General features: G+C 48.8%; 14 protein-coding genes across 14 annotated transcripts; 7 read left to right on the forward strand and 7 right to left on the reverse strand.

The window, feature by feature from the left end:
- Nucleotides 1-3,280: 3,280 nt before the first annotated feature.
- FIESC28_06166 (uncharacterized protein) lies at nt 3,281-5,145 on the forward strand (the record flags this gene model as incomplete). Its single annotated transcript, XM_031160310.1, has 4 exons — nt 3,281-3,326; nt 3,384-4,777; nt 4,831-4,984; nt 5,036-5,145. The coding sequence occupies 4 exons, from the start codon at nt 3,281-3,283 to the stop codon at nt 5,143-5,145; spliced, it is 1,704 nt and encodes a 567-aa protein (XP_031015618.1).
- A 6,102-nt stretch (nt 5,146-11,247) lies between these two features.
- Nucleotides 11,248-12,084, reverse strand: FIESC28_06167 (uncharacterized protein; the record flags this gene model as incomplete). The annotated part of the gene is made up of 1 exon (XM_031160311.1): nt 11,248-12,084. One exon carries the CDS (start codon nt 12,082-12,084, stop codon nt 11,248-11,250), a length of 837 nt encoding a protein of 278 aa, XP_031015619.1.
- A 295-nt stretch (nt 12,085-12,379) lies between these two features.
- Nucleotides 12,380-13,768, reverse strand: FIESC28_06168 (uncharacterized protein; the record flags this gene model as incomplete). Its single annotated transcript, XM_031160312.1, has 1 exon — nt 12,380-13,768. One exon carries the CDS (start codon nt 13,766-13,768, stop codon nt 12,380-12,382), a length of 1,389 nt encoding a protein of 462 aa, XP_031015620.1.
- Nucleotides 13,769-15,288: 1,520 nt separating this feature from the next.
- On the forward strand, nt 15,289-16,761 carry FIESC28_06169 (uncharacterized protein; the record flags this gene model as incomplete). Its single annotated transcript, XM_031160313.1, has 3 exons — nt 15,289-16,200; nt 16,257-16,404; nt 16,454-16,761. The coding sequence occupies 3 exons, from the start codon at nt 15,289-15,291 to the stop codon at nt 16,759-16,761; spliced, it is 1,368 nt and encodes a 455-aa protein (XP_031015621.1).
- Nucleotides 16,762-19,298: 2,537 nt separating this feature from the next.
- Nucleotides 19,299-20,790, forward strand: FIESC28_06170 (uncharacterized protein; the record flags this gene model as incomplete). The annotated part of the gene is made up of 4 exons (XM_031160314.1): nt 19,299-19,404; nt 19,467-20,056; nt 20,106-20,219; nt 20,272-20,790. 4 exons carry the CDS (start codon nt 19,299-19,301, stop codon nt 20,788-20,790), a joined length of 1,329 nt encoding a protein of 442 aa, XP_031015622.1.
- Nucleotides 20,791-21,812: 1,022 nt separating this feature from the next.
- On the reverse strand, nt 21,813-23,175 carry FIESC28_06171 (uncharacterized protein; the record flags this gene model as incomplete). Its single annotated transcript, XM_031160315.1, has 5 exons — nt 21,813-22,278; nt 22,326-22,366; nt 22,422-22,786; nt 22,834-22,856; nt 22,910-23,175. The coding sequence occupies 5 exons, from the start codon at nt 23,173-23,175 to the stop codon at nt 21,813-21,815; spliced, it is 1,161 nt and encodes a 386-aa protein (XP_031015623.1).
- A 1,596-nt stretch (nt 23,176-24,771) lies between these two features.
- FIESC28_06172 (uncharacterized protein) lies at nt 24,772-25,713 on the forward strand (the record flags this gene model as incomplete). Its single annotated transcript, XM_031160316.1, has 2 exons — nt 24,772-25,278; nt 25,351-25,713. The coding sequence occupies 2 exons, from the start codon at nt 24,772-24,774 to the stop codon at nt 25,711-25,713; spliced, it is 870 nt and encodes a 289-aa protein (XP_031015624.1).
- A 429-nt stretch (nt 25,714-26,142) lies between these two features.
- Nucleotides 26,143-26,757, forward strand: FIESC28_06173 (uncharacterized protein; the record flags this gene model as incomplete). The annotated part of the gene is made up of 1 exon (XM_031160317.1): nt 26,143-26,757. The coding sequence occupies one exon, from the start codon at nt 26,143-26,145 to the stop codon at nt 26,755-26,757; it is 615 nt and encodes a 204-aa protein (XP_031015625.1).
- A 1,152-nt stretch (nt 26,758-27,909) lies between these two features.
- Nucleotides 27,910-30,625, reverse strand: FIESC28_06174 (uncharacterized protein; the record flags this gene model as incomplete). Its single annotated transcript, XM_031160318.1, has 6 exons — nt 27,910-28,392; nt 28,448-28,762; nt 28,816-29,115; nt 29,167-30,000; nt 30,058-30,254; nt 30,328-30,625. The coding sequence occupies 6 exons, from the start codon at nt 30,623-30,625 to the stop codon at nt 27,910-27,912; spliced, it is 2,427 nt and encodes an 808-aa protein (XP_031015626.1).
- A 3,483-nt stretch (nt 30,626-34,108) lies between these two features.
- Nucleotides 34,109-36,655, reverse strand: FIESC28_06175 (uncharacterized protein; the record flags this gene model as incomplete). Its single annotated transcript, XM_031160319.1, has 1 exon — nt 34,109-36,655. The coding sequence occupies one exon, from the start codon at nt 36,653-36,655 to the stop codon at nt 34,109-34,111; it is 2,547 nt and encodes an 848-aa protein (XP_031015627.1).
- A 612-nt stretch (nt 36,656-37,267) lies between these two features.
- Nucleotides 37,268-37,537, forward strand: FIESC28_06176 (uncharacterized protein; the record flags this gene model as incomplete). Its single annotated transcript, XM_031160320.1, has 1 exon — nt 37,268-37,537. One exon carries the CDS (start codon nt 37,268-37,270, stop codon nt 37,535-37,537), a length of 270 nt encoding a protein of 89 aa, XP_031015628.1.
- A 150-nt stretch (nt 37,538-37,687) lies between these two features.
- Nucleotides 37,688-41,105, reverse strand: FIESC28_06177 (uncharacterized protein; the record flags this gene model as incomplete). The annotated part of the gene is made up of 4 exons (XM_031160321.1): nt 37,688-38,279; nt 38,327-38,435; nt 38,486-40,924; nt 41,024-41,105. 4 exons carry the CDS (start codon nt 41,103-41,105, stop codon nt 37,688-37,690), a joined length of 3,222 nt encoding a protein of 1,073 aa, XP_031015629.1.
- A 702-nt stretch (nt 41,106-41,807) lies between these two features.
- On the reverse strand, nt 41,808-50,322 carry FIESC28_06178 (uncharacterized protein; the record flags this gene model as incomplete). The annotated part of the gene is made up of 9 exons (XM_031160322.1): nt 41,808-41,953; nt 42,005-42,782; nt 42,837-43,187; nt 43,241-44,429; nt 44,487-44,889; nt 45,598-45,623; nt 46,017-49,017; nt 49,075-50,005; nt 50,080-50,322. The coding sequence occupies 9 exons, from the start codon at nt 50,320-50,322 to the stop codon at nt 41,808-41,810; spliced, it is 7,068 nt and encodes a 2,355-aa protein (XP_031015630.1).
- A 1,861-nt stretch (nt 50,323-52,183) lies between these two features.
- On the forward strand, nt 52,184-53,613 carry FIESC28_06179 (uncharacterized protein; the record flags this gene model as incomplete). Its single annotated transcript, XM_031160323.1, has 4 exons — nt 52,184-52,385; nt 52,447-53,146; nt 53,198-53,505; nt 53,558-53,613. 4 exons carry the CDS (start codon nt 52,184-52,186, stop codon nt 53,611-53,613), a joined length of 1,266 nt encoding a protein of 421 aa, XP_031015631.1.
- Nucleotides 53,614-54,922: the final 1,309 nt, after the last annotated feature.

Below are 54,922 nucleotides of genomic sequence, written 5' to 3' on the forward strand. Positions count from 1 at the left end.
AAAAAAAAAAAAAAAAAGGAAATACAAAGGAAGGGCTAGCAACAAGCTTGATTCTAATTTGAACTCAATGCACGCACATTGGAATGAGACGTGGCTCATCCGCAATAGAACATGATATGCAGCAAATATTTGTACGCAACTACACATCTTCACTTAAACAAGGCAATTGAAACGAAAAGGTCTGTCTATGATCCTGCCGTAGCTGGGTACCATCATTACATTTTGCAAAACCTAACGCCGTGCTTAAAGCCTCCCAGATACACCGACAGCCAATTTGACTGACCACCACATTTTTCCTTTCCCATTAGGTGCTCAGGCTTTACCTGGTGAAATTGCTACCATGACCTTGTCGTGGCTGGCTACCGTATGCCCTGCGACCCTGCTGCTTCTTGTCTCTGCTCATACTGGCGCCGAGAGTGATCTCAACACGAGGCGGCACCGAGAAACCGAAGCTCTTAGCAACCTTAGCAAGATCCAACTTGTTAATGTCAAAGACACTGCGCAGCGAGTGCGAAGCGTAGGCGTGCAGGTAGCTGCGGTAACCGTCCTTAGCGCTCTTGTTCAGGTAGTAGTTCTGGCTGATGAGCTTCTCGAGCTGAGACTGAACGTTGACGATCTTGTTGGCAGGGAAGTCGAACTCCACAACGGGGACTCGAGCGGCCTTGAGATGCGACAAGAAGCCAACCTCATTAGGCTGAAGGAACATGAGGGATCGACCCTTGGTGTTGTTGCCTCGGGCGGTTCGACCGACACGGTGAATGTAGTCGCGGGGGTCATCCGGGGGGTCAAACTGGACAATCCAGTCAACAGAAGGAATCTGTCACAGGTTAGTAGGAAGTTCGTGTGAGGAATGAAGTGGAGTACGTACATCAAGACCACGAGCGGCAACGTCAGTGCAGATCAAGGTACCCTGCTTGGCATTACAAAACTCGAAGAAGGTGTTGGTTCGCTTCTGCTGCTTCTGCTTGCCATGGAGATCAAGGACAGGAAGGTCGATATAGTTAAGGAGCTCGGCGTGGTACTTCACACAAGCACAGCTACTGAAGAAGACAATGACCTTCTTCTTGAGGTTGCGCTTGAGGAACGAGAAGAGGAGAAGGAACCGCTTGTCGGCCTCGCAGACAACATAACCTTGCTCGAGACCCTCCACGGTACTGTACTGCTTCTCCTCATCAACGTTGATGTACAAGGGACCGGGTCGCAGCGAGATACGAGCAAGATCCTCGACCTTGGTCGTTTGAGTGGCAGAGAAGAGCATGGTCTGTCGGTCCTCTTTGGGGAGGACCTTGATGATCTGTCGCATTTCATCCTCGAAACCAATCTCGAGAATTCGATCAGCCTCATCAATGACGAGAGACTTGAGATTCTTGAAGACGAAAGGTGTGTTTTGGAGGTGATCGAGGAGGCGACCAGGAGTAGCGATAAGCAAGTTAACACCCTTGGCAAGCTTGTCGGCCTCAGCGCGACGGTTTGCGCCTCCAATAACGATGCCGTAGGTTTGAGAGTGGTGGGCCATGAGCTCACGGGCAACACCAAAGATCTGAAGGGCCAGTTCGCGAGTGGGCGAGACGACAATGACGCCAGTACCGTTACGAGGCTTGAAGCGCAGAGCACTCAGCATCTCGATAACAGGAATTAAAAAGGCCAGAGTCTTTCCAGAACCTGTCTTTGCGGCACCAAGAACATCGCGACCAGCCAGAGAAGGAGGAATACCCCTTCTTTGGATCTCTGTCATCTTGGTGAACTTCATCTCCTTGATGGCCTTCATAGTCTTCTCGGAAAGGTTCAACTCTTCGAAAGATTGCGCCTCAGCGCCAGCAACCGGGGGTAATGTGAGCTTTCCGCCATCAGGCAGATCTGTGTTGTCCTCGGCATCGTCCTTGTCCTCCTCTTCCTCATCTCCCGACTTTGAGACTTCGGCATCCTCATCGGCTTCGTCGCTCTCGTCCTCGAGCTCCTTCAGAGCCTCCTCTTCCTCGCTGGAAGCATCGTCTTCGGGCTCGGGTTCGGCGCGCTTGACTTTCTTTGACTTCTTCTCAGGAATAGAAGAAGACTTCTTTTCTTTTGAAGACTTGACGCCATTGGCGTCCTTGAACTTGCGCTTCTTGTTGCCGGCGAAATCCATGTTTGGTTGCGCTTGAGGTAGGTATTCTGTATAACCGATCGTCTTAGCAGCGTCTCGAACCGAGAACTTTTTTTCAGCGATAAGAAAAAGTCTTGGACGATAACGGCCTCTCGTTCTTCCGAGATCCGACCCAGCTGTCGAATTTGCAGAAACTCCCCGCAGTGGAGCAGCGGCAAATGTTGTTATAACCTTGCTGTTAAAGGACTAGTCTCATGTACGTCTGTGTCGCTTTGTCTAGAGAACTTATGGATGGGTAGCAGTGTGAACTGAATTGATCGAGACAGATCAGAGGCACAGAGTAGGATTACTGTAGGATTCACAAACTGGGTTCAGTCATTGTCGCTCTGGTGACAGGCTGATGCTCCCAACGTAGAGCATGGCTTAACTTAATTGCTAGATATGAGTTAACCCTGAGTCGCCTTTAGGTTCACACAAGACTCGATTTCAGGCCGGGTACGGCAAATGAGAATGACAATATCGAAAAATACTGCGTGAAAACCAGGTGACACAGAGGACAATAATTCTACATAGCATAAAAAATTGCACTTGGTGTACGCATGCTCAATATCCGCTCAGGGTTTTCTTTAAAGTGGTGGAGAATTGTCACCCAAGTTCCAAATATGGTTTAGCTGCAAGTCACGCTGCACTGCAGGTACTGTAGGTACGTACTGCTGCACTTTCGCGCCTGGGTCGTCTTCCATTTCCATGAACCTCCACTGATTCTTCCAAATCAGAATCCTCCCTCTTCCATCTCATCTGCGCTTTCGAGACATCACCCCTTTTGTGGCCAGAGACGCTACATATTATCGTCGTCGCGATCGCATCAGCCTTCTTACGCGACCCGAGACATTTATTGGCGATCTGTCAATATCCTTTCCTTCGTTATCTCTACTATTGCTTCTCATCGCAAAAAGTCTTGGTTTCCATCTTGACCCCAAAACGTAACCGGCAAATTGGTACAGTCGTTGCGATACATACTTTGGAGACACATTTATCTCGTCGGCCGCCTTCATAATAATTTGAATCCGTTACTTGATTTGGATTTTGGATTTTTGCCAAATCGTCGAGTCCATCAATCACTTGCCGGCATAACCCTACGGCACAAATTAGCTTCTTCTTTCGTGCTGGTTCTTGTCTAGATCCACCAACAGCACAATGACTGATTCCCGACCTGATATCCAGAGCATTCTGGCTGCGCTCGGTAAGTTGGATCGACTAACTTGATCCAGGTCTTTTGCGCTTACTGACTGGTTCGTAGCATCTCAGAGGCCACCGACAGGAACACCTACCCAGACACCACCTGGCGCCCCCAACCAGGCATACCCTCCCCCGCCCGCGTCTACGCAGTCAGCGGCCGCATACCAGCCGCCGCCTCTGAACTCCGGCAGCTACGGTGCACCCGCCTACAATGGTCTTCCTGCACCTTCATCCAGTGGAAACCTCGACCTGAGCTCGATTAGGCCTATTAATTCAGGAACACTCAGTATTACCGATGCGATCGCTCAAGCCAAGGCTTACGCCGCTGAGAAGGGAGTCACATCCTACGACCGTCCCTTGGTTTATGCTTCCGAAAACCGAGGGCCCGATCGAGGATATAACCGCTCACGATCGCGATCGCCTGCTCGCGACGAGTTTCGTGATGGCGTGAACCCCTACAGAGATGAGCGACGTGGTGGCGACCGCGGCTCGCACGGTCGAAGCTATGATCGGGATCGTTCTTATTCGCCTGGCCCTCGTGGCCGCAATTTCTCTCCTCGAGGAGGAAATGGACGTGAGAGATCTCCGTTGAGAGGGGGAGATGACAACTCTGAAACTATTCAGATTGAGTCAAGCCTGGTAGGCCTTATTATTGGCAGACAAGGCGAGAACCTGCGACGCATAGAAGCAGACTCTAACTGTCGTGTCCAATTTTTGGCCCCAACTGATGGTGGTCCGGGTCCTTATAGACAGTGCAAAATCTCTGGGCCAAGACATCGCCGTGGTGAAGTAAAGGATGCGATCAATCGCATCATAGAGGACAGCGGCATGGGTGCCCTTAATCGCCCCGAGAAGCCCCGTGATCCAAACAAGGGTGGCGCGACCGCTCTACGTGAAGGAGAAGACCACATGCAGATCATGGTCCCCGATAGGACAGTTGGTTTGATCATTGGACGTGGTGGTGAAACTATTCGTGATCTCCAAGAACGCTCCGGTTGTCATATCAATATTGTTGGTGAATCCAAAAGCGTGAATGGATTACGACCCGTCAATCTTATTGGTACGCGCGAAGCTGCTGCTCGTGCCAAGGATTTCATTATGGAAATCGTTGACAGTGACAGTCGGGGCGATGCGCCTCCACCTGTCAAGAAACTTGGTGGTGGTGGTGGACCAGCTCCCGGTGGCCGCCATGAGGGCTCTCAGCAAAGGGACGTGGGTGGTTCCGGCGGCCCTGATAAGATCAATGATGCTGTTTATGTGCCTTCGGATGCAGTAGGTATGATCATTGGCAAAGGTGGTGAGACGATCCGTGAGATGCAGAACACCACTGGTTGTAAGATTAATGTCGCCCAATCTTCTGGGCCTGGTGAGACCCAGAGGGAAATTGCCTTAATCGGCTCTCGCGATAGCATCGCTCGCGCCAAGCAGGCCATCGACGAAAAGGTGGATGCAGTAGTAAGTTTCATCCGATCATGACCTCCAGTATGCAAAGTCTGACATGATTATAGCGACAGAAGGGAAGCGGCCCACGTGGCGGCGGTGGTGGTCGTGGACACCAAGATCTTGACAGACCCAGCTACTCTCAACAGCAAGCGCCCAGCACACCTACTAACCAGCCCCCTCAACCAGCTTCAGGTGACGGATCAGATCCATATGCCCAATGTAAGTTTTTATCAAAATGCCTGTAGCTTTGCACAATACTGACGGAGACAGATGGTGGCTACCAAAATTATCTTGCACTGTGGTATCAGTCTTTGATGTTCCAACAGCAGCAAGGTGGACAGGGTGCCCCTCCTGCCGGTGCTCCTGCACCTGGGGCATAGTGATGTCTTGTCTGCTCGCTCGTGCTTGGGTGATCTTGATCGAGTTCTCCTTCGCAAATGCCGCGAAGCGAGGGCACTATCTGTTGATTCGATTGACATCATGCCGATGCTTCTGACACTCTTGACGCTCCTGCTGCCCCTATGGCCCGTTGACACGACCCCCGATTGTACAACATACCTTTCCGTTTCTCGAGAACTACTTGGACTCAACTTCTTTGATGACATATCATTTGACTCGACTATTTTTGACGACCTTAATACTGGCATGCATAGCAAGTGTAACGTCCATGACCATACTGCTTTGCCGTCACCCAAACTCATCTAGCCGCTACCTCGACTCGATGCTGAATACTTCTACGAACACCGTTTGCAGATCGCGTACTTGTCGAATCTCTCGCAATCATGATGACTCTGGATTGACAGCTCACGACTAACGCAGTGATGACATGTGCGATCTTTGATGCCTATTCATCCATTGGTCTGACGCTCATCTCGAACTCTGCGACCTGCCAAGATACGGTTGAGCTGAGTTGTGAATTGGTCACCCAAGGTTTTGAATTGCATCCCAATCCGAGCCAAACAACAGTGTCTTGCAACCTGGTTTCGGTCGTACTTAAACTCATTTCCAGCCAGATCTGTGCGTTGTTGGATGAAATCGATCGTGTCGTGCAAGTGGTTCCGTCGTTTCTGCATGTGTGTTACGTGTTGTGCACATGGGGCCTATTGATCATCTGCAAGTTACGCCTTCGTTTACAAACTCTTTCAAGGTCTGATTTCAACCCCGGACCGTTTCTCATCATTGCATGCATGCCATGAGGAAAGGAATGTATTTTCGGAATAAGAGACTGGGGAAATGGCGTTGGGGATTTGGTTGCATTGTATTACCACCGTAACGTAATTAGTCTTATATCGCCATGAAATTCCACGGATTTCTCTTCGTTAATGTCCTCTTTGAACTGATGTGAAATATAAACAACATGCTTATAGAGAAGTAACGTATGTAGTCATTTTGTCGAGGACCACCATGAGACTCTTACTGGGCAGCGTAAAAGTTGTCCTCTCAGTTAGAGCGTCAATAGGCAGTCCAAGTGTTAGGACCGAATCATTGTATCTCTTAGGCTCTCGGCAGCCAACCTTTCTGATACCCTGGCAGGCTCATGGCCTGAACCTGTGCTCTCGGGTGCTTCAGGATACCCCTTTCCCACAACTGAAGTACTCCAGAATAAGACACCTCACTATCTCAGGCGGGATTGACTAGTCATTTACTACATACATCTCCAGTAAAGTAGGTCCTTTACTATTCGCGGAGCGCCAGGAGTCTGGTTGCTAAGAGTTCAACAGGTCACTTTCATCCTGCGCATACTATTCATTGAGATCACAATATGTATGTGCTCGGAATGTAAGGTGGATTGCAAGTCACGATGCTGCTGCTACCTTGATACCATGTTTCTATACCGGACCCTGGCATCATGGACTGCTGTATAGATATCCAAGTATAAAGCGAGGGAGACATTATTGAAGCACTATAGAAGAATGAATGACGTTTATCAATGATGAGATACTGTATAGAGCGCTAAAGTACTAAAGTATAACGGTTGGCGATGAGAGACAGCATAGTACTGGTTTGGAGTTTGTAGGCCACTGGAGTCAACGGAGAGACCTCCGTAATAAGGAAAGAACAATGGCCACGCATTGCCAGAATGAAGACCTGGACCTCTACTCTACTAAGGCAGGTAGGTTGTTGCTGAGTAAGTAGTACAGAGATGTTAATCTCAAGGCTAGCCTGGAATACCGTGAAGTAGCTAATATGATTCATTTCATAGATTCTTGACAGACAGGTTTGCTGACGCACTGTCGCCAGGGCATGAGAAATGATACAGTCCTCTTATGCTGCTCAAGGTAGTTCAGACCGACGCTTAGGCAGGTAAATGGTGCGGCAGGCAGATCTCCTTGACCTGCCTGCCTGCCTACCTGGGCAGTTACATCTACAGTTGGCTGATAAAGGAGCAAGCACATCTTTCACTTGCAGACGCTCCTCGACTTACCATCAACATCCATCCATCCAAGCTCATCTTATTACACACAATCATGGACGTAAATCAGATTTCAAATCTTATTGACGCTACGATCAATCGTTCGAACAGGGGAAGACTCCAAATTCTACACTATCCGAGCATCATTTCTTTGGAAAATCTCACTGGCAACACAACTGAACGCGCCATCCCCCCTCGCTCCGAACGCCGTTGCTGCCAACCCATTCGCTTCCAACGCCTCTACTGCTATGGCTGCTTCACCGTTTTGAAACTTGTCTCATACTGTCCCCATCGTTTGCGTCGCGGCGATTTCCTCTCGGAAACTATTTGTTACGACTGCAAATTCAACAGCTCCTGGGCGCTGGCAACAAACGATCCAAGCTACCTGAGAGAATAGGAATCTAAAGTAAAGGAGCGGTACAAAAGATACCGCTCTCGCCAAGTAAGGAAAGCGGCGGAAAAAACCAACAATGGCGGAGGTTCTGTTATCCGCATCAATTCTCGTCTTGAGATGCCACTAACGGAGGCTGCAACAAACCGGATGAACTCTGCACGAAGGGAGCACAACACCATGCCCATCGGCCTGTTTCTACGGTACTAACTCGAAGGCTCCCACCCTGACTTGTATGGGGGATTTGAATGGCAGATACCAGAGTACCATGACGCACATTGAAGGCGTCTGCATATGGCTCAAACGTTCGTTATAGCCATGATATCAGTCATGATACGGTGGTGATATTAGCGTCTAGAAAAGAACTACTATACTGAATAAAGCGTACTGGTATTGTTGTTTCGAGTATTGAACGATTGTAAAAAGAACCTTGCTGGTGTTGAGATAAGTAGTGTATGCTTTGACTTGCTTTCCTTCGTACAAGCGTCTTCTACACCTATACTGGATAGCAGAGGATTTGTCCTCCAAGGTTTGGGATACAGAAACAAAGTAGACCAACTGTTAGCCTATGCTCGTATTAGATGGTCAAGTTGTTTGGTCTCTTATGCTTTTGGCGGCCAATTCATCTGATACCTCAATGTCACTCAAAGAATGAGAGAAGCTGACCTATGTGGTTAAGATATGCAGGATAGTTACTATGGGAGTACAACCTGAACTTACTTAATTGATGAGTTCCGAAATTGTATTCGATGCTCTCAGAAGTCAGGGGTAGGCTTTCTTAAGCACTTGGCATAAGCTCCAAACACTCACTGCCTCGATGTCAATACCTCACCTTGATGCTACTGTGACCTCCCAGAAGGAGCATACTCACCGGGAAAGTCTGAAGGAGCCCATGAAGATCGACCGCTAGACCTTAGACGTCTGTTTTGTAAGTTACTTACTACGTAGGTCCTTGGTAGGGTGTACTGTGACTCTGCATTGCTTACATACATGAGAGTTCAAGGCGCGGCGTTACTAAATCTTGGATGAAACTGGCTGATACTCAGTTAAGAAGCCGAAAAGCAAATGAGAGGAGTATGACAGAAGCTTCGACTACGCCCGTAGAACATTCGTTTCGTGCCTGAGATGACGCCCTGAGACGGGTAGTGCGTAGTGGCACGGCTAACGAGCGGGCTTCATCAAGATCCCGGTGGTTGTCTCAAGAATTCCAGTGATGTCGGATTTAACGAGTTTCGGACTTTGAGCTACTGTAGTTCGTATCCTGGGCTGAGATGACTTGACCTGACTTGACTTGGCTGATGTTAGCTTGCAGGAGTAGTACAGTAGCTTATCATGCCAGGAACCGCTTGTTAGGCTGTGCTCTAGCTTATTGGACTAGAGGTGGATGGAGATGCCATAATAGGCAGTGCGGAATATTTATCACTTTGAAAGACTTGTCCTCCGCTTCCAATGCTTGGCTGTGTCATTAGAGCAGTGTATCAGGAATGCAATTGCGGAAGCACACCGTAAGAGCTGTGAAATTTGATAGGTATCGAGGATAAGCTTAGAAAGTTAGCCTTGATGCTAACTAGGCTAAGAGGCATCACAGGAATCCCATCTCTACGATGAAACTCCCTACCGAGTCTGGGGGGAAAGGGCGAGGCGCGAAAGGCTATTGCCATGAAACAAAACGTCTTCGCAACGAAGACCCGAGGAGATGGTAGAAACTCGACGCTTGGCAAGGGAGCCTGTCACGACTGAACAAGAAGGATCGCCAGTCGCGGATGATCGTTGTCTATGTTGGGCAATTCTCTTTGGTTCAGAGGCGTCAGTCTTCCGGGAACGCGGCGCTGGGATAGAGTAACTTGAACTAGACAGCCAAGCCAAGCCTCATGTTGCCCCTGGTTTAGATGGATCTCTCCGACGATGGATAATTATTTCTTTCTGCGAATTACAAATAAAGAATTTAATTATCTGCGTTTTCTTGCATGAAGTCGGTGGCAGAAGAAAAAGAAAGGAAGACGGAAGCTCCGTGGTCTTCTAGAACAAAGTCTAGAACATAGAGAGAAGAATTCCTCTTCCATGAAACTGAAGGTCTAGAACTCGAGGATCGTCTTGAGAGTGGCTGTGGCAGTGCAGCTGAACGGCTTCAAGATCTTCTAGCCTATTTAGTTGAGGATCAGTGGCGAAAGCTTGTTGCGTGTAAAGTTTAATGCCGCGAGCGAAAGCCAAGGGGTACGGTACTGTTACTGAATGTACTGCAGAAATGATGTGTATCGGCAGTCAAAGCACCAAGCTAGACTACCTTTACCTTACTGTAAAGATATGGATGGCTGTAGTCAAACTACAAGGCGCCAAGAAGAATGCACGTCCGTTTTAGGGATATGATATGGCATGTCCTTGTTGCTTTTTCTCATAATTCCTAATTCTTTACTGGACTGTAATTTATCGGTAGTTTATTTGTGACGTTTGAGAGGAGTGATTAAAGTTGGCCGTTGCTTTGCCTTACCTTGCCTTGGGTTGATTATGATCAATGCTCACTCACGGTGTATGCCGCATCACTCATCTTACCTTGTCTGCTCAACTTGTATAAACATCCCATCTCTTCTTCGACTTTTCGACTTTTTGTTTTATCATCATCTCTTTAATACTCTATCAGCGGCAATAGATCTTCTACTTCAGCACCTCATAAGCTGTGTCTCATTCTACTTGCATCTCACCAACCAATCCGATCCGATCCAACCAACGAGTCAATACAGAAACAAAAGGGCACTTGATTTTGCAAAAACCTCATCACAACTTGGTTCTTTCTTGCAAATTCCCCTCCTTTGATCGTCATCGTCATCTGCATTACGCTCGGACGTTGCATTGTGGCTTGCTTGGATTGTCTCGTTTCCGACGTTACAGAGTGTCGCTTGATGAAGACATTACATCGATTCGGCATTCGGCATTTTATCCAACTGAGACATCGGGAGGGTTTCTACTACAAGAATAGAGAATAATATTGTCAGTCCTGACTCACTCAGTCTCTTGCACTTTACTGACCATCAACCTCTAGTTCCAAAAGCTTCATTTCTGACGATCGTCTATATATCAGCCGCCTCAACAACATAATGTGTCGAATGATAATATTCCGAGGATACTGCATTTGCTGCGGCTCAGCCCAAACATGGGTTGACTTGACCCAAGAGTTGAACTGTCTCGACGCCAAAAACCTGGGTTGGTTTGGTGGATGTGAGGGGGGTATCCTCGTCGAAGAGCACAGTTTCAACCAAGAGTGTTCCATATGTCATGAGGAGGATGAGGGCGTTGGAATAAACGACAACTATACAATACTATTCCAGCAGACATCTCATACGCAGAGCAGTCTTGGTAAAAGAAGCTCGACAGAGGATCAACAAGGCGCAAGTTCAAGTTCGGGAAACGGTTATAAGAGACAGAGGACTTGAGTCTGCATTATCTACAACGGCGTTACTTTCCAATTTTGTACACTAATAACAACATCTGAAGAACTACAAGCGGATTGCGTTATATTATCATTGCGGTGGAAACGATCTAATGGATAAAGGCGATAATTCACGGACGAAGGAGACTTGTTACGATGAAGCGGTATAAACAAGTGTAACATATGTATCTACTTTATCCATCTGGAAATCTATCAGGAAACTTCTACTACACATAGAGCTAACGTTAGCTACTCTATATACATTTCTCCTCCCAAGTCTCTCGAACAGCCTTCCAGTATCTATCGGCATCAATTCTAACATGAGCAACGTGAGCGCCTCCCTTGAACATTTCCGTTCTCACAATGGCTCCATTCTTCTTTGCATCTAACGCATGAGACTCGATATCTTCAAATCCAACCGACTTATCCGCATCACCATACAAATACGCCCTCGCCGTTTCGCGACTCGTTCTCTTTGAGTGGTTGAGCGCCAAAGCATTAGTATTATGTGGCATAGAGCCCAGGTATAGAACGCAGTAGAGCCAGCCAAAGCCAAGCACCACCCAGACAAGAGGCGACATAAACCAGGGGAAGTCCATAGAAACCACATGGTGATCGCGTCTCCAGTGGAAATAACCAGGGCATGAGTCCATCACAACTGCGTGCCGAGGGACTAGCTCGTTTCCAAGTGCAGACTCCCACAGCTCGAACAATGTAACGGCAGAGCTGACACCGCCGTTGGAGAAGATATGGAGAAGAAATTGAGGATCGTTATCTTTCGGATTAGGGATCGATTGAAGAATAGGTAGAGCAGATTTGAAGAGATTGCGACGGAGTTTGGGTTGCATAAATAGCATGGGAGAAGATCGGAAGAGCAAGATAGCAGATGTTGGATACATGGAGCGGTACTGGGAAATGTACTTGGCAATATGAATATCACGAGCACCCGACCATGATAGAAAGATTATGAGAGGAGGATCGCGGGTGTCGGTGGTAGAGGTTGATGCTGTATTATCTGGACGATAGTATAAAACAGATGGGCTGTCGAGCTCGTCCATAAAGGCCAAGGGCGATTGCTTGACTGTCGCCATAACGGTTCGTGTGTATTATAAGAATAAAGGTCCAATTAATTCATAGAGAAAACAACTATTTATATAATAAACGCCGAGGGTTGGTATGGCTTGAATGTTGAGACATCGGGGCCGTCGGGATGAATTGACGGTCCGTAGCCCCGCTGGAACCGGAGCCGGACGGAGGAAACATTCGGAGATTTATTCTTACATCCAATAGAAAGATGGTTTATTTCTCAAAGAGACAACAGAAACATTAAAATATCTATCCAAGTTACGCTATAAGTGAAGTCCTCCATCTCATAAATACAAAACTCTATGCCTCCAAGTTTCTGATAGAAAGAATCTGCTCTTCTATAAAATCATGAATCTTCATCGCCTCATTCTCCGCCTTGATCTCTTCAACTCTCTTCTTGAAGCTATCTTCAGAAAGAACCCGTTCAACACCTTCTCTTACAAGGTCGGGAGTAGGCCTTCCTGTTCGTAGGTTGACCGCGACACCACTCCACTCTCCACGCGCGGCAATCTCGGGTTTATCTTCACTCTCTCCTGCAAGAACCATAGGAACTCCGTTTGATACGCCGTGAAGGAAACCGCCGTAACCGGCGTTCATGACAAATACGGAAGCGTGAGGTAGAAGAATGTCGTAGGGAAGATAGTCAATGACACGAGTGTTGGAAGGGATGGTCATGTCGTCAGGTAGAGCAGCGCCCTTTTTGCCGAGAATGACGACGATGAGGAGATCGTCTCGGTCGGAAAGAGCGTTGATGGTGGGAATAATGAGGTTGGAAGCTTCGCGAGCAATAGTTCCTTGGGTCACGGCGACGATGCGACGATCTCCCCGCTTCACATCATCCCACCAAGCAGGATAAGCAAAGTCGGCAGGAATAGGCTTGGGTGTCAAGCAACCAGCAAACTTGACGTTTGAAGGCATATCAGACCGATCATACTCGAGACTAGGAGGGCACAGCTGGAGATTCAAGTCGTGCATGAGCATCCAGTGATGGAAAGGGATTTGAGGTTCCAAGATCTCAGTAGCACCAAGCTCCTTGAGGACTTGATCCTGATGAGCGATGACCTCCGCAAAGGGACCACCAACCATCATCTGGTTCATGAACTGGTTTCTTGCCCGACCAGATTCTGTTGAATCAGGAGGGAGACCAGGACCGAAAGGGGCAGTGTCGATGCTTGTAGCCATGTAGGGGATAGGTTGCAAATTGATCACCTTGGGCCGGGTTGTATAACCCTTGGGGAGAGGTGCACCAAGAGAAATAGGATTTGCTCCCATGAAGCATGTCTCAGGCATGACAATAACCTCACGTTCTGCATCATCGGCTCTGATATCCTCGAGGACTCCCTTGAGAACTTCCCAGCGATGGGGAGTCTCGCCCGTAAAAACATGCTTGATATCCCACAGTAGCCGAGGAAGACCAGCAGGAATGGCCTCACGTTCTGCCACTATCTTGGGGTTGATCAAAGGTCTGATACTAACATGTCTAGCGCCCATCTTGGTAATGGCAGGCTCGAATTGGTCACCTCCTATGAAGGTGATCTCGAAACCTCGACGGGCGAGGTCTTCGGCGATTCGGATGAGAGGGTATGTGTGACCATCTACAGGAGTGGCACCAAAGACGAGATGAGGTTTCTTGGTGTCTATCACATGGCCAGCTGCGGGCTCGAGTGTATCGGTAGAAAGAATCGGCATGGTCGTAAATCAGAAGGAAGCAGTTGATATTCAAAGGTGAGAAAGAAAGATGATAGGAATCTGGTACGGGTCATCTCAGAGTTGCGTAAGGGACCTCTCCTTATATACAAGTTATCCGTGTTCCTGTCCCCATTCTGCCCTCTAGACGACCCAACTCCGCCAAGATCTCATCTTAACATGTGAGCTGGCTTACTGGATGGCGAACTCAAGCAGCAAGACCCAAGGCTGTGCCTTGCAAAAATTGCCTCTAAACCAATTAACTGATCGAAATGCTCCAGCTAAGAAGACCAAGCGTTGTGCTATCACATATTGATATTACATCCGCCGCTCATCAGCCCTACCAGGGCGCAGTAAGACGCTAACAACGTAAGCACCCCTGACCCATTTTATACTATTCGACCTATGGAAATGCGTCAAATGCGAGAAGATAGCGGGTAGATGGTCAGCATTTTCGTTCTTGATCCGGAAAATGGTGGATGTTATTGCATCGTGAGATGCGGAGTTGTCTGGAGTTGATGGTGTATATCCAGGTGATAAACCCAGGGACCAATCATGAAACTGTCTTGAGAGTTTTGTTAGGTGGAGATGGGACTTTGGATCGTGTAACTCTCTAGAATGAGTTAGCTGGTGTTCCATGAAGCGCCACTTTGTTTGTTTTTGAGAGTTAACGACAAATTTGGCAGCTGGCGCATATTGTGTCAGCCAAATAGTAACTTATTTGGCGAAAGGGCTTATGTTGCTCAGCCTCTTCCGGCTGGACCTAACGTTAGTTCAATGTATCTACCTAGGAATCAAAACACAATCAACAGCATCTAGTTCCATGTTATCTCGAATCCGGTTGTCAAGCGATTTGAACGCAGTGCAATGTCTTGTTTCTCGTTTACTCTGACCATAATACGAGATACTGGTTCGTTCTTTTAGGCTTAACACAGATGACCGTTGACGTTACACAGAATCCGTGAGTTCGAATTGTGTCTTTCCCGTCTCGGTAGCTTGCATGATAGTAGTGCATAAGTGAGTGTCAGCAATGGTTGGTTGTTCTTGGGTTTCAGGGTCAAGAGTTCAATCCTGCTTTCAGTGATGTTAAAGATGAAAAATAACCACCAACGGTAACAATATGGGCGGGTACATTGTATACTATCACGTAGTATCTTGGATACCTACCTAGGTACTGGTTGCTTAAATTCATGGAGGTTGAAAGTTGTGCTGTGCAACTGTTTGGACCACTTACCTAAACCTGAACTTCTTGGCGAGTTTGCCTGGAGTAGCACCTTCCTCGCGATATGCGATTCTTAGGCTCGGGCTTGGACACGAAGAGAAGTGAGGGAAGGTATGTCCAAGCCACTGTTAGACAATCGATGGCAGGCGTGCCTAAACGATATTTCATTCTCTCTTGCCTGAGTACCCATGTGCAGCACTTCTCGAGATAAAAGGCATCTATTATATCTCATCCTTTACCTAAACGTCCGATACTGCACCTCTCTCTAGTCACCTACTTCCGCCTCCTAAGCACTATCACCATGAGAGCACTCTGCTTTGTTCTCACTATCACGAACATCCTATGCCCTGTACTATCGGCATCTGTACGAAGTCAAGATGAATGGGACCTGTCGACTTCACTAAATGGATTCTCCTTTGAGCGAGCCAAAGCTTTGGCATTCAAGCCTATCAAGTCTGCTGAAAACCTTGGTGTTTACACATCACGACTGAAAAACCTCAAGTCCAAGTCTGATGTTTACCCAAGGTCCTCGCTCTCTCTTCTTACAAGGCCAGATCTGCAAGCATTCTCTGATGGAAACGGCACAGTTCATCATCAGAATATATCTGCTGTTGGCGCCTTCTCGACTGCCTATGCCATTCAATGCACATGGGACCAAACTCCTGTTTGGTTGATCTTCGACACTGGAAGTTCCGACACTTGGGCTGCCAAGACTGGCTTCAGGTGTGAGAACAGCGTAGGCAACAAACGTGACCAAGCTGCCTGCGAATTCGGCCAGCCTCATATCTCGGACTTTCTCCAGGATATCTCTGAAGTCTATTTCCATAGACGCTATGGATCTGGAGAGGATGTGTCAGGGCCAATGGGTACTTCTGACATCGCCTGTGGAGGCGTCTCGGTTTCTGGGCAGCAAGTCGGATTAGCCAACAGAGCATTCTGGCACGGTAACAACGTCACTGTCGGTATTCTTGGCCTTGCATACCCGTCACTCACAAGCGGATATATTGGTGATCCAAGCGATCCGGTCGATGAGTCGGAGTGGAACAACTACCCTTATACCCCTTGGTTAACCAATGCTATCTCCCAAGGATTGATTGACCCTGTTTTCAGTATCACTATCGACAGAAACACCAGCGATGGAGTACTGGCCTGGGGTGGGCTTCCTCCCATGCACTGGCATCCTAAGTCCGTCGCATCGACGGATCTTATCATTGTCAGTTGGCGTGACCTCAAACAGATTCTTCTCCGGAAGTGCTAAGTGGTCGACAGACAAAACTAATAGATCGAGATGTCACGGCCTGGAAACCATCATTCTACACCATCATTCCGGATGGCCTTCAATGGGGAAGTACTACGGATATGGGGAAATATCCTTACGTCGTCGATACCGGAACCACAATGATGTATATCCCTCCCTGTAAGTCATGCACTCCACCATATGTTGTAGTATTGCTAACCACACGAAGCACTGGCCGGGGCGATTGCAAAAGCTTTTGATCCTCCGGCTACGTATATGCCTCGATGGGGATCCTACTTTGTCAACTGTAAAGCCATCCCTCCTCATTTTGCGGTCATTATCTCAGGAGTTCACTTCTGGATCAATCCTGCTGATCTGATCTACCAAGAACTTGTCGACCAGTCCAACGGAAAGTGTGCTCTTGCCATTTCAACTGGTGGATCTGGGCCATATATCCTGGGAGATGTCTTCTTGCAGAATGTCGTGGCAGTCTTTGATGTCGGTGGTGCAGAAATGCGCTTCTATTCTAGAGAATAGCCAGATGCGATTACTAGTGGTCAAGGTTTAAAACAGCTAGATGACAGAAAAGTGAGAGATGACAATGGAATCCTTGTGAATTGTACAGAGCCCAACCAATGGATATCGCACCTCACCATACCAGTTCTTCGAGCTTACAGCTTTTCCCATTCACTTTGCTATTTGTGATTTTTACTTTCTCGGTGGGCTTCACTCATACGTCGATAACGCTTTCCTTCAAACCAACTGGGTGACTTGTGTAAGTAAAGGTTAAGTTCAGTGCCGTGAAACGCGGTCCGCCATACAGTGGTGGAACGGGTTCATATGGGAACAAACGCTTATCGTGATAACCAGCGGAGCGCGTGATTTGGGTTCCTGCAGGTCGTTATCTCTGTTGCTGTTTGTCTTATGCCCGACCAAGCTTCATACATCTCTCTTCAGTCACAAGACTTGACAAAAGCGCATTCACCGAAAGAATCTCGCCGTTTGTTTATTCCTGACTTTCGGTCGACGTCACGAGCGAGATCACAGACCCATCATGAAAGGCATCGCAGCTGGACCTCCGTCGTCGCCACAAACAAGGGGTCGTTCGTATACCTGGATCTTTAGCAAGGTACGAATTGGTTATCCGTTTCTTTGTCTCAGCTGCTCTTTGTCGCTCAAGCGAGCGAATCCGATCCACTCAAAGTTCTATTATCGTGAGGTCGAAGCGGTGTAAGAACAGGATAGTCAAACCTGGGGGGAAGAGGGGACCCCACGTCTTGAGGTTCGGGACCTGAAAGTGCATCCATCTATCATGCTATGGAGAGGGTCAGAAGATGGGCAACCCCAGATACAACACGCGTCACGATGCAAGAATCGGTCGAGAACAGTTACAGTTACCGGTCATGATATCGCAGCGAGACAAACAGATGCGAGTGGTGCCAATTCGGACAGACCCGGAGCATTAAAAGGGTCTCGTGGACGGGATTCTTGTGGCGGTTCCTGCAGCTCACCCCGGACATTGACAGCGATATGGATATGGATGGATGTCTGAGGCTCACGGCCCGGGGAGATCTCAGTTGCAGTGCTTCGGCCTCTTGTCGGCGTCTAGGGAGAAATGCCTAAATGCCCGGGGGGGGTCAATCATTGCCTGGAATTCAGATTTTTCATGGTCATGAAGTCTTGTCTTTTCAACAACGACTATGGATGGCTCTTGAATGCCTGATACTGGATTTTATCTGGTCGCCCTCTCCGGGACTAACTAAAATAGACCGGGAGGATCCGGAGGCATGTCACCGGGAAACAGGTGCAGCTTTGTGGCAGCTCCCCCCCACCATCCCATCGCTAAAAGCAGAGCCCTTACAGTGCTGTGCTTCCTAGGCTGTTAGCCGTCCCGGGCTATTCTACACGCACGCACGGCGTCTATCCCGAGCGGCCGGGGGTGTTTTTGGCCCGCGGTAGTGGATCACCAACGCGGGCTTTGGCGGGGCAGCGACGTAATCCCATTGGTCTGACTCCATTTCATCGTCATTCATGATGGATCCGCGACCTTGAGAAAGACGATGGAAGCCGCATGCTCAACATGATTTTTTTTTTCTTTGGTGTTTGTGATGGAGCAAACTTGGTTATCTTGACTAAACAATACTGAAATACTTGTGTCAGTATCTACCTACTATACTGTATAATCAGTTAGTCAGGTGTTGGTCTGGTTCTACCACATATACTCTACTCTACTCTACGCCATCAACCTTCATCCCGAGCTAGCTACCTGATCGGGATACCTTCCTTGCCTTTGCGCTACTGTACCTGCCTACCCTTACCTTTCTACCTTACCTCACCTTGAGTTTCCGTCACTTGACCTCGTTTTAATTCTTTTTAACCTCCTGGCTCGTCTCAACTCGACTAGTCTGTTCTCCTCTCAGACTATTCTACAGTACAGTAGCCAAAAGATCTACCTTGGTAGCTTCTGCTGTTGTTCCCTTCATCCATAAATTACAACCCCTCATTCTTTCCCCCACCTTCATCCCAAACAGCTTCTTCTCCCCGAACTTCTGGTTCCATTGCTCCGGGTGCTTTTTGCTGCAGATTCCATCGACCAAATCTACTCATCCTGGTCGCTTCAAGCACAACCCGAGCTAAATCGTTGCCAATTCTCCACTACAAGCGGAATCACGTTTATATTGGATTGATTCTTCTAGTGTCAACCCGCTGTGTCATCGACCTAAACTTGACAAGAAACATCCATTTGCATCTTTTGTACTTTCCCTGCTGTAGCTTCCTCGTTTGGTCTCAGCTGAACTGTCTTCGGATTCCATCCCGCGGAAGGAAGTCTTCGAGGCCGTTCTTTCCTCTTCGCACTCTACCTCGGTCTACACGATTATTACTATCTGATCTCCTATCAGTCATCATCGATTGGGCTGCTGTCGCTTTGCTTTGTTCCCTATTTCATGTGTCTGCAGTATTGGAGCTTCAACATATCCCGTCATTCCCAAGCTCTTACCATTCTCAAACCTTGATCGGCCTGCTCAGTAGCAGTCGTACTCAGCTTACACCGCCCAATCTACACCCCAGCTACAATGCCTTCTCGAACTAACGGCGTCGGCGTTCAGGCCGAAGATACCAGGATCTGTGTGGTCATGGTAGGTCTCCCGGCCAGAGGCAAGAGTTATATCGCCCAACGAGGTAAGTTTGGTTGCTGTCTGTCGTCCATCGCCGTTACAATGGCTAATCGATCAACCTTTTAGCCCAGCGATATCTTCAATGGCTCTCCATCCCAGCCCAAACTTTCAACGTCGGCAACTATCGTCGCAATGACGCTCCCCAGCCCAAGGCCGACTTTTTCGATATCAATAATCCTGAAGGAGAGCGCACCCGCCGCGCTGCCGCCGAAGCTGCCGTGGCCGACATGCTAGCCTGGTTCCGCTCCGGAGGTATTGTTGGTATACTTGATGCTACAAACTCAACTTTGGAGCGTCGCAAGTGGGTTCTGGAGGTTTGCAACGAAAATGGCATCGAGGTTCTTTTCGTTGAGAGCAAATGCGATGATGAGGAGCTCATCATGGCCAATATTCGCGATGTTAAGACCACTAGCCCAGATTACCGCGGCCAGGACCCTGAGACTGCCGCTCTTGATTTCCGCAACCGTATTCGCAACTACGAGAAAGTGTACTGCACGATTGACGCCGAGGGCAAGGAGTCGCATCTGACTTACCTTAAGATCATGGATGTTGGCAAGCAAGTCATCATCAGTCGAATTCGGGACTATCTTCAGAGTCGAATTGTTTACTACCTTATGAACCTCCACATCCGCCCTCGCTCTGTCTGGCTTTCAAGAGTGAGTCAATTGATCCTTTGGCTTGGAAATGTACTAATAACCCTCACAGCATGGAGAGTCATTGTACAACATCGATGGAAGAATTGGTGGTGACACTCTTCTTTCTCCTCGTGGCGAGCAATATGCTAGAAAGCTCCCCGAGCTTGTCCGGAAATCAGTTGGTGTAAGTGTTCCTCATATCGAAATACTACTTGACTTTTCCTAACATTACATAGGATGACCGTCCACTAACAGTCTGGACCTCTACTTTGAGACGAACCATTGCCACTGCTCGCTTCCTTCCTGACCACTACAACCAGCTTCAGTGGAAGGCTCTTGACGAGCTTGATTCTGGTGTATGTGACGGCTTGACCTACCAGGAGATCAAGGATCGATACCCTGAGGACTTTGCCGCACGTGACGAAGACAAGTACAACTACCGCTACCGTGGAGGAGAGTCATATCGCGACGTTGTCATCCGTCTCGAGCCCATTATCATGGAACTGGAACGCAGCGAGGACATTCTGATTGTCACTCACCAGGCCGTACTTCGATGCATCTATGCATACTTCATGAAAAAGGACCAGTCTAAGAGCCCCTGGATGAATGTCCCTCTCCACACACTGATCAAATTAACGCCCGGCGCCTATGGCACTGAGGAAGTCCGTTACGAAGCCAACATCCCTGCCGTCAGTACATGGAGAGGAAAAGGAAGTACCGCTAAGCATGAGAATCCGGCTCCTGGTGTCATGTAATCGACGTTGCAGCATCAGCGATGGAGCTAAGTGGAAAGTTTATGCTGCGGAGACATATGGCGTTTCGACGCCTAGGGGACGGCTGTTTTATGACTTGGAATGAGCACGCATCTGGAACAAAAGGAGCATGACGAAACGACAAAGCATTTTAGGAAACATTATACGACTATTCGCTACCAGGGGGCTTAAATGATATTGACAGGAACTAAGGGTTCGGAAACAAAAACATGGGCGGCATAGTGTCACTGACGACACGAAGAAAGGGCTTCGGTATGGCTCTGCACAGGATTAACGGCGTTCTTTTGCTATTTGTCTAATAGCGGATCAGGCTGGATAATAACTAGCGTCTCTACAAACATGATATCAAAAGATATGATAAGTGCAAGATAAAGCCGTCGTGACTTGATTCAAAGTCGGTTGATTAAATATATCTCTCGAGAAGTGAAACTTTCGTGCCATGGCTCGGCACAGCAGCCCGGGTGCTATTTTGCCCCGCTCTGAGCCTCTTGCTTCATTTCTCCACTGACTCTAACCTTCCTTGCGTCTCTGTATTTAACTTGGGGAGATGATTTGAGACTCAATCATGTCCTAACATTCGGTCCAAACTCCCAAGATGCCATAACTAGGCTGTGTGAGTGACATTCTCGTCAGTGGCCACCAGTCTCGAAGTGGCTTTTACAACTGCCTCGCGAATATATCCTCCAACGGATGCCTCTGAAAACCGGCAATACTTCACCGGTTTGTGCCAGTGGAGAGGGTGGGGATGCTGGGATGTGCCGGTAGTGTCCGGTGGGGCCGACATGTCTGCCGAAGCAGGATGTTTATGTTGATATGCTAAGAGCTGAATCGGATTCATCAGAAGCGAGCCAATACAGATGCTTCTTTTCGTTCCCGTTGATCATTTGCTCTAGGCTCCCCGATTCGACCTGAACCTCATGACAGTATAATATCGTCTGTTTAAAACGGTATGTCTTGGATAGCATGGTCAGAATCGGATATTAGATGCCAGCCATCGTCATTCTTCAGTCGCGATGTACACGGGAGCTTTCGTTCGATTGTCCTGTTGAACTGGGTATGTTTTGTGATCCACAGTCTGTCGTTACGTTGGTATCCGACTTCCAGGCTTCTTGTTGTGGCTTGTTGTCTTCGGTGCTTCGTCTTTTACGTGAAAGAGCTTTGCGAGCTGAGGTCATTGAAAGAGGTCGTCCTCCTCCACGGCGCTTCTCCCCGGTGCGTATGCTTTTTGTGAATGCCGGCCAAGAGCGACGGAATCTCCCAGTGGTCGGGGCCGTTACGCTAGGCGCTGGGGGAGCACTGTGTCGAGATTGGACTTGGCGGAGGAATATATGGTTTGGTTCATCATGGCAGACGCAACGACAAGGGGCTAGATTTGGTCCGGAGGCTCTGACGATTTTTGCGATAAGTTCGGCCATGGAGAGTTCGATGTGGAGCTTGACAAGATATGCAAGGGGATGAAATTCAACATATCTTTCAAACAGTTAGAGGAATTTTATGATCTGGGGATTTGGACATACAGAAAGGTGTTTCGTAAGGACATTGAACCAATGATTAAGATCTATATTCAAATCAGTCAGGCGTAACTTAAATTCCGTCTAACAAGTCGTACTTACATCCATAGAGATGGAGATGACCACCATTACTAAATTGAAGCGGTATAACACAACATATTTGGTAAGGCCATATGAGATGAGGGAAGACCGGACCAGATAGACAAAATAGAAGTTCAAAGCGAGATCAATGACTGCAAAAATGCCTTTCTCAATTCGGTCCCAAACATTATTGATTTGAATGTAGGTCTCGCTAATTTGTAACCGAGCAGGTATCCAGATACAAAAAACCGAGATGTTGATAACGGCGAGAATAGCAAAGATGCCCCATTTCAGCCGCCGTACGATGGTAGGTGAAACGTGAAGAAGGGCGATTCGATTGACGATAATTTGCATAATGCAATGGATTTGAAACACCCAGAGGAACACTATCGGGGTCAGTTGGTGTAGGTAAATTCGCTACCGAGAGCCATACGTATGAAGAAGTAGATGAGGAAACTATCCGGCAAATGTCAGTCAACGAACACCAGATTGTAGCCAAACACACATACCCAGGACGAATGGTTCCACGAACATAACCCCAGCCCAGTCCCCCAATGATCCCACTAGCAATCAGTTCAAGCCATATTAGAACCATATAAGTCGTGATCCTGTTGGCTCGTTTCCATTGGTGATATGTTTGGACAGACACGCGGATAAGACCAAAGATGGTCAAACAGAGGGTCATGCCAAACACAATGCTGACAATCGCCCAGTCTGAACAGCTTGGCTCATGGTATTCGAACCATGGTGGAATAAAGATCCCGCCTTCTTTCATTGTAGTACTCATTGTATCATGATTGCTGGCTGTGTCAAATTTGATGAAGTGGGAGTTTCGCAGGTCGTCAGCCAGCCTGTGTGCTGCGCGTAGAATGTCGAGTCTCGAAAATCAAGAGCAAGAGCATCAGCTCGCTCAATTCAAAGACCTGAGACGATATTAATATTGAATAGACAAGATGGTTGTAAGAAGCAAAACACAGCTCCCGCGCCACCGAGTATTCGACGTTCCAATCAGGGCATTTCGGCAAGCTGAAGTTTTGTCAAGCAGGCGAGTTAAGCGGAGTATTGCACCCGGGGTAATGCAGGCTGCAGTAGATCGCAGACTAACAACTGGACGTTGAGGACGTGGCGCTCTGATATGTCAGTCCGGCGGCCCGGCCGTGGAGGGCAGGTAACTTTTAAAGGTCAACTGGCTCTTTACGGTGAGGTCGAGGATGCCATTCGTTCGTCACCGCTTCATTTCATTCTGAGACAGAGTTCAGCTTGAGAGTCGCAGGGAGAAGAAGGCTTCAGTACCGGATTCGTACAGGGCAGTTTGTAAACGGCATCATGAGTGCCGAGACCTTTTCTTCCTTAGTTCATGTGACAAGCGACGCGGCAGTCTTCCCTGGTCCTGGTCGCTGGTGTCGTGTTATGTCATTATCCACAACAACAGGACAGGACAAGACAGGAAAATACTTGGGCCCCAGCCATAGCCGCCGATGATGGCTCGAACGGTTGACATCTCGCCAAAATAACGATCGATAGAGTTTGTAGGGGCCTGTAAGCCAGCTAGTGAGGAGCAAGGCAAGGCCGTCGATCTTAGTGGGATGTGATACGTCAGAGACAAGCTCCTTGCTTGACTGCTTTGAGCTACCAGGATCTTTTATCGTCGCTTATTTGCCGTATCTGTAGTTGTCATTCCATAGCCATTGAGGCTAGGCGCTATTGTTGTTGCATCGTATTGGGCAGCCTAAAGAGTGAAGATCTTGAGCAAAATGGTGTTTTTTGGTTGGATGCAGAAAACGACAATTGCTGCCCGTGTTTTGCTATTCGGCAGGAACTCATTTTAGCGTGGGTAGGTAGGTACCTAGGTGGTTACTGGGCAGGCTCAAACGACGGGCACTTTCCTCGGAGAAGGTGTGAATGAATTTGGAAGGAGTCAAGTTTGACTCAAATCATGGTATTTGATTTGGAAAGGATTGCTTTTGCTATAAGAGGCTCGTGCCCCTTGATCAGTTGTCTTACTATTGCTTGGGAATTTATGCCTACCAATGGATATCAATGATCAATCACTGGACGACTGAGACAAACCATGCAAGGGAACAGGTTATAAGCTGGAAAAGAAACCCCCCACAACAAGCCTCGGCAGTTGCTCACAATCCCAGTAGTAACTCAATCGTGAATGTCTGTAATAGAAATCAAGTCTTCTGCTGTTATCCCTTAGGGTAGGTAGGTAGAGATGACCAATATCAAACAACCCATCACCAACTGATGTCGACTGTGTTTGTGATTCAGTCATGCAGCATCATACCGAGAGGTATATAAATGAGAGAGAAGATCCTTTTTCTCCTAGTAAACTTCTCATTCTGGTTATCGTTCCCCTTTGCACAAAATGTCGTTCTATTTCCAACCTCCAATCTTTGGGAACTACCTCCTCCCAGCCGCTCCAGCAACTATTCCCTCTAGTTTAGTAGTCTTGTTGCCTCGTACTACTTACACGCCTTTATACTGGCAACCATCACCCGTGATTACCCCAGTACCTCAGTACATCTTGACTTCGAATATCAGAATCAAAATCATATTCCACCGCGCAGGAACTGTCCTCGCTTCCAATGATGCCTATTACAACTATACGCCAACTCGCGAAACGGTTCTGGCGAATCTGGCGTGGTGGTCCAAGCAGCATAACCTAGGAGACCGAGTTTACTCAGGACAGTGTACGCTGTATACTACGCGTAGTCAATATTCGAACCTTTCGATTCTTCCTAATGTTGGGCCTATAACACCAGCCGACAATGTACGAAAGGTTTCATTCGCGGACCAGCTAACTGCCAACGACTTCCAGTCGATCATGTACCAAATATCTGCGAACAGCTACGGGGCGTTTATTCTCGTCGACGTAAGTGTGAGAAGGAGGAAAATATCATGGTGGAAGAGGAAGAGATAAGTTAGCTAACATGTAGGCTGCCAGCATGCTTACGTCCCTCTTCAAGTCCTAGCTCGGGGCTCCTCTGACCAGTCTTCAAATGATGTTGCGAATAACGCCTCAAGTGACTTGACTAATGCAGCTCAGACTGCTCCTCATAGCACTCGTCAAGCTTCACCTGCACCACCAAGCTCCCCAAAAGAGCCAGTCAACACCAGCAATGATGAAACCTACAGCACAGGAAACGGCAACACTGGCACTCAAACGCCGCTTGGGCCTGTGGATACTGACGTAGGTTCACCGAAAGGAGACAATACTGATGGGAGCCCTAAGAATATTGGTGGTGAGGAATATAAGCAGCCGACTGTAGATGAGAGTGTAGATGAAGAGGACGTTGCAAACGTTTAAGAGGGAGTTGGGGTCGCTCGAACACGATGCGTCTGATAGCAATAAAGCAGAGAAGCTTTTGAGAACGAATGGTTGAATCACCTACTGCTCATGTGCCTGCCAAAGTAGTAAACCTATCTCCATGTGCATGGCTAGAAGTTGGACATCTTGGCCCGCCATCTTGTCACTGCCAGCACCTGGAGCACTTGCGAATCACAACCAGCGCGACCACAGCGCCTTGGTCACAATTTATTAACAGCAGCCTCATAGAAGAGTTTCAAACTCATCTCACTCAGAGTTACGAAACCCTCCATCGAACGAACCACTGCCCTGTATTGACACCCGCCCAAGTTAGTATTGTTATCACAAGACTTCCATCTTTTCGTGCCTTGGCCATACATCACTGTCGCCTTCAACCTGATTCATTCGACAAAAGAAGACTCGAGTATCATGGATCTCTGCATCACCGCCGAAGAGCCTTTCGCCTACGAGCCACCCAAAACAAAGCCCTTTGCGCCCGTCTCGCCCCCTCTTACTCGAGCCGAGACACGCAACACTTCAACCTCTGGTAGCTCTAGATCTCCAGCTCCTCTGCCTACTCCCACCGAAGCCTCCGACCTCGAGTTCGAGCTTATCGTCCATGATCCCGCCAACGATAGCGCTCTGACCTATCCCTGGGATCTCCCTCAGACGTCTCTACGTATCCCCTTGGACACCTCCAGAGTCCACCTCCTTAACCTTTTGCGAGAGCGACTTCCAGTACCTGAATCCCAAAACAGCAAGTCTCGTCGCACTCGATCGATCCGCCGCCCTAAACTGATCGCTGCGACTTTGTACTGGACCTTCCGCGGCGCCATTCTCCCGCTTGGACCGAGCGACACGGAATGGCACTATCGCGATCCTATCACCAAAACCGACATCATGGCTCGCACTGAGCTTGAGTGGTTTCTGCTCAAGGAGATGATGGCTTCCTCTGGAGGCGCGCTCAAGTGCTATATTGCTATTCGTGGTGAGGCGCCCCCGACCAAGAAGCCCACTGGTTGGTGGTTTGGTAGCACGACTTGAGCGCTTTACGTATGTATACACACATTTCTTCTAAGAGACAAGCACTGATTAGTTTGCATCGCAGGAGTGGGAAAATCCGACGGGTGTTTTCGATATAAGACGACGGTGTATCACAAATAAGGAAAATGTATCAGAATCCCATGTATGCTGGAAGTACGACTGAATATGGGAAGAGGAAGCTGAGATCTGCTTCGTAATAGCAGCAAAAGGACTACTGCATGTGAATTAGTAGATGTTTATCGTAATGTACTATTGGCTCATTACAGGTCGTCGATTAAGAGCTATCGTTACCCATTCCTATCGCGAGTGTCCCTGATGGTACAGTCAAAGCAGGTTGAAGCACATAGTAAACGGATCGAGGCTCGAAAATTTGAAACTTGACATGGCAAAGACCAAACTCCTTATTTACCTAGGTATAATCTGAATAACCCCATGATATCCTCGCGCATCCAAACCGCTCATAATTCAACGCGGCCTCCCCAACTCTTCCATCTTTTTCTGTCTTCTGACTCTGAAATTAACGCGCCATTTGATAACTGCCGCATGCGCAACCGATACCTCGTGTCTCCAAACTCCGCCATGTACACCGGATTGCTTGTCGAGCGTCTCTTTCAACAGGAAAACAAGTAGAAGACAAATGCGCATAACAAAAAACGAAAACAAAAAGGGTAGCCAGGATCTCGGAAGTGGACCTGTGCCGCAAACCCTGGTAGTCGTACACGAGTAACTACAACACTGTTACCCAGATTAAGCCCCGAACCCTCGCTTTCACCTCTATTCGTTGGCCCAACTGCCCGAGGAACAGGCCCATGACGATTTCGTTTACTGTCGTTATGTGTGTGCGCGAATGACTTGCATGGCCTCACCACCGTATCATTGGACTCTCAGTTCGAGAAGGCAGCCAGCAGTGCAAGACGTACCGCTTCGAGACCTTCAAGAGCGATCTCTATGCTTTGAAAAGGATGACCAGGAATGGATAGATGGATAACAAAATCACACCACCCCACATGCATTCGTTCTGCCACAACCAGGTATTTTCCCAAGAGCCAGCGCCCGAAGTAAAATCAAAATGAAGAGACGCCACCATGCAACATATGCAAAATCAAAACAGCAAACATCAAGAACGCCAGTTACATAAAAGGTTGACACCCTTTACTGTGCAGGCGGGTTACCCTTGAGTCGTTTCGGCATTCTTGGTGTAGGAGGCTTGGCATTGCGAGGCATCCCATTGGCGTTAGGCGTAGGAGCTCCAGATCCATCCTCCTCTTTTACTGCGGAGGGTCTTCTTCGTTTGTTCGAGGCGGGAGATGTGTTTGCGCTAGGTCCACTTGACCCAGTACCCTGTTGACTTTGCTGCATCTGCATTCCAGGGGCCTGCATATGGCCAGGTGCCGGACTGCCCATATGAGGCGATCCAGGCAGGTTCATGTGAGCGGCAGCCGGGCTTGCGCCCATCGGAAACTGCCCAAAGCTAGGTGTGCGGGCCCCGGGGGGCATTTGCTGGCCGTTCATATTCGGAGGGGCTCCGTTGATATGTGTCGAGACGTACTGGTCGAGCGTTTGATAGGGGCTCATGCCGGGGTTCGAAAAATTATATTGGAACAATGGGTTCATCTGTCCCATCACTTCAACAATCTGGACATAATTCATTAGCTTCACTCTTTACTTACGATGAGTGAGCCGTTCCTACCTCAAGAAACTGAAAGACCGCTTCAGTCACCCCCTTACTATTAACAGCCGAGTCTGGCAGGTCGACCAAGACTTCCGGAGGCTGTGTTTGGGGGGACTTCAACTGCCGACCCTTGCCCTTCTTGGACAATTCAGGCGACTTGCCATCCTGAGAGTTAGTCTTATGCCACTCCTTCATCCACATGTGGGCTGGTTTCGCAGCATCAATGACCTGCTTTCGTGAGATAAATTCGTCGTGACTCGTCGTAAGAAACTCAAAAAGTTCGATCTTCTGTTCAGCATCAAACTGTGCTCGTAGGGTACCACTCGCGACCAACTATCAACCGCGTTAGTTTCACCATCGCTCAAACTCAACCATGGATGTCTTACGTGAGATCCTGTCTCGAACCAGTACACGAGACTAGCCTTTGAATTCTCGATGCAGTGGCATTCTCCCGGAAGAGGGCGATCTGTAACACCCTTATCCATAATCAACTGCATATTTTTGACGCCACTGCCAAAGTGAGTATGGAAGTATCGAGCAATGGCGGGGAACGTAATCTCGTATTGCTTATCGGTCGTATCTTCAGCATCGGTAATGTGTAGTGAGTGGCGAAAGACACCATTGACGGAGAAGAATCGCGTAACGAATTCCTGCCAATACGAGAGATCTTCTCTGCCCTTGGATCCCTGTCATCTTGTTAGCGTGGAACTGAGATTTTGAAAGAAATGCATTCTTACGGGAAAGCCACTAAGATGTTCGCTGAACTGCATCAACTTAAGCAAACACTGGCCTTTCATGCTATCCCTCCGCTGTTGCTGCAGGAACTGATTCTGCATCGCAAGCTGGTGGGCGGTGGCAGCATTCATCTGATGCTGCTGAGGTTGAACCTGTGCCTGAGCCTGGGCTTGTGCCTGGGCTTGTGCTTGAGCCTGGGCTTGAGCCTGTGCCTGACCTTGAGGCTGAGGTTGAGCTTGTGATTGAGCAGGAGTTTGCGGCACTTGAGGCTGATTCTGACCGGGCGGCAACTGAGTTGGCTGAGCAGGAGTTGAGCTAGGTGTTTGAGCAGGAGTTTGAGGCCCAGTAGGGGCGGGTGTTCCAGCTTGCGACGACTGCTGAGGAGTGTGCTGAGGTTGCTGTTGGCCAGGCTGTTGCTGCTGCTGCTGTTGTTGTTGTTGCTGTTGCTGTTGTTGCTGCTGCTGCTGTTGCTGTTGCTGCTGTTGCTGCTGCTGCTGCTGTTGCTGTTGTTGCTGTTGCTGCTGCTGCTGCTGCTGCTGTTGTTGCTGTTGTTGCTGCTGCTGTTGCTGCTGCTGTTGTTGTTGTGGCTGTGGTTGAGGCTGACCCTGAGGCTGCTGACCTTGTTGGTTTGCCATCTGGTTTTGGAGAGCAAGCTGATTCTGTTGCTGCATGGCTTGCATGCTTTGAGCATTCATCGACATCGGTTGGCCTGGATTAGGCCCAGCTTGCATTTGCTGAGCATGAGCAGCCTGCTGTTGTTGTTGTTGCTGCTGCTGTTGATGTTGTTGAAGAGCAAGCTGCTGGGCCATGATTGCTTGGGCCTGAGGATGCTGTCCCTGGTTTGTTAACGGAGGTGCACTTGATTGCGGCAGGTTGGGTACCAATCAACTTACAGGACCCAGTCTCCCTCTGAGATGCTGTAGCTGCTGAGGGTTAAGTTGGCTAAATTGAGCCATGTTTATCGGCATGCCGCCACCTTGCATGTTAGCCTGGAAAGCGGCTTGTTGAGCCATGAGCTGTCGCGCTTGTTGTTGTTGAAGGAGCTGTTGCTGTTGCTGTCGCATCGCTGCCATCGCTTGCGGATTATTAACTTGAGAGGAGCCAATTAGCGCGTGCGTAGAGACAGGGGATTGCAGGGACAGTGCCAGTAGGATTATACATACAATGTTGTTGCTGGAGTTGTTGCTGCAGCATTTGCTGCTGAGCGGCGGGATTGAGGTGCTGTAAAGCATGAGTATTTGGGTTCGCACCCGGCGGCATGCCGCCCATGAGGGCAGGGTTTACTTGTGCTCCGGGAGCAGAGACCATAGGTCCTCCGAATTGATGAGGCATTCCACCACCGGGAGCGCCTTGCTGGCCTTGGTTATGAGGCATGCCACCAGGGCCCATAGGGTGGCCGGCGACTCCTGGATGCCCCATACCAGCAGGATGCCCAGAGAAATTTGGGCCGATACTTGTCATCATGACTGAGAAGTCAGGTCGACGATCCACGCCGTGGATATCGACAATCGCGCGGAAACACTATCGCATGCGTTGAACAAGGGCGACAAGCGAAGGCTGATCGACAACGCGAGTGCGTGCGTCAATGATCAAGTATTCCAGATAGCGGAAGGTGCTCTACAATAGATATTTCGCGCGTCGCGACAAGACAAGATCGGGGGCACGGTGCGATAGCGATCGTATCGGAAGAGAACAAGAGATAAAGAGGGATAAACAGAATGCTCCGTGTCGGATCGTAAAGCGGCTATGGGATAGTTGTCGTCAAGGCGTCGGCGAGCGTTATGAAGATTTTGTGGTATGTTTCGCGCTGCGAAAGCGGATAAGAGAGAATGAGCCCGGTTGGACTGGACTGGGGGAAAGAGGAGGTAGTGGGCGAATGAGGCGACGATGGGGCCAGTGGCACGTCACGAGATTCCAATGGTCGAGACCCCAAGTAGGTCAGTGGTAGGTATTATAATTATGTTGACCAGGAACAAGTGAGGCCCAAAAAGAGCGCAAATTGAGGTTGTCGAGAAAGGAATTGGTGGATTGTCGTGACAGACCCGGGAAGGAGAATGCGAAAGACGCGGGAGAGCGATGCCACAAAGAGGGTGATCCGCTTTCAGTACTGGGGGACGGGGGAAAGAGAAGAACGGGAGTCGCAAGGACAGGATGGCGACTGCGACTATGACTGGGCCTGGTTCGGATCGGGCTGGGTTATATTTCCGCGTGGGCGCGCTTAAGTTTTCCAGTGCACTGGACTGTACTGTCAGGGGGGTATTAGCAAGCTTATAAGCGGTCGTTAGGGCGTAAAGAATAGATTACCTGGAAGTCGGGCTTAATTTGCTGCAAGTTGACTCATTAATTATGTCTGCTATGCTTTTACCAGCCAAATTATTGGGCTGGACTGGGCTGGCTTTGGTAACGCGACGGCGGGCCCGGCACTCAGGTACGCACGCTGACAGGAGAGTATCGAGACGGCACGCAAGAAAACAAGGGTGGAATCTGACGTGACGGGGGGGCTGATGATCTTGGTTTTCGACTTGGCTGAATATCCAAGGGGAAAAAACAAGAGAAGAAGGGGGGAAGAGGTGGGAGGAGTTTGACGGACCGACCAGAAGACACTCTGGAAGGGGAAGTAGAAGAAGAAAGGGTACTGATGGTGGTAGGCAGTCTGGTCTGCAGTCTACCTATGAGAGAACCCGTGGACCAAGCAAGGCGGAAGGGAAGATGCCAAATCAAGGCGTAGACTAGAGGCAGGGTTGTAAGAGTTCCCAAGTATAGGGCCTCAGATCTGCCTGATTTCTCTGTTTCATTCGTGACTGTCTTTTTCCCAGCAAAGAATTTCAAGAAGTTAATAATCAAAATAATTATATCGAGATACCCAGGATGAAGAGATGCTGTAGATAGAGATCGACGGATTCGCTCTTACAGGCCGGGGGAGATCTCACTCAACTCTTTCTGTCACAATCGCTGGGCTGAGCTGGGAGGTCCTTTCCATGACCTCGTCTGGTTGAGTTGGGCAAGTGGATTCCAAAGGAGACGGGAAGGGCTCTGATACGTGCAGACGTGGGATAAATGGGTCTCTTGCCAGGTCAGTGGACTTGGTTGAGGACCCCGAGATAAGAGTGGAGGGTTATGTATTTATCGAGAACAAAGATGTGGCTGGCTCAGAGGCTGACAAAAGCCAGCGAGATCAGCTGGGCCAAAGTCTGGCGCACGACTTCTGTCAATTTGTTAGCCCGTTGCCCGATATATGAATAAAATACGTAAAAATTAAAGCTACACTCGTTATAACGAAGTACCGGATCCCTGAAGACACGCGACGAGGCCCATCAACCAGGATACTACGTAGTACTGCCTTCTACCTGCCCTCTTCTAGGTTACCCTATCGCATAATGTTGCTGATGAAGATTGACTTCAATGTATCTGTGAGCCACACGCACAGATAGAGAAAATCACTGGCATGTCGTTCAAGGCTGGCGCAAAAAAAAAAAGCAAGACATATCATCTGACTGTTAACACTGTCAAAAGAACGAAGAAGAAGAAGAAGAAGAAGAAAACTTGGTAAAAGCTCATGGGCATCATGACGTGCGTGAACCTAGGCTAACAGCTTTCTTAGTCGTACCTATGGATCCCAAGACAATCAATCCAGGCCCAGTGGGGAGGCAGCGGCGGGAGGGTCCTGAAGGATAAGATAATTTGCTTCATGCATCTATCGCGGTATTGAAGCGGGCCCTGAACTGGCTTCCGCCGCTAGCGCCAAGAAAGGACAAGAACCCGGTCACGTGAAAGCCACACAGTGCCGCGCATATAGCAAATTTTCTTGCACTGTCTTCCAATATCTTGCTTCGATGCGGCTCTCAAACTTCCTCTCTCAAGCTTCAATCCTTTCCAACAACAACAAGTCGCCTCTGCCTTCTTCCTACACGACCACCACGCGCGAGATCACACCACGACTGTCTTCTTGGAGGAGCAGCTGTTTTGATTTTGAACAGCTTCGTATGCGCGGTGCGCGCATGGTCTTGGTCGTGTGGGAGTTTGCTTAGGTGATTCATTTGGCTTGCAAATTCTTTGTCTGCAGCCCTGCAAACCACTTGGATATGAATGGTAAGAAAACCACACCCTCTCTTCTGCCTCGCAGCACTCCTCCCCCTTCCTCTCTGAATGATGACACTTGTTACAAGTCTTCTTTTCCCAACTGAATCGACCATGAAGAAATTCAGTCTGTTCGGGCCCTAGGCCTGTTACTTGCCAGTATCAACGTCTGACTACACCAAAACACACAGCCTTTGTAGCACGCGCATTCCTGGCAGCCTTGCTAATATTGCATGAACAGATTTACGAAAACCTGCTATACCAATAATTAACCACAACAGCTTCACGAAGCTTTTTGAAAACTAACGTAAGTTTGCAATTTTTTTCTTCACAACCAACCACCCCGTTTGCATGATGAAATTTTCCTCTTAATTCGCAGTTTCCACTCGAGTCCCGATCGAGCCTTTTCTGGGACAGATGAGGGTTTATACTTCCTTGGATGTCTGATCAAACACCGTACCTCACATTTTATTGTTGACAACTTCTTTATCGAGTCTTGAAGCTAACTGTCAAAAAGTACTAGATCCTGCAACGAATATCAATCTTTCAAATATAAATAAATAATGAATAATACAATGATGATCATGTCTACTACACTCCAAATCAGCGTGTTTCGTGTTAATGTTCCACTTCTTTTAGGTGTCATGATGGTAGCGTCATGATGCCTTGCATTATGTGAACTCCGTTATTGCCAACAGGTCCACGTCTCGCGCGATGGTAAGAAGACATGTTGGATGCGCGATGGACTTTTCGGACTTGGCACTCCCATCAGATTTCTTGATGAGGTTTTATTCCTTTACTCCAAGTATTTGGCCTGCCACATACCAAATCTGGCTTTTCTTTCGAATAAAAAGAGTAAACAAATCGCTAAATAACACGGACTTCGTCTCTCATATCATCTCGCCGCACTCGACCACCGACCATACCCCTTCTGTTCCTTCCCGTTCTTCCTCTCCCCAACCAGTTAAGCTTCAGCATTTTGCACAGCTCCACGACCCGCTCGTTCCCTTCAGCCCCAACATCGCCAGCTGACACCCCTGACAAGACACTCATACACTGCAACATTCGACCAACCATCTCGGTGATGTGCTTTGAGTCCTCAACATTCTGCTCACGTTCTCGTAGACTACCCAGGGAGGGCACGGGTGGTATTCCTCCGCTTCCCGATGGTGTGAACGGTCTCAAGCCGCCATCACTACCGTGACTGCCGAAGCTGACATTGCTGATGGCACGACTACGACCCCCAGCGGAGCCTTCTCCAAGAAGGGTTGTGCTTGTTGAGTTGTAAGAAGCATTGGATGGGTCAAGAGACATTGCTGTACCGGGGCGGCCAAACGACTCAGGAGGGGAGGTAGACAGCGACGCTTCTGGTGGAGACGCCATCGCCATATTTGCAAGCGATGATGGCAGAAACTCGAGGGAGAGCCGCGAAAATATAGTCTTCAGTGTGTCGTAGCGTGGTAGGATGACAGTGTCCCTGTAAGCGATGAGGACAAGCCTTCTTACGTCAAGAACCGATGGTGCCGGAGCAACACGAGCTTGCCCCCCTGAGCCAAACGAGGACGCGATAGCACCGCCCCAGAAATCACGGGCTTGCTCTCCGGTCATGAGTGTACCGCAGCCTGATACCTCAAGATCTAGCGGGAGAAAGACGGCCTGCATATATGGTAGGATGGACGTGAAGGTAAACATCCAAAGCTCCACCAGTGTTGGAATAAAGCGGTCTTCAGGAGTCTGACGCAATGTTCGATCAAGTGACAGGAAGCCCGTGTGTAAAAGATCTCGCAAATCCTCCAGCATGGTATTGGGTGAGCGTCTATGCATGCACCACTGGATGTGCATCTGCACAACACGGTTGAAGTCTTCTACCGGAAGACGCAGATCCTCGCCCTCAAAGATGACCAGGAGCTTGGCTCTCAAATATGGCCACGCATCGTCCAGCGACATGTGGTTATGAAGCCCTAGTTTTCCAGGGTCGACAGGATCATACATTGTGGACTGTTGAGACATCGACGGTAGGCTACTAGGTCCAGGCCATTCGCTCTGCACATTGAAGCTCGACTCATTATCTAGCCGACTGTCCGACCTTTCAGCAAGCTTCTTGTCCTTTTTGGCCTTGGCAAAGGTGGAAGAAGTGGGCGCAGGACTTGGCGGGATATTGAAGTTGTACAATGGGTTTGGCGCATTAGGATCGGTTGGAAGAGAATTGCTAGCCGCTGATGACAATGGAAGATGGTATTCATCTTTCAGCTTGTGCTTTTGCCGCGAAAGGAAATGGTGCTTCTTCTCCTTCTCCTTGCCCTTTTCCTTTTCCTTGTCCCTTTCTCTTTCTTCTGTAGGCGTTTCAATAGGTCGTATGGTTGCTGAAGATGAGTTGTTGAGATTATACATGGACTGACTACTTGGATCAACCAGGCTGTTTGTACTGAAGTTCCCACGTTGAAGAGCCGATAAAGCGGAACCAATTTTTCCTGGACTTGGTAAAGGCTTCTCCTTTGATTCGCCCTTTGTGCTAATTTTGCCTGGACGGGAGAAAAGTTTCACCTTGGACTTTTCTATCTTGCTTGGCTTTTCCGACGCGGGTGGAGGTGGAGGAGGTGGTTGTGAATATGGCTGAGGCGATGCTCTTGGAGAGTTGTGACCAGATCGAGGGAAAACAACATTCGCGGCCGCCGTAGCAGCAGACGAATGTGGCCCACCATACCCGCCATGGTTCACGAACCCTGTATCTCGCGGCGCACTCGCCTCCGTCAAGCTCAGCATTGGCGGGCTGGTAGGGCCTTTGCTACCACTCCCTCGCCGAACACCCTCGTTCTGATCGCCAGGGAAAGGGACCGTCTGTGAGCGCTGGCGTGAGTGGTTTTGATGCGACATAACAGCCGCCTGCGCTGCCATCTGACTTGCAGACAAGCTCACATTGGAGGCAGAGGCAGCCGCCGCCGCCGCCGCAGCTGCGGAGGCAGAAGCAGTAGAGGTATTTTGATGAGTCATTCCGAGATGCGAAGATAGATTCGAAGTGCTCATAGACGGCAGCGTAGGTTCAAAAGAGCCTTGTGTAGCAGAGTGTTTGCGCGCATGACCTTTGACCAGAGTCGCTGGCGATCCCTGGGTAACAGATCTTGCGTTTGCCGGTCTCGAAAAGTTGTGATGGCCTAAGCTCGCGGTACTAGAGTTGCCATGTGTGGTGAATTGGGCATATATCGGTGTCGCGGGAGACGAGGGTTGAGGCTGTGGAGGTTGTCGCGACTTGGGTATCGTAATGGAGGCTCGAGGGGTCTCGTCTTCACCGTCTGAGGTTTCGACTCGACGGAGAGCAGGCCTTGAGGAGGTCGATAGCTGTGAAGGTTGGACAGAAGAGCTTGATAAAGGAGAAAAACTGCCCGGACCGCGGGGTTGAGAACGTGAGGGTTGCATTGTTGTTTATGCGCCGCCAGGGCCGCTGTTACATCTTGGTCCCTTCCGAAAGCTGAGGCCGAGTTGACAGGACCCAGTGCTGTTTGAAGTTTGTTTCGGACCACAAAACGTTCACGGAGTATTATGCGATTCTCATTCGGCCATGATCAGGCTAGTGGAGGGTAGGCATGGGATAATCGTTGCTGAAGGTTGAATTACTGGACAGTCCTGGAGATAAGATCGTTAACCACAGCCGGTAGACAGGGAGTTGAGCATTGAGCAAGCCACCAATGTGCTGACTAACGCTATTACATGAACACATGTCCAGCACATTTCTGAACCTATGAATAGTATTAATTACAATGTCAGTAGATATGGCAGAGTATAAACATAGTGGCCATTGTACTTTCATAAGGTAGTTACTGAAAGTGACAACCTGGCGATTTGAGAATATATCTTTTTTTGGTGTAGTTGATTCGCAAGTATCCAATGTCAATTCCGTCACATCCCTAGAAATACAAGCATCCATGATGTGGGGTTGTTTTCCGTAACCCCGCGGCAACTCTACCAACTCTTCTTGCTTTACTTCTCCAATCATTGACATTCCAACTTCATAACCACACACTCCTTACAATGTCGCAACCAACTCTTACCGCAGACTACTCCTCCCCGGAAAGCGAGCCTTTCAAGGTCTCACATCAGCTGCCAGCCATTTCCTCTACAGCCTCCACGACTGACAAGGCGTCATTCCTCGAGGCTCTACGTGCATCTATTGCTGATACCCAGGCCACAATCAACCAGGAGCTCACAGCACGAATGGAGCAGGACAAGGCGAGAGACGCGGCAGCTGAGGCCAAGGAGGAAGAAAACTACGGCGAAGAGGTGGTGGAGGAGGAGGACTGAAAAACCAAATCCGCAATAACGAAAGCAAAACCCTCGACTCAAAATATTTGTATATGAAGGGTATTCGAAAAAATGTCATACTGGCTACCACCGATCCGATTCATGCAGATGCTCCCCGAAACAATGCTCCCGCTTAGCATAGCAACTCGTCTAAAAACCACGACCCCAACTTGGCGCTCGAGCTGCGTCTACCTTGTTCCCAGTTGCTCGATTCAAACAGCCGTAATGCACCACTGTGTTATCCGGTAGAACGGCCACAACGCTTCCACCAATACGCATACCCCCTCCAAGTTTCTTGTGACATACAACGCAGTGTCGCTCCTCTGTGATGGCAACATGACGGTTGCGTCCACCTTGCCCACCTTGTACGTCATCCCCAAGGTGCAGTCGCGCCGCGATGGAGACTCCCTCAGCTTGTCGAAGACCAGCAACAATTCTCGCCTCGTTTACCAGGCTATTGGCTGAACGAATGCGCCCCCGAAAGTAAGACTCCAATGACCGAACGGGAAGATCGTCTGGAATAAGACCCAGGGTTGAGGTTGCTGGGAGGCGTGAGCCATGCTTAGAAAGCAGATCAAGTGCTGGTTCTAGGTTGGGCTGGTTGGGTGGTGATGGTTGAAGATAGAGCGACAGAAGTGTATGATAAATAGAAGGTGTGGTCTTTTCGGGATCATCTCCATCGTCTTTGGTATTCTGTTGAGATGAAGTGGTATCTTGAGTCGCATTGACTCGGTTGCAGTACCTGTTGAAGTCAGTAGAGGCAGGTCAGGGATATCAGTGAAAACGCACTGTTCAGCTTTTTGGTAGTCTTTCATCTTGAACACATAAATCTCCAGTGCCTGCTTGTGCTGGCCCATCTTGCTCAACACTACAGCCTGTGCTTCGTAGAAAGCAGGTTCTGTATTGATAGTCAGCATACTTCGCTGCGAAGTAAAACAGACGACTTACCGTCGCGAGGAATCAGCTGGAATGCCTTGCTGAGGCTATAAACCTGCACTGGTTCTCTCAGGAACTCGTGCCTCAAGAACTCAACAAAGCGGTTCATCATCTCGTTCCACTCATCGCCATGCTCCATTTTCGTCAAGTTCTCTACGTAGAGCTCCACTAGTCGGTTGTGAAGATCAGGCGTCATATCCTCCAGCTCGTTAATGATATGCTCCAAATATCGTCCTTCCAACTGTGTATCGATATCGTGTAAAAAGGACACAACCTTTTCCCGTGGTAGTGTTTCTGCGTTCTCAGTATCGCCAGTGAAAATTTCGAGCGCATCATCAGGACTAGCCTTAAGAGTCCATTCTGCATGCTCAAGAATGAGGTCGATCTCCGATGGAGGCAGAGTTTTAAGGTATTGGATAGTACGCTCGGGGCCATGAAGTGCTGGCGCGGCCTCATCTGGCTTTTCAGCAGCACCAAAACGCCTCAGCAGCTCCAAAGCCTCTTTGTGTAGCTTTTTGCCGTAAAAAAAGTCGACCAGCTCAGTGTAGCGATTATGCTCCAAAAGCTTTTCGTTGACCACGTTAGGGTCGCAGAAATTAGGAATTCGAAACAGAGAGCTCGCTAATGTTGGTCGAGAGAACATGTAGGCTCGGAACAACGTCGTATCAACTAGGCGGAACGTATTTCGCAGCTCTTCTTGTAGCTTTTCTTCCGATTCGTCAAGCCCTATGCGTAGGAAGTTCTCTGCTATTTCCTCCGTGGAGCCATTTCGATCACTCCGAGGCTTTAAGTTTCCAGTGACCGGATCGATAACACGCTGCAACCGAGCGCGTGTTCCAGCAAGGTAACTGTTCAGTTCAAGGACTGCGTTAGTCAAGTCCTTGTCTTTCAAAGGCAGATCCTCGTTCGATTCAGTCTCTTTTATACTGGCAGTGTCGTCGCCATCTACCGTGTCTTTCTTCGAAAAAAGGGACGCGGTATCTGCTTGGGGCCTTCTATAGCTTCCCGTAAGATACCTAGCAAACCCTCCCTTGCTCGATTGAGGAGTTTCGTGCGTTGGCTCAGCAGCTTCAGGAGTAGTGGAACGTGTTCCGTTGGTCTTCTTTGGTGTCTCGGGAGCTTCGTCAGATTCCTGGCTCTCCTCTTCCTCACGCCCTGACCATGCAGATAGTTCTCCAGCAATTGAGGGTGGAAACATCTGGAGCACTCGTTCAGGAGGAGCATGCACAGTGTCCTCGTTGAAGAGATCCATCGCCTGGCGGTATTTCTTCTTCTTGAACAGACTTTCAGCTTTCAGCATTTTGACCTCGCGCAATGTCTGAGTTTTGTTTTCCAGCAAAGCATCCTCTAGCATTTCCAATATGCTAATTGCTTCGTCAAAATGACCACCATCAACAAGCTCCTGGATTTGAGAGTCGTAGTCTGTTGCATCCATCTTCCAAACACACCGCTCACTCGAGATATGAAAACCTTTGCCGCGGTGGGCAAGGCTGTAGGTTGGTGATGGAAAGTGTAGCTGAGCCGCTCCAGGTAGTGAGAGGCTTTGGAGCGATGAGAGTGTTGAGGGATTTCGAACTTCAAGTGAGCCTTTTGAAGGCGCTTGCAGGGCCAGAATATAGGGATACGAGTAACCTATAGACTCAGGGGCATGGTGCCAAGGAATCTGCCTTCTGTCGAGGGGCTTTCCATCGTCATCGATGAATAATGTGTTGATATCTTTGGCAAGCAGTATCTCCCCTTCAGCTAGCTTGGTAGATAATGGTTTGGGCATATAACCTCCCAAGCCCATGTATCCCATGCCGGCACTGCTCATCGCACCAAACCGGCTAGTTTGTCCGGCTGCTGGCCCCGAGCCAGGGCTTACGATATCTTCAATTTCACGTGTGACCACGTTGACCATCACGTATCCACCATTCATACCGCACACCAGCTTTGTCGCACTCGCCCATGTTACTGATCGAATCGACTCAGCTAGAACAATTTCGTCTACATCTTCGGAGAGCTCGCTCTCGAGCCAGCTCCAGAGCAGCAGTTTCCTCTTGACCGCAACAGCTAGCCGGCTTACGATTTCAGGAACTCCAGTGTCAGGATCCTTAACGATATTTGAGGTCGATGCGAAGCACGTTGCGTTCTTGGTTCGGTTCAGAGTTTCGATGAGTTCGTATGTCTTCAGATCATGGAATGATACATGGTAGTTAGACAGAGAAACGATCGTATTTGCATCTTTGATGATTGCCAGCTGCTCGATAGCTCGTGTGGAGAAGCGCTCGACCTCTCGCATCAAGTCCGTTGGGCTTGTCGACTTATTAGGAGCAGTATTGCTCTCGCTGGACACGGATGTTGTGGCATTGGCATCCGCATCGGCAGAGCCATTCTGAGACTGATCGGGAAGCTCGTTCAAACGGTAGATTCGGAGGGCGCCGTTGTTAAGGCCGACGAGGACGCGGTCACCTGGACGTGAAGGCTTTAGTTATGTACAGGACAGCCATAGGAGTTGCGGTGAGGTAGATGGAATCAACCACTGAACAGAGAATATGAATATGAGCGTACCGTTAGCGAGGATCGTTTCAATCTTAGCTTTCGTTTGTTGTTTGAGCTCGATTATAGGACGGGCTGTAAAGGCGGAGAGCATGGCGCCGGCCAGCTCGAAGCTGTGGAGGCTATTGGAAGAGGGGGCGCATCAGTTAATTCGAAGGGTAGTTGGGTGTAGATATTGCGAGATCCAGCTATTGATATCTCAACAGCAAGAATTGCTAATATCGACGGCGAACCTTTGGTGTTGTTAGATTAAGACGAAAGCGGTGGTCGGGTGTTTGGTATTGGGTGGCAGGTCATGCCGCCAATATCGACGTCAACGGCATGGCCAGAGCTTCTTGCATCAGCACAGTACAACAGTGTCAGTTCGCACTTACACGCTTGCCTCCGCTCTGAAGGTATCTATCTACTACTTGTGTACCTACGGATATTCATCTCTAAATATCTAGAATTAAATTACTAAAATTGCAAGAAGCTTATTCGAGTCGACCAAACACTGTTACTTATGCTAAACTGTGCCTATCTGAAGACTTGTCTGAGCTTTAGGATGACACCGTTCTATTTCATCTCTTAAATCCTCGGCGATCAAGATATCTGATTTGACACCTGGTGGTTCTGAATTTATACGCGATCCAAACTGTTAAATGCAAACAGATAATCTATTTCACGCTGATCTACACTTATGACATTTCGACACCATCTAACTAAACCAAGCAACTACACCTAACTTCGAATTCAAAACACCATAAACAGCTGATAACCAAGCAATGACTGAACATTTAATGCAGGGCCTCACACATTAGTCAAGTCCGGCGACTTGCATAATTCCATATCCAAGGGTTACAACAACGACGAGAGTGATGAGACTGCTGGGCACACCACGGCTGATGAAATGCTTGACCTGGAGATATCGCTGACCGAAAGGATCTTCTTTCATGATAGCAGCTATGACAAGTTAGAAATCGAGGTTCAGGTGCAATACGATGCTGAACTTACTCATGTTAGGGAAGCCACTGGTTGGCAAGCCCATGGCGGCACTGCACATGAGAACACCACCCATGACAAGCAGGTTGGGATGAGGTTGATCCATGGCGGCACCGACATCGAAAACAAGGGGGAGAAAAATCAGAGCTGCGACGGTGTGGCTGATGAAGGTTGCAATAACCAAGATCAAAGTCGAGAAGACAACCAGGACACCGTACAAACTCATGCCTTCCACCTTCTCAGAGACAATTTCGGCGAGAGTATGAAGGAGGCCAGACGAGCGAACAGCCTTGCCCAAGGACAATCCACCAGCAGCCAGAATGATGATGGTCCATGGGAAGTTGTTGAAGTCCTCCTTGGTCAATAGACCAATACCAAAGAAGAGAACAATAGGGATAATGGCAATCACACCCATATCTCCAAACTCGGCTTCAAGCTGGTGGCTGGCGCACCACAAAGCAATAGTAGAAATGGTGACAATAGTAACAAACCATTGCAGGCCGGTAAACTTCTCTTTGACAGGTCGGATGGGAGCAATCGTTGTGCCCTTACCCGGCTGGAATGTCACGAGAAGAAGAAGCCAAATTAGGACAATCGACACGGCACCAACAGGAATGACAATGAAGAACCACTGTAGCCATGTAGGTGCGGGCTGCATGATACCCATTGCCACCACATTTTGAGGAGATGCAATAGGAGACAACATTCCACCGATGTTGGATGCAAGTGCAATACCGATGATGACCGCTTTTGACATATTGGAATCAGATGGCAAGGTTCGAAGCATGGGCTATGGATACAACTGTCAGCGTGGTTCCACGAAAGCGTATCATTGCAAACTCACCTCAATGATAGAATAGCATAGAACAGGGGCAGCGACGTTGCTGATCAACATAGACGCAAAAGCAGCCACGAACATATTGGCGATCAGGACAGTTTTTGGTTGTGTGCCAGCCTTGCTCAGAACAAGAGTAGCCAATCGTTTGTCGATAGTGCACTTGGATAGAGCCGCTGCTAGAGTGAAGCCACCAAGGAGAAGCATGATGACGGGTGTCCACATAGCAGCGAAGATTGCAGATGTAGCTTCCTTGGAGCCCAGTCGCTTCTGAGGTTTGCCGGGTGTCTCATCACGAACCACGTTCAGAACGACAGAAAGGAAGGGAATCAGTAATGAAGTCACAAAGAGAGGAATGGTCTAAGAAAAGTCAGTGAAACTTGGTCGCGACTATGTCTCGCTGTGTAGCTTACCTCAGTGGCCCACATTAGACTGACAAAGACAAGCATGGCCAGGCAGTTCTGTTGCTCGGCCTTCTCCATGATAGGGAGCAAGAGGAGCAGGAAGAAGACAGTCAAGCATGCAATCAAGGTCCAGAGAGACGTGCTTGCAAGCCATGGCGGCAAGGTGATTCTGCCCAGAGGAGTACGGAACTGCGTGATTTGGGCGCCCTTGGCCTCGTCGCCCTGTAACCTCCTTGTCACATTGCCTCTTTCTTGGCCAAGTAGCGCCTGTCCGAGGCCAGCCGCCTCGGCTCTACGCTCAATACCGATAAGGTCTCTCCAAACAGTGTTGCGCTCCCATACAACGTGCTCTCGAAGATGCGAACGAAGATCCTTACGAGCCAGGGCCTCATCTCCGCCGGTAACAATTTCGGCGTATGCCTTCTCCATCTTGGCAATGTTTTCCTCGAGCACGCGCTTGGTTTCGTCCTTGAAGGGGTAGGCGGTCTCGACGTGAGCTCGTAGATATGGTCCTTTCAATTCTTTATCGAGAATCTTATCAAACTTCTTTAGTACCTTGGTGAAACCGGTACGGTTGAGCTGAATGAATGATTTGAGCTCACAGAGTGAAACATATAGTCCAATAATACGTTTCTTGAGCATGATGCCTGACGAAAACATGCCCGAGGAGAACATAAGAGTTTCCTCGTTTTCATCTCCAACAGTGCTGTGCCTTCTCGCATCTCGGCCAAAGTCGGTAGACGCATTCATATCCTCGGAGCGCGGCTTAGCATTTAAATTGGGAAGGGTTCGCCTGCGGCCTGCGCTGCTTCGTCGTCTTGTTGTCAACCCTGTAGTCTCATCTTCCTCTTCGCTTCCGCTCTCCTCATTGTCGCTGCTGCGGCTTCTGGGGCTTCTTGAGCGGAAACCATTTCGCCCGTCGGCTCGGTTGTTGGCAGACGACACAGAGAGGCGGCGCAAGTAACGGTTGTCGGCTATGGCATCTGCAGCCTCATCGCCAACGTCGCGTAGGAGCTGTGCAGCCTCTTCAAGAAGCTCACCTTCCTTGGACACATAGAACGAGCAGATCTTCTCCAGCTCGACGCCAAGGGCCCTGGAGAAGACGTCTTCGGCATCTTCCTGGTTGATGAGAGGTCTTGATTCAGCATCGCCGGTACTACCGCGCGCCTGATGGGCGGTCTTTTCCAAATTGTAGATACTGCACGACAAAGTCAGCACATTCACGCAATCACCGCGTTAGGGAAGTCAAACGCACAGCTTCTTGAGATTGCTGTAGGCGATATAATGGCTGCTCCAATCTGGAACAGCATTGAACTGGATACTATGCGAAAACTTCATCTCGTCCTGTTGTTCAAGCCAGCGGCGCTTTCGTTCTCGTTTCGATTGTCTTCTGGCTTCGCGATCTGCGGCGTCTCGACGAGCCTGGATGGGAGGGTAATCGACAAGCTCGAACTGTTCGCTCGTGTTTGCGCTACTGTCGCGCTGGTATTGCTGCTGTGATACCAAGGCTGAATCGTCTAACAGGGAGGCAGCAGCACTCCCTCCTCGGGTCGGATGGACGTCGTTAATGCGGGATTGGGATGCGGTAGGGACAACGCCAGGAACGGAGGAGGGATTGTCGAGGGTGGATGGGGAGGGAATGGTTGCGACTTTGAAGCCTGGCGTAGAAGACGGGAGAGGTCAAAAGAATTAGTTTAAGATACAAGGTCAAGGTCTAGGTCCAGGCCCAGAAATTTTCTGCTATCGACAAAGAAGTTCGGAACAAGTTAAGGTGTGTGCCGGTGACGAAAGGCATGTGGTTCAAGAGACCCAATTGGGTGTCATTTGTTGCGAGTGGATGAGGAAATCGTCGAGGCAGCGCAGCCCCATCAGCCAAGAAAAGGTACAGCACTAACGTCCCCGCTTGCGATCGTAACCTTGTTTTGTATGATTGGAGTGGATTGTTTTGGAGGTGATGATACAATGATACCTGTAAGAAACTGAGGCTTGGCTGTAATGCACAGAGCCAGATTGAGGGTATTGTAACCCGGGGAATGAGAGAGGGTGAAGCAACACGCAAGTCAAGGGGTTGATGGAAGCCACTCAAACGAGGCGGAAACTTGCAGTAAAGGATCACTTTTGAGGCTTGTGATAGGTTGAGCTTGGAGTTGCGCGCAGAAAGACCCTTGTACGATGTGACGTCGGGTTGTTATTGGGGGCTTGCAGTTGCAATACAGTACTATTCAGTCTGTACTGAAGGTTGATCATGAGAGAAGAGTTTCAAAGAATTGCCGTCATTATTAATAGTATTTCTCCTGATTCAACCTTGTCTCGCTTCTGCGTCTCGATTGTTTCGCAATCAAAGATGGACTCTCCAGTCCGCTTACCTAACCAGGATCTCATGTAAACACGACTAAGCTGTCTCTAAAAGTGCATGATATATCAGGTTGTCTACTGTTGACACAAATTCAGGGGGTTGCAACCATAGCACGGGTTTTCTGGTGTGTCTGGGAGTCATCCCATGAACAGAAAGAAACGTGGGCAAATCCCCTGAATTGACAGGTTGGATAGGTTCACCAAGTCGCACCCTCTACAATCAGTAGGCTGAGACACTGAGAAAAGAGGTTGGAGGTCAGCTAGAGGTCTTAAAGTTAGAGATGAACGTGGGGGTGAATTTCTCCAACTCTATCTGCCTACCCTAGGACACCCAACCTCATTATTGGATTCCAAGTTGCACAAGAACATCAATATCAATATTAATCCTAGTGGTTCTACTGTAATTTGATCCTCTTGTCAGTTTCCTAACATCTGCTGCAGGGCATTCGTGCGATAAGTCTCGCTTCTTTCCACCAACTCTTCGTGTCGACCCTTTTCTACAACCTTGCCTCCCTCAATCATGAATATGACATCCGCCTTGCGCACCGTGTGAAGCCTGTGTGTTATGGCGATCACGGTGATACCTCGTGCTACACGCTCTAGTCCCTCTTGCAGAGCCCGTTCACTCTCGGCGTCAAGTGCACTTGTGCTCTCGTCAAGCAAAAGCAGCTTAGGCTTACGCACAAGGGCTCGCGCAATCGCTAGTCGCTGTCTCTGACCGCCAGAAAGACGCGAACCATTAGGCCCGCATTCAGTATCGTACCCGTTGGGCAACTCCATAATAACGTTGTGGATGTTGGCCAGCTTACAAGCTTCATGGATCTCTTCGTCACTTGGCTCGTGATCAGGAGTTGAGCCTAAAGCGACATTGAAACGGATCGTTCCGTCAAACAGAGCGCAGTCCTGGGGAACAACTGCTATGTCGTTGCGGAACCTGGTTCCTTCACGTGCGCAAATATCAACACCATTGATCTCGACAGTGCCGCCTGATGGTCGGTACATACGTTGGACTAACGACATGATGGTCGACTTGCCAGCACCAGATGGTCCAACAAGACCAACAAACTGTCCACCAGGAATAGTGAACGACATGCCGGTGAGGATTTGAATATGAGGTCGGGCCGGATATGAGAATTTCACATCCTTGAACACGATTGTGGCCCCCTTGCCTCCGCTACTCTTCTCATGAGCTTCAGCCCGAGCTTCAAGATCCTTTTCGGTATTTTCGATAGCGAGTGTCAGTTTGCCTTTCTTCGCCTCGTCCTTGGAAGATCCGAGATTGATCAAGCTCAGGATGCGGGAAGCGGCAGCCCTGGCTCGAGATACTTCGGGTGCAAGACTGAACATTTGACCCCAGAGCTGTGCACTAACAAGCATGCAGATAAGAATTATAAAGAACTCTCGCTGGCTAGCCTCGCCTGCAGTGATCCGAGTCGAACCCCACCAGTATGCGAAGGCATAGATCAAATTCCCGGTGCTATTAGCGAGAGAGAGCCACAAGTTGGCGTACATAGAAGCCAATGTGATTTCTTTCCGAGGTGCCCTCAGAGCACGACGGTATGCGCTCATGACTTCCTCTTCTATAGATAGTGAAGAGATGGTTTTGAAAGAGTTTACAGCCTCGTTGGCAATGCCGACGGCCCCCGAGAAAGCTCCAGCATGGCGACGCTCAAACTTGGACAACGATCGAAGCTGCATGATGCCACAGCCTAGAAGGATAGGCACGATGACCAAGCATACGATGGCAATTTTCCAAGCGAGAATGTGTGAGAGGATGATGGCAACCAGAAAATTGACCACAATAGAAAAGACTGTACCAATGATAGAACCGCTGAATCCGCCAACTGCTGCGGCATCCGTGGTGATGACAGATAGAAGCGCAGTGGGAGTGCGCCCTTCTGACTGATGCCAATCGAGATCTTGTTCATACAGGGAGCGGAAGCAGAGGACTCGGATCTTGTATAACAACTTCTCAGCAACCATGCCGAAGCCGGTCCAGCTTGTGGTATTGGCCAATAACTCGACGCAGGCAATCATAAACCACATGCCTCCAAAGAACCTACCCGCCCAGCGAATATCTTGGACAGGATTGCAGGGGCTGAGGTTGTCAATGGTGTAACCGAAAATTAGACCAGATGAAGAGAATGTGAGCCCGACGATAGTGGCAGCAAAGAGACAAACAATGATGAGGAGAAGATAGGGTCGTACCATGCTGCCGATGGTCTTGATGACGACCCAAGCAGACTTGTTGGAGTCGAGAGCAGCGTCTGCCTCAGGAGTAGTATCCTTTTCTTCGGTTTCTTGCACGTGGTAAGCATCTACCTCCTCCTTTCCAACGTTCTCAGCCTTCAGTTCTGCAACGGAGTCCTTTTCGGAGAAGGTACCATCAGCCCGTACAGTGCTTGTGGTAGATCCGGCGTCCTCCGAGTCAACAGTCTGTAGGCGTACCATACTGGCATATGAGCCATTGAGAGCCATTAGTTCAAGATGGTTGCCTTGCTCGATGATTTCACCACTGTTCATAACGATGATGTTGTCTGCATTTTTGATAGTGGACAAACGATGGGCAATAGCAATGACGGTACGATTCTTAGCAATAGACTCGATGGCCATCTGGATGCGGTGCTCACTTGCGGAGTCGAGAGAGGCTGTGGCCTCATCCAGGATGAGGATCTTGGGATCGCGGATCAATGCTCGAGCAAGCGCAAGACGCTGTCGTTGACCGCCGCTCACAAGCTTTCCGCCGGTACCGACCAGTGTTCCATAGCCATACTCCAATCTGTTAACGAAACCAGACGCGTCAGCAAGTCGAGCAGCCTCCTGAACTCGTTCAACTAGATCAATCATTTCTTGCCCAAAGCTTTGAGCTGCTACCACGAGATCATCGCCTTGACGGAGCCTAGTGGCGAGCTCACCAAGTCCAGTGCCAAGGATTGTGGTTTTAAATCTCTGATGCTCAGGCTGGGGCGAGTTCAAGATGCCAAGGGCGATATTCTCGACGATTGACCGGTCCAGAAGAGAGGGTTCTTGCTGCACAAGACTCATGTGACTCCTTAGTCCCTTGACGTTTAGTTCTTTAAGATCATGTCCATCAAGGAGAACTGTACCCTCAGCAGGGTCATAGATTCGAGATGTAAGGCCAGCAATAGTGGACTTCCCGCTGCCAGAAAGGCCGACGAGGGCGGTATGCTTGCCAGCAGGACATTCGAAAGAGACATTCTTCAGCACCGGGTGGTGAGGTCGTGAAGCATAGGCAAATGAAAGATTTTTGAAAGATACGCTTCCCTCCACCGATGTGAGATTCTTCCCCTTGTTAGACCCCGTGTCGATGGTAGCCGGGCTGTCCATATCTTCACGAAGTTTTTCAAAAGACCCAACAGCAGCCCCAACGAGTGGCAACAAAGGGGCAATGCCACCAAGAACAACACAGGCTAGAACAAGTCAGTAATTGGACCCGGCTCGAAACAAGCACATCAGGAATAACATACCGTCAACCAGCAAAAGAATAACAGTGTAGATATCACCAACAGAGGCATCGCCGTTACCCTCAACCATGTCGGCAATCTGTGTGCTACCCTGCCAGAAAGCAAGCGCGTTTGCCGAGTAGGCAATAAAGTAGAGCAACCCGGCTTGAATAGCAGCAACAAAGGCTTTGTTAATTCCTTGCTTTCGTGCCCCCTTCATCCTCTCCGCAAAGATGGCCTCGAGTCGAGGACCTGCACCAAAAGCCTGAACAACGGGAATATTGGCAAGGACTTCTGAGGCGATTGAAGAGGCCGAAGCGATCTTCTCGGACATGGCTGTTGCAAACTTTGCGGTAAACATACTCCCTACAATAGCGAGAAGCATGAACGCAGGAACAAGCGATACGAGAATACCAGCGAGTGTAGTATTTTTGACAAATGCGACAACGTACGATGAGACGAAGAACGAGGTGCAACCCATGATGATGCCCACTTTCTCTGAGGTACCAGACTGAATTGCCTGGATATCAGCATTGAGACGGGAGGTGATCTCTCCTGCTTGTCTCTTGTCGAAGAAGGTCGCATCTTGTAATAGGATGCTCATGAAGTAGCGATCTCGAATGCGATTCTCAAGACGACGACTAAAGATAGACCAAGACACGATATAGGTGTAGATGAGAGCAAAGCTAATTACTCCGATCCATGTAATCATGACAACCTTTTTGTTGATGCTGTCTTGAAGCTCTTTAGGCGAGTTTTGTGATGCGACCTCGCCATTGTCGCAAGATGCAGTATTGAGATCGTTGACCAGTTGGCCAAAAATGATACCCATTAGAGGAAACGGGGCACCGGCGGCGCATGCTGTGAGAGTTCCCACAATGAGAAGAAGTACATCGATCCATGTTGGGTTGGCGTAGAAGAGGAGTTGGAAGTAGGTGAAGAACGAACGTAGAGTCTGCAAAGAAATGTTAGTAGCTGTGAGATTTGCATGTCGTTGTGACGCTTGTGTACTATGTCAGTAGAACTTACCTTCTTCTTCTTCTTCTTCTTTTCGGGCGGTGTTTGAGATGTCGCAGACACTGATGATGATCTTGTAGACGGTCGTGGCGAGTGGCTAAGTTGACGCTCAATATTTAAGTTGTTGAGCACACCGACCACCGTCTCTGTAGCAGCAGCGCTATCTTTTGCCTCTTCATGATGCCCAGGGCCATCAATACCAGATGGTTCTTTGCTCGTGGCATTATCTTGTCGCTCTGGTGAAGGGGATGCCATTGTGAACGTGTAAGTCGCAAGACAGAAAGCCTACGACTCGCGACCTCACATGAACAGAGATGAAGAAAGAAAAAACAAGAGAGAACTCATGATGGAAAAGGGTACTGCGCCTCCACTAGATTTTGAGAACAAAATATCGGCCATGGAGATCAGCCGTTGAAGGGTGTGGTCATCTTGGCATTTAAAGCGACAAACCAAAAGCACCTTTCTCTCTGTCTGTTGATAGGCATGAGCTTCAGCCCTGGACGATGACTAGTGAGGAAATAGTTAAGAAGGCCGAGACGGAGAGGAACGGAGACGGAGACGGAGCAGAGCCTCTCACTCTAATTCATGTTTAAACAAGCATAATTTTACAGTTGGTTACCCTGGTCTTGGCTTGGCATCTCTAATGGGAATAAAGCCACGGTGCTAGAGGAGCGAAGGATTGAACCCCACTGAAGGAAAGAATAAAGTGTGGAAGATGAGATGTTGAAAAAGAATTGGATAACTATGGGATGAGGACAAGTTCATGGCCTATCTCAAAGACGTTGTCATATACCGTCAGAATACAGATCAAGATCAGGGGACTTGAATATGCATTGGATACCATTGACTTCTATTCTCAAGGTCTTTTAACAGTAGGAAGAACAAATGGATTATTCCCTAATAAGAATTGCTCTGTGATTTTACCAAGCCAAGAAGTTGGTCCACAGGTGGGTGGGACACACCAATTCGAACTGTCAAGGGTGCTTCGGATCAGATAAATTTTCTCAGTGACTAACTGGCTCAACTGGCAACCCTCAGTCCTGATTTGTGGCAGCCTGAGCAGAGTTATCAGATCGGCCTAGGTCTGATTCCGCGCTTCGGAATGTAGAACTCGGCTAGTATATCCGTAGAAACTGTTTCATTGAGCCATGACTATAATGTTTAACAAGGGATGCTTTGTCGTCAATATTTCTGACACAATATCTCTAACCATATAATCAATACTATTGCCGTTACTGAGAAGTTGAAATCACGTAGCTCAATTCAACTGTCAAAGATGCTGTACTCGTTGCCCTTGACATACCCTTGTCATTTCTCAAATAGTAGAAGGAGATCGGCCTAACTTCTCTCTCCGTGCTGATTTTAAGGACTGCGCTACAAGTCGTTAGTTCTAAGATCGTCGCACACAAAGTGGAAACATTACGAGGAACCGATCAGATGACGGTATGCTTCATGACTAAGCGGATGTGTCTCTTCCGTCGGATCTGATAATTCTTGTCCTCATCTCTCAGTGGCTGGCTGTACCTGTCTTGGACGGATCTGATAACTTTAACTCCACATCTCTAGCATCTTCTACAGTAAGAGTCTCCCCCAACATCCATCATGGCAATGGAGCATGCCCCGCTACTGGCCGGCCGAATCTCTCATATTACTGGCTATGTCTGATTCATTCCTTCACTCATGATGGTGAACTGGGATCTGTCATGACGGAAATCCAGGACATGATCCCTTGTTCGACCAAGGGGCCGGTCTTGGTCCGATCGGTTTTGAGAACTCTCACCCGAGTACGATACCGAGCATCCCTCCCACCTCGTTTTCTCTCTCTATAACAGCTCCAACTATTTCTTTCTTCTTGCCCAATCTTCATCTCTCCAGTTACTCCGTCCCTCAGCTCATGATCGTTTCTCGAGTATCTGCCAAATTCCCGGGACGACTTTCTAAAGCCTCCCACGCTGCTTGCACTCAGACAAGACGTCCATTTATATCCCAAACCTCCTCCCCAACTGTTATCACGTCCAAGCATCAGATCCACGCAGTGTCTGTTTTCACATCATCTTGTTCCCGACCTATACATCGAAATCACTTCAGAGTCTATTCAGTCAAAACTTTTGCTACAATGGGATCACTTCCTGAGACATCCAACGCTGTGCGTGTCCTTATTCTTGGAGGTTGCTATGGTGGTCTATCTGCCGCCGTCAACCTGTTGGATCTGAGTCAGGGTTACTCTCCCCGCATGAACTCTGAGCCTTACACTCACCACCCCAACCTGCCTACCTTCAACATCGAGATTACCATTGTTGATGAACGAGATGGATACTGTAAGTCCCTTCTGCTTGGATCTTCATCCTACAGATACCCCCAGACACTGACAAATTGCAGACCACCTGATCGGTTCTCCCATGGCCCTTGCCGACTCTGCCTACTCTAAGAAGAACTGGGTCAAGTACTCTGACATCCCAGGTCTCAAGGACCCGAGCATAAACATTATCCAAGGCTCAGTCACTAGTGTTGACCCTGCTACCAAGAGAGCTACTGTATCAGCGCATCTTACTCAAGAGAAAAGCACTTTAGAGTACGACTACCTTGTGGCCGCCACTGGTCTGCGCCGTGTCTGGCCTGTTGTGCCACAGTCTCTTACCCGAAAACAATATCTACTCGAAGCCGAAAACCACATAAACGCAGTTGACAATGCGAAGCACGGTGTCGTTGTGGTCGGTGGAGGCGCTGTCGGCATTGAGATGGCCGCTGAACTCAAGATGGTCAAGCCTCATCTCAACGTTACTCTTGTTCACTCTCGTGATAAGCTTCTCTCATCCGAGGGTCTTCCTGACGAGACCAAGGACGTTGCTCTTAAGCTGCTCCGTGAGAGTGGTGTTGAAGTTCTTATGAACCACCGCCTGGCTTCTAAGAACAAGGTAGAGACGGCCGATGGCAGCGAAAAGTATGATGTTGAGTTCACCAACGGCCACAAGATGGCTGCCAGCGTGGTCATCATGGCCATCTCTAGAAGCGTTCCCACATCTACATATCTTCCTACATCAGCGCTTGACGAGGATGGGTATGTCAAGATCAAGCCCAGGTAAGTCAAACAGTTTCAATTTACCCTCTTCAATCATTGACATGTTTCTAGTCTACAATTAGAGGAAGGTACACCAAATGCTGAGTTCCACTATGCGGCTGGTGACATCACCAAGTGGCCTGGCATTAAGCGATGTGGCGGAGCTATGCACCACGGCCATTACGTAGCACAAAACATTCACCAGAGTATCCTCAGCCACCGAGCTGGTCACGTTCCCTCATATAAGGAAATTGCAGTATACCCTCCTGTTATCGGTCTGGCTGTCGGCAAGAAGGCTGTTGCCTCTAGTCCTGATTCCGGTACCGTAGCTGGTGAGGATGTTCTCCAGTCTTGCTTCCGAGATGATCTAGGATGGACAAGTAAGTAATATCTGGACTGTTCTGGGGGAAACCGTTACTGACATGATTATAGTTTGCTGGAACTATATGCAGCTTGGCGGCCGCAAGACTGATGAGGCTAAGGCTTAAGGGTAGATAATTACGGGGTTTGGCGTTGGAACCACATAGACAATCTGGGAAGATAGGTTGTGATTGTGCATTATCTTGAATATTACTTTTGATCATGATTGTTGACACCTGTTCGAGTATATCTCGCTCTAACAATGTGCAGGTTGTACTTTGGAACCATATTCTGGATTTCGGTCCGTCATTGAACCGTCATCAGAATATATGCAGTAGCTTCCTGTTATGTTGTACATTCCAAGTCTCTCCAAATGTTCCATTCTACCAGAGAGTCTCGAGGTCCTAGTGCCCTTTCTAATACTTCTTCAGCTGCCCATCCTCGTGCTTTTGCCACGCTTAGTTTCTCAGTAATACTCATAAATCCGGCAGCTAGAAGGCGGAGCAAGAGCGTGAGAAAAGAAAGAAGATATACGTAGTCAGTTCCAATGGATGAAGAACGGTGTGTACTTCTATAATCAAGGAGACCAGACTGTCGTCTATATAGGACATGGCACCTGATGGCCGGGGGCGATCGCCTAATCTTTCGGGCAAGTACTGATTGATAAAGAATTATCAGATCGGCATAGCCGCAGGAATGGGATCTGCGACACCGTTTGTCATGTGAGTTCAGTACCTGTGTGTCGGTAGCAGAGTCGACAGGGATAATGAAGATCATGCATGAAGCGTCCTTCAGGGTATCAACATGTCACTGCTGAGAGTTCAACAAGAGTTCCATGTTTCAAAACTCATGTTTTAGATGTCTGCTTTGTAGTATGGAGTTCAATAGTAAGCGGTGAATATCTCATGGGTGATTTGAAGCTGGCCACTTTCATTATTCTTGTTCATATGTCATAAAGTTCAAGTTTGTGTTAATGCTATGTAAAACACCACCGCCTTGAGCTATACCCAATAGATCAAGCCATACAAAAATTAAGAATATGGACTTTGAGAGAGCACACAGTGGTCTTGTGTCTTGTCTCATATCCTTCACTGCCCAGCTTCTACATGCCTAGTGGAGAGTGGTAGGATAGGAGCCAAATAATTCGATAAGTTCTACCCTGAACTAATCATACAACCCTCGGACACTTTGTTCCAAAATTCCCCTGGTGATTGACGTTCCATCAGACCATAATTTCTCCGTTAGGACACAGCCGATGCATGTTGCAAGGGCTTTCTGCCAAGTCCTAGTATAGTGGCTCGAGTGGGAATACTTAGCGTCGTTGAGCGGTTTATCAGATCCTGCTAACGAGCGGTCAGAATTGGCAATACTACGTAAATTTTGCTCAAGACCCTGAAGTCGGAGGACCGGATGACGAAGGGGGGGGGGGGGGGGGGG

The sequence above is a fragment of the Fusarium coffeatum genome (assembly GCF_003316985.1).
Source record: "Fusarium coffeatum strain FIESC_28 chromosome Unknown BRIP53273_contig_133, whole genome shotgun sequence".
In the NCBI taxonomy this organism is placed as follows: Eukaryota; Fungi; Ascomycota; class Sordariomycetes; order Hypocreales; family Nectriaceae; genus Fusarium; species Fusarium coffeatum.